This window comes from Alligator mississippiensis, chromosome 4 (genome assembly GCF_030867095.1).
Source record: "Alligator mississippiensis isolate rAllMis1 chromosome 4, rAllMis1, whole genome shotgun sequence".
Lineage (NCBI taxonomy): Eukaryota > Metazoa > Chordata > Crocodylia > Alligatoridae > Alligator > Alligator mississippiensis.
The window spans coordinates 168133317-168190350 of NC_081827.1; the positions used below are offsets into that span (position 1 = coordinate 168133317).

At 44.9% G+C, this 57034-nt stretch overlaps 4 protein-coding genes and 1 long non-coding RNA gene across 8 annotated transcripts; 1 reads left to right on the forward strand and 4 right to left on the reverse strand.

Moving 5' to 3' along the window:
* Positions 1-1947: 1947 nt before the first annotated feature.
* HOXB3 (homeobox B3) lies at positions 1948-28965 on the reverse strand. 2 transcript variants are annotated; one of them, XM_019482593.2, is made up of 4 exons: positions 27489-28965; positions 11526-11588; positions 5519-6073; positions 1948-4393 (listed from the first exon to the last, which is right to left on the reverse strand). In XM_019482593.2, exons 3-4 carry the CDS (start codon positions 5952-5954, stop codon positions 3630-3632), a joined length of 1200 nt encoding a protein of 399 aa, XP_019338138.1. In that variant the 5' UTR covers positions 5955-6073; positions 11526-11588; positions 27489-28965; the 3' UTR covers positions 1948-3629. The 2 variants fall into 2 exon arrangements, with proteins under 2 accessions (XP_019338138.1, XP_059583017.1); XM_059727034.1 differs by lacking the exon at positions 11526-11588.
* Positions 14502-18773, forward strand: LOC109281977 (uncharacterized). Of its 2 annotated transcripts, none has more exons than XR_002088829.2 (2): positions 14502-14590; positions 17335-18773. It is a non-coding gene; the product is annotated as an uncharacterized LOC109281977 (long non-coding RNA). The 2 variants fall into 2 exon arrangements; XR_002088827.2 differs by lacking the exon at positions 14502-14590 and adding an exon at positions 14754-14855.
* Positions 27607-49658, reverse strand: HOXB5 (homeobox B5). The gene is made up of 3 exons (XM_006277918.4): positions 48471-49658; positions 45227-47592; positions 27607-27732 (listed from the first exon to the last, which is right to left on the reverse strand). The coding sequence occupies exons 1-2, from the start codon at positions 49015-49017 to the stop codon at positions 47345-47347; spliced, it is 795 nt and encodes a 264-aa protein (XP_006277980.1). The 5' UTR covers positions 49018-49658; the 3' UTR covers positions 27607-27732; positions 45227-47344.
* On the reverse strand, positions 29133-33979 carry HOXB4 (homeobox B4). Its single transcript, XM_006277937.4, has 2 exons — positions 31373-33979; positions 29133-30651 (listed from the first exon to the last, which is right to left on the reverse strand). Exons 1-2 carry the CDS (start codon positions 31791-31793, stop codon positions 30338-30340), a joined length of 735 nt encoding a protein of 244 aa, XP_006277999.1. The 5' UTR covers positions 31794-33979; the 3' UTR covers positions 29133-30337.
* Positions 49659-51364: 1706 nt separating the features above from the next.
* On the reverse strand, positions 51365-54470 carry HOXB6 (homeobox B6). Of its 2 annotated transcripts, XM_019482595.2 has the most exons (3): positions 53699-54470; positions 51969-52230; positions 51365-51521 (listed from the first exon to the last, which is right to left on the reverse strand). In XM_019482595.2, the coding sequence occupies exons 1-2, from the start codon at positions 54108-54110 to the stop codon at positions 51971-51973; spliced, it is 672 nt and encodes a 223-aa protein (XP_019338140.1). In that variant the 5' UTR covers positions 54111-54470; the 3' UTR covers positions 51365-51521; positions 51969-51970. The 2 variants fall into 2 exon arrangements, with proteins under 2 accessions (XP_019338140.1, XP_006277979.1); XM_006277917.4 differs by having other exon boundaries at positions 51365-52230; positions 53699-54467.
* Positions 54471-57034: the final 2564 nt, after the last annotated feature.

Below are 57034 nucleotides of genomic sequence, written 5' to 3' on the forward strand. Positions count from 1 at the left end.
CCTTTCAGATCTCTGGGATTTGACCTCTGCAGCAATCAGGAAAAGGTAATATATAAATAAACTAATACATAAAACCCTGGCAGATCAGAATCGGTATCAACATAAACATGTTAAAGAGATCCTTCTCTTTAAAGATCCCTGATTTGAATCTTCCTGACAGCCTTAACCAGAATATTATTCTCTACAGCCTGGGAGAAAGACTGCTGTAGCAGAGAATATATTGAAATAGCTTGGAAACTGCTTATAGCTTGTGTCAACTATTTCTGCTCACTAGCACTAAAGTTACAGACATGAAACCTGTTGGGGGAAGGAATATGCTTTCCCGTATTTCATATGGATTGACCAGATAGAAAGCTGCCTTCTTATTTGTGGGGCAAAAGCATCCTTTTTTTTCTAAAAATAGCTGAACAATACCTTGCAGGTTTAATGAATGTTAAAGACCAACTGCAAACTCTTTTTTTCCTCTTTGGGAAAAGCAAGCCTACTTACAAGCAAGTGGGAAATAACATCGAGAACACAGGAAGGCCCAGAAAAGGACAGGAAGGAACAAAAGAGACAAAATATCAACCTGACTGGTGAAACGTGACATGGCCCTCTGGTTCTGATGTTGGCTTCACTTTCACTTATTTTTAAATGAATTCACAGAATTCAGGGATACAACAGCGAACACTATGGCGCCCAGGATCTCAGTCTCAGCGTAGCTACATCATCCAGAAAATTATATTCAGGAGAAGAGGGGGGAAAAAGCCAACCCTTGACTATTCTTATTTGATCTGATCCCAATCAAAGCTTCCACGCTCTTATGCTTTTAAATTATAGTATCACCGAATGTTAAATTGCTTCTTGCATGGATGAGCATAACCCAGCTACAGGCCGGGGTAGGAAAACAAATTCCCTTTTTTATTGTTATTTATTATTGCACAAGGGCTATAATTACTAACTTGGCACTTCATTTATTAGAAGAAATCAAAGGTAAAAAGAGCTAAAAATAATTTCTCTTTGGAGGTCTTCAACCGTATGCATGTGTATTTGTGGTGTATCTCATGTATAGATATATACATGCACAGGTGTATATTAGATGCATGCATGTATGTGCGTATATATGGACACAGTGTCCTAATGAACAGATTTAAATCGCTGTTTCCGATGACAATGAGGTTAATACTCAATGCCCTTTCATTCCCACCTCCAAGAAGTAGCCAAGTTTTCAGCCTCCTGGACCTTATCCCTTATTTCTCCTCCTTTATTTGCTCCACCAATATAAACGTGCCAATCTACGTTTGACAGACAGTTTCTATCCAGTTCCAGCATCATAAAACTTTTATTGAGCCACACTATTTATAAAATAAGTTTTCTTATGGCTTTGGATCATACAAAGCAAATTATCCACGGTGTTATCTTATTTGTTTTTTGCTGCTACACTTCTTAAGCTGTCACTGCCAATTTACCCTATCACCGCATCTCTCCCCCCTCATCAAGGATTTTTTTTAATATAGTGATTTAATTTCACCTCAGTTTTAAAATTCCTGCATGAAAACTCTTTGCCTTTTTGTGATTAATCATTTTCCTTTGTTTTCATTTTAGGCCCAATGGCTGCTTAGTTTGGATGACACGTGATCCCTTCTCTTGGTAACCGCAGAAGAGGATTGTGAACTTTAGTCTGCGTGAGAGAATTTAAAGCAGGCTTCCAAAGGGAGGTGGGGGGGGGGGGAATTGGAGACTAGCTATTAACTTTTTAATTAAATATCGTACACTAGGAAAGTGTCAACGGTTTATAACCTGCTTCTCCTGCGAAGTAAAACAAATAGGATTATAACCGGAGGGGTTGAGCACTGGAGAAGAGAATATAGATACATATGTATCTGTCTGGAACCTCTGGAAGACTTAGACTTGCGTTTTGACTACTTTATTTTATTTTTGCTTTTAAATCCGACTAATAGGACAAGATAAAATTGATAACAGAAAGTTTATTCAAGAATTGTTCAACAGACAACCCTTAAGCAAGGAAATAAAGTAACTACTAGAAGAACAAAGAAAAATCTCCAAAGAGGAGAAGTGGGATGGGAGGGGTAATCATCTAGAGTTCTTCTAATTCAGGACTATACAATTACAGTCTGGTTCTGCTCTCATGCCTCCAGTAGAACTAATTACATTATTCATAAGTACGAGGGTAACATAAAACTACTGGTCTTTCTAAATTACAATAACTAAAATAAGCTTGTTGTACAATGACAAGGAAACACAATGTCCTTTATAACAAGTAAATACTAAAAAAGTACAATTTGATTCTTTTCTTCTCATATAAATACATAATGTTGGGGATAAATAATACAAAAAAAGAAAATATTTTAAACTGGCTATAACCAATAAATATATATGAATGTTCACCAGAACACACACCTATTGAAAGACGTCACGACTGAGTTGGACGCGACGGCCTTCAAAGTTGTTTTATACCCATTCAAATGTAAACTCTAAGTGCAACGAAGATGTCCAGACAAGAAAGCATTAGCAAATACTCGAGATCCATTCACTTCTGCTTCGTTTGGAGGACATACCGTTTGTTCAAATATACCCTGTTTTCACGTTAAGTCAAGAGAAGAGGAGGAACAACATGTAGGACTTCCAAGTCTTAAGATTGCTTTGTTGTTGGTTTGTTCGTGAACCCTTAAAAACAAAAACAAAGCCCCGGTGCCATCGAAGGGCGACTTCACTGCCTCAAGAGGCGAGGGGGCAAAAAAAAAAAAAAAAATATTCAGACCTGCCAACTTTCCCTGTAGAGAGACAAAATGGTGCAGCTTTGCATGAAGAATGGGTGTCCCAGACCCTTCTCTACTCAGCCTCTTTGGGCTGGGGGTGGGCGAGCAGGAAGAGAAGAGACAGTGGGTCCTCCAGGGTTGGCAGGTGTGGATATTTTTCAGCTCGTGGTGGTGGTGGTGGGAGGGAGAAGGTTACTCAGCAAAAAAAACCCCAAAACCCAAAAAGCGAAGGAAACCCTCAAAAGAAAGATGCCCTTCATCTAAGGAGTTAAACTGGAAGGGAGAAAGCAAGACTTTTTGCGGGGAGGGGATCGAGAGGGGGGTAGTTTTCTGTGGCTCGGTTTAGATTAAAAAAAAAAAAAAGAGAAAAAGGATTTCTGTTGTCGCTGGGCCTGCTGGACATATCTGGTGAGTCGACAACTTGAACCCACTGGGTCTTGTCATTTTCAAGGTCCAAGGATTATTTGTAATTCTCCGCGCTTTCTGCTGTTGGTGGTAGTGTTTGCTGTTGTTTTTGGGGTGCTTTGTATATATATTTTTCTCTCTCTCTCCTCAAATGTCGAGGAAACTGCCCCGCGTGGGTTCAAAAGCATTTGTGTTGAAGCATCAGGAGATCTATGCATCTATCTCTATCTCTACAGCCGGGGAGAGCGCGGGCGGTAGTTTGCAGATAAATAAGGCTGAGTTATCACCCCCCCCCCCCCGCCCAAAGACGCGGCGCCTAAGAAAACCGGGAACAAAAGCCCCACCAAACTGATCGCTTTAAGGGCTCAACACAAATGTTTCTGAATCAGATCCCACAGCGGGTTCGCTCCCCCCTCCTCTCAAAGGGTCAGAGCTCCACGAGTCTGCTCTGCCCTCCCACCCCCATCACAGGTGGGTGAGTTTCGGTGCCTCTTGTATTCTGCCCTGAGAAGAGGAGTGGTGCGTGGAAAGGTCTGTGTAGGTGGGGTGGGTCTCGCACGGTCCGTGGTGCTGGCTGGGGGGCATCTGCGGAGCTGCGTTGTAGTCCATGCTGGCAGACTGGTGGTGCGGCAGGTGATTGAGGCCGTACAGGGAGGGGCCGGAGGCGGGCATAGAATCCACATAGTTGCCCCCCACGTACACGGGGCTGCCCTGCATGCTGGGGGTCCCATAGCTGCCCCCGTTACCCTGTAACACGTGCGGGTCGTACTCGGGCGCCGTGTTGGCGTACTTCTGTTGCGAGGGGCACCCTTTGATGGGGTTTTGGTAGTTAGTCGACATGGCATAGGCATTCTGGTGGGGCTTATTGAAGGAAGGCGGAGATGGGGCGTCGTAGTTACTAGGCATGGTGTGTAAGGTATTCAGAAACCCGGCGGAGGACTGCATGGGCTGGGGGGGGCTGCCCGTGGGGGAGGGCCCCCCGGAGGAGGACCCCATGCCTTTGGACTTCTGATCCTTTTTGTACTTCATCCGCCGGTTCTGGAACCAGATCTTGATCTGCCTCTCGCTGAGGTTGAGCAAGTTGGCCATCTCCACCCTGCGGGGCCTGCACAGGTAGCGGTTGAAGTGGAATTCCTTCTCCAGCTCCACCAGCTGGGCGCTGGTGTAGGCCGTGCGGGCTCGCTTGGAAGCGGAAGATCCCGGAGGGCTTTTCTCGCCGCTGCAGCTTTCTGCCGGCCGAAATGAAATAAAAGATAATTACTTACATGCAGAAATTGAATGCATCGCTTCTTAATAAATCCTGGAGCAGGCGCGAGGACTTCGACCTCCCCCCCCCCTCCCTTGCACATTAGCCTGCACTCTATAATCATGTCATTTATTAAGAGTTCTGTTCTCCAAAGCTGCCCCTGGTTTATGAAAATTTGATCATGTCATGCAGAAAAGGATTCCAGGGCCAGTTATTGAGGAGTCGATTATTTTCAACAGATAATTTTGGAGAAAATAATATTTGGCAGGGGGTGGGAGGAGGGGGCAGGAGCGGAATGATAAATGAAGGCCAACCCCGGCGCCTCCAGGGTGGCGGTGTTGGTCGCAGGGGCAGGCACGTTACACAGACACACAGGGCTGGGAGCCATGGAGGAGTGTGGTTTCACCCACATACGTAGCTACGCGCCTCTGTTTGCCCCTGAACTGCACGTACACCTCTGTAAGTGCTCTATAGGGCATCCATATAACACTCGTGTGGCATTAGCAATGCCTGTAATACACAGAGGCAGGTCTGTATGTAACTATGTCTGGGCAGCTGTGTGAGACTATTCTACACGGCAGACTGGTGGGGCAATTCCCTAGCTAGAAGTATGATCTACCTACCTAGCTACGTAATTGCATACGTTCAGATAGAGGTAGTTGGCATCATAGCTATCAATGTGTAGCAGATTAGGTAGGTAGGTAGGCAGGCAGATACATACATACATACATATTATGGAATTGCGTGGGTATGCCTAAATATGATGTAACAAGCACACGCGTTCATTCATGAGCCTCTGCAGGCCTTCAAGACTTCAGCCATCTTTATCCATGTCTAATCGTTGCATTTCACTCCAGTCCCAGGAACAGTTCAAGTGCACATCTCTACCTCTTCACCAGAGGCCAAATCCACATTCCCCAGCCCACGAGCCCAGTGGAAGCACTGGGAGGTTTGTCCAAGGAGAGGCGGAAGGGGCTGGCTCCTGACACCTCGGTGGAAATCTTTTCGGCTTTTATTTATCCCACCCTGGGACAAGAGCCTGTGGCCTGGTAGGTCCTCTACCTCACTGCCTAGGGCAATGGGTGGTGACACAAGCAGAACGTTATACCTGTGCTAGGGGAGCTGTTTTTCTGTTTGGAGTTTTGCCTCGATTCTTTCATCCAGGGGAAAATCTGTTTGGTGAGACTTGCATTTGCACTGAGACTTGATTTGCTGGGGGCAGTTTTACTGCTCCCGGACTGGTTATTGCTGTTGCTACTGTTGCTGTTGGTGACAGAGTTTGGGGGTGGTGAGACAGGTGGAGGCTGGTGATGTTCCTGGGGCAAACTTGGCCGCATGCAGCTTCCATTCAGGTCTTTACTTTTCGCATGAGGGGCAGCGTTGCCAAGAGACTGAAGGGAGCAGGCAGACCTCTGGTAGTCATTCTCCACGTGAGAAGAAGGCTGGAAAGGCTGTTGAGGACCATCATAACCAAACCCATTGGCCCCCTGGTAGGTGTAGCCCCCAAAGAGCGTTGAGCTGTCGTAGTATGTTGTTTTCTGCATCTCTGGGCTTCCCCAAAAATATTTTTACTGACTACCAGGGTCTTGACACCCCTATGGAAGAACATTGGCACCCCAAGGTCACGTGACAGTCCGTTTCCAGTTGTCTATTGGAAGCTGACCTGAAAGGTTAGAAGAAACACACAATAATAGTGGCCTGGCTATGAATCCATCTTAGGTAGTGAAAAGCACATGACATGAATAGGTTCCTACAGAACAGAGCTAACAGATGCTTGGGGGAGATTCCTCCTGGCTTTAGCCTACTCAGAAGGCTACTCAGATATTTCAGCACAAAAGTTGTGTTCGTGAGTTGTGGTTTTTTTTTTTTAATTAATACATTTTTCTTCCAAACATTGCCCTGGGTAGGTATCAGCGTGCTCCATGCTCCACACGTGAATTCATAGGCATATATGCACACAGACATATGTAAACACACACTCATTCACGTGAGGGCAAGAATACACCGGGAAGGACTGCAAACAGGCCGGGAGCAGGGACTCCTGCCTCCCCATCCCCATCACGCTCCAACCAATAGTTCCCAAAAATAAAAAGAAAGGAGGACGTTATTCAGCTAGAATCTCCCATCTAGAGGCCCAGACACTGTAAAGTTCTTCTGGCTACCCGGGATGTTTCCTTTTAAATTGAGAACAGCAAATAGTCAATATGTTTTCTCCAGGTAACTGTCTCTTGACACAGTTGGCCTCGCTTTGCTGTTTACACAGGGGCTCATAATGTCTCAAGATTTCTGTGCAAACACTTTAAGCAGGTCCTGGGAGCGCACATTCAAACTGGTCTCCACCCCCCACCCCTCTTCCTTGGCCTGCTATTTACATGTTTGCAGCACAGGTTGCATTGAGGAAACTTGCCCCCTCCTGCCCCGCACCCCCACCCCCAATTGGAGTCTTGTCTCTGGGACTGCGATTGAAAAGATTTGATTCCAAAACCGGTTTCATTGATGTTGTTGTTGTTTTTCTTTTCAAGACAAATGTGTCACCAGGCCATTTGGTCTTGCCTTGTATCCCTTTGACTTTGCCTCATTTTTTCTCCTCTTCTGTTTTGGTTTTCTTTCCAATCCAAGCCCAGTACTTCTAAAAAAATCCCCGGAAAACCACCGTTCTTAATTTTTTCCACCTCTTCTCTATCCAAACATGAACTTTCTTCATACAAGAAGAAGAAGAAGACCAAAATAATAAGCAAAAAGAACAGACACTGTCTCCTTTACCGGAAAATAAATTAATGTGTGAAGACAGCCAAATAGCACACATATTTTCAAAAGCCGGTAAATTCTCTGATGAGCCTGCTATGGGGCTTGGGGTTTTTGTTTTGTTTTGTCTTGTTTGCGGTTTTTTTTTAAGTATCTTTGGCTATTTGATTTTAACAGGAGTGGTCTTAGAGAGTTTGGGGACAAATACAATCTATTGCCATCTTTCCCAGCATTAAAGGTTGAAGAGAAGGCACTGACTGACAATAAATGATCCACCGATTTTGTCTTCCTGACTCATGTGTGTTTGTGACATAGCAGACTAACCCCCCATACACTTCCAGCCACAGCTAATGTACACACACACAGGTTTGATTTAGCTTCTACCCTTTATATATCCCCAAACCTCGGTATCTTCGGCAGAGATCTCCTATGATTCTTTTTTTGTTTTCCATCAAGTAAAGGTCGCAATCATTTTCCCCGAGAATTATTGGTGGGAGACCTTGGTTTTTATTTTATCCGCGTGGAATATATTTTAATAAAAAGGATCATCCACGACCCGAGCCGAAGAGCCGTGAATTAATTAGCAAACAGCATTGTCTGTATTATGAATAGGTTTGCTTAAATTGAGTAGGAGAGCAGAGAGGTAGGGACCTCTTTGAGGCCTTCTTATCTGGCACTGGTTTCCTTTAAAAAAAAAATCAGGACCCTGAGAGTCTTTATGAAAAGCAGCTAAAAATAACAGCGATGATTTTAAAACAAAGTTCATAAAATAAATTTACGGCCCCCCTTCGTCCCAAAGCGAAGCCTGCTGCCTTGTGGCTTCCACCGAAGAGGTTCGCTTTTGTATCTCATCTCTCAACGCGTCACAAATGCCGGTCATTTATCTTCGCCGAAGACGGGCGGAATCCTAATTATTTACTCCAAGGAATTGTTTAAAAAAAACCTCAGCCAGAATAATAAATATTAGATTATATCGTGTTCCAATTAACCGGAGCCGGATCCGCGCCGGGAGCTTTCCCGGGGCTGGAAGTTTCACTTTTTGAAGGATAACAACATTAAAGGCAGAACTCTGAGCCTGGGAACTTTTACTGCTCGGATTCAGAGGCGACTGGAATAAATAAAAATAAAAAAAATATATATATATGAGGAAATCTCCAGAAGGGAGAGGAGGAGGGGACGGGATCCAGGGACAGGGTCCGTGGAAAAACCAGGGGGTTGAAAAAAAAAAAAAGGAAAAAAAAAAAGAAAAGAAATTTAAGGCAGATTTAAAGCGATCCCTCCATGTTGGAAATCCTAAATTCACAACCTGACTCTGTTTATGAAGAAGAGCAGCACTTCCCTCCCCTCCCCCGCCTAAGGTAGATCTCACAGCCAGAGCCAAAGGAGGAATAAGACCCGGTTTAAGTATTAAAAATGAAAGGGGGGGGGAAAAGAAGAAGAATAGCTCTTAACGCTTCCCTTCACAAGAGGCTGGTGCTCAGAAACACCTCAAATCTCAGCCACTGCCTGGCGGTGAATATGCCAGGAAAATAGAGACACATTCCTAAAATCTCCCTCTCCCCCCCACCCATCTTCACCCCCAAGCAGAACCCCCCAGTTGAAAAGCAAGGGGCGAAAAGGCCCCTCCATGAGGGCTGCAAAAGAGTCGCTGCGTGGAAGGAAGCTTAAAGCTTGTGAACTCTTCTTGAACCGAGATTGGAGTCATATGGTCATAAATCATTGGGACATATACTCCGCCATTCACAAAGTGATAGCCTATTTGAGTCTCGCTTACCTTAGCCTCTGACGAGCAAAGCACAGGCAGACATAATATATTTTCACATCCAGCATCAACGCAATCAATAAGCACGGAATAACTCCCTTCCTTTAAAAAATGTTAAAGGAATAGATAGATAGATAGATAGATAGATAGATGGAGAAAAGAGAAATCCAGTTACAAAAAAAGGAGGAAAAAAAATCCCAAACAGGGGGATTTATGCCAGTGGAGCTTTCGGTTACGGCTGCTCAAATTCTCTCTCCCTCTCTCCGTTTGGGAAGGAAGAAAAAAAAAAAAAAAGCAAGATGCTTTTCAGCTTCCAAGATTGTAGGAAAAGCTCAGGGCTTTGAATGGACAAACCCTGAGATTCTAGTTGCCCTGTAGGCTGGTACGCCCTTCTCACTGATAACAATGGCCTCTGCCTTAGCACAGCAAAGGGGAAGAAGGGAAGGAGAGGGAGAGGAAAAAAAAAGAAAGAAAGAAAAGCTGAACACAAACCACTTAACTAGGCAATGCTGGGCTGGGATGAAAATAATCACAACAAGCCTCGAGGAGACCCGGGTGGCGGTGGTGGAAATAAAGCTAGTGGTGATATTTAAAAAAAAAATAAATAAAGGTTTGCTTTGGAGTGCTGGGCAAAGCCAACGAGCCTTCCAAACAGCGTCACTAGTGAAAAATTATGCTAATTGCAGACGTGGTGGACAGAGGCCTAGGCAGAAAGATAGCAAAGCTTTCCTTTGATTCACGTGTTTAACAATTAGGTGTCAATTTATGCTAATAAACCGTTTCAACATAGTCATACTCTGCCCCCTTAACAGTTGGAATCATGGTCCTTTCAATAACTGATGCATCTTTTTTTCTTCCTCCTCCTCCCTCCAGCTGCATTTGTCTCCTGTCTCTAATGTGAAGCAAATCCCAAATATACTTTTTTGGGGGAGTGGGGGTGGGGGTCTGATAAGCCGGGCAGAGAGGGGTCGATTCCATATATATATATTAAATAGGGAATGGAGAGCTGTAGGGGTGAGGTGGTGGGGGAAGGGGACAAGGTGATGGCAAAAATTTCTTGTGTTGATGCAACTCCAAGCCTGCAGCCTTGGGTTACTTTAATATGAAGTTTGTGTGTCAAAGTGCTCTGGCTGGTTGCAACCCCCTCCCCACCCCCCATCTACTGTAGGGTGGTGGTGCTGGGGGTGTATGTATAGCATTTGCACTTCTAAAGGGGGGGGGAAGGAAGGGAGTGAAATCACTTAGGAAAGGCAAAGTCAAGGAGGTGTTGGACAATCAGTCTTTTTATTAATATTATTATTATTATGCAAGGCGCTGCTGCTGTCGCCCCACAAGATATATGACTCCTCGAGAGCGCACACTGCTGCTGTAAACAGAAACTTTCCAAGATGCATTTTCCTGGAGGTTCAGAAGCAGAAGAAGCCTCGAAAGGAGTGGGAGGAAGAAGCGGGCAAAGAATTTAGGTGTCTGCACATTTCTCTCTCTCTCTCTCTTTTTTGGAAGTACTACCATTGTTCCAGTTTGAAATGACCCCCCACCTTTTTTTTTTTTTTTTTTTTTTTAATGCTGGCCAAGTGGGCGAAGTGCTGACTGAGGAACTTATATTTAGCAAGCGAAGGAAAGGCGCAAGCACAAAGACTGGTCGGACCTCGCTGGGAAGGTGTGTCCGGCGCTGGAGCTTTGCAGGACTTTGGGGGACTTTTGGAGGAGCAGGCCCTCCACAAAGGTGCATTTCAATCAAGACTGGGTTTCGCCTCGGGGGCTACGGGCACCTCTCAAGGTGCTGGCAGTCGTCTGCCCAAAGGGATACAGTGTTTCCACCTATTGTTGGGACTTCCCGGGTGAGGTTTCCACGCCGGCACGGAGTGATCAGCTCGCTCTCCACTGTGATATGGTGTGTCCCCCCCTCCCAGCCGACTTCTTATGCATCACTACAACATACATCTTCAGCTACAAGACACTTCCTATTTAGGAACACCAGCGCTGCAGAATGGCCGTGGAGAATACAAGACCTGGACTACTATTATTTTTTTTAAAGACCCCTATAAATAAAACTACTCATTAGAGTCCTCACAGACCTCCGTGGCTTATGATCGAGTATCTGGAATGTCAGCAGTGCCACGGATTCCGAAAATAACTCTTCTGCAGTACAAACTTTGGGTTATTGTAGGGCGGGGAACCCACCATAACAGAGAAGATGAATACATTTCTCTAAATTGAATTTCCTGTAAGGGGTTATTTGGGTCCATATTGCGTTTCCGACCAGGCTTTGGAAGACAGGTTGCTTTGCTTTTAAAAGTAGCTCTGTTAGATTCACCGCAAGGTCTGCATCACATTTTGCAGTCCTGATTATTCTCGATTTCCCTTTCAAGGGAAGGCAGGAAATATTTTCCACTTAAGGTGCCCACCCAAACTTCTAAGGAGAAACTGCAAAGTTTTATGAAAGGCCAGCAACAAAAGCGAAAACACTTAGCTGAAAAGTAAGGGCCATATTCTTCTTTCTAAGATTGATGGAAACGTACGATGGAGTGTCTTGAAGAGTTGGCAGGTTCTTAGTTTAAATATCTATATATTTTAATGACCAGGTAGGATATTTAATGCAACTCACCAATTCTCAGTTGTCTGGTCCAGCAGATGTGAGGCAGAGGAGGAGTCTGAGAAAGAAAGGGAACTGCAAAAAAATAAAATAAAATAAAATGGAGAAACTTTGGTCTCAGCAGAGTGGACAAGCAAACTGCCTAGGCAGAGAACTCCTTGCCTGGACATGGAACAAAATCCCTTTTTATGTACCCAAACTAAGTCATTCACTGTAGCTGAGATGAGATCTCACCCAGGTAGCCCAGGCAAGCTTTTAGCAGAGATATTCATACTTTCAGAAAGTTGCAAAATATATATATATATATATATATATACATGTATATAGATCTCTATATAGAGCTATAGATATAGCTCTCTCTAGATATAGATATATAGATATCTATCTATCTGTTCCATATGATATAGCTATGACATATGTGTGTGTACATATATATGCACACGCACACATATATATACACAGACACACACACATGCATGTATGTATGTATGCAGGATCAGAGCTACCATTAAAGAGGAGAGTTGAGGTTATGTTAGCAAGCTTTGTCGTTTCAATTTAATACACGTGTATACACATTTCGTTTGCAGCTTCTTCAGGGGAAGCCGATGTTGGAGGAAATCATTGATCAATGGTGTTTTTTCAAGGCGGGAGCTGGAATCGTTATCAATAGAAATTGTCTGCTTTGAAATTTAAACTGTTTTGGGGTTGGTGAATTCTGGTATGAATTTAAAAAAAATGATCACGAGCCGTTTTGCGATCCAGTTATTACCTCTTCTGTTAGCTTGGTTATACTCAGTTGGCCATTCCTGTGTTACATTCATTTTAAAAAGGAAAGGTATCTAGTTAATTAGTTCTAGATAGGGCAAGAATAAAGCAGTAGGGAAATTGCCAGGCGATTTTAAATGGAAAGCAACGAAATCTCAAGTATTCACAGCACAGCTTTCCCCCTTTATCCAATATGCCACCAATATGGAATGATCCTCACTTAAAAAAAAAAAAAAGTCTTATACGATAGGTAGGCAACAGTCACACACAAACGTTATTGTATCAAAAGAATTAAAGGATACCAGCACAAACATTTTGAAAGCTACATAGAGATTTATCCAGGAAACTTTGGCACGATTTGGTTCAGAAAGAAAGAAAGAGGGGGGAAATCTCATTTAAAAATATTTTCGTTTTGGGAAACATTCCGTGGCTTTAACAATCTTGTTTCCGTTCTGGATGTTGATGTTATTAATCTCGAATAAAAATGTTCCCCTCACACCCCTACTCTGCTTGTGACAACAATCCCTGAACATAAATCACATACTGAGTCTTCCCTGACCCCTCTCTCTCGTCTGAGGCCCATAGCTATAATTTTTTTATTATTATCATTATTATTATACGCGCACACACTTAATACACAACATTGGCAATATTCCACTTACATCACAGCCTTACCCGAGTAGCTTGGGTATTTAATTCCCTCTGCAGATTATAAATAAGGATTTTTTTTAAAGCCAACCCTTTATGTGGTATGAACCCAGCAAACGAAATATGTCTCTATAAAAGTTCCACCCCCATTTGGTCTTGGGGAAAAAAAAGAGGGGGCTGAACAAAAGGAGGTGGAGATAGGCGGAAAGTAGCAGTTCTTGGGAGTGAATTACACGAGGCAGAGAGAGATGGAAGCAAAACGGATATAAAATATAGCGAGGTTCCGAGGAGATTTTCCAGGGAAACCAGTAGAAAGGGGAGCCCCCCAAGGCACCCTGGATTTGGGGGTGATTATGATTCAAACGAAGGAGCAGGACCCCTCCTCTCCCCCTTCCTCCCAAAGCGACCCCCCCCAACTTCTAACAATAGGTTCATGCATTATGTATCATTATTAAAAGCGATTAGCGGTGACTTATGGGTATTCTCAAATTAGTCACCATATTAGGGGTTCATGGACACATTTCCCGTTTAAATATAGATAAAAGCCTGCCAGAGGCTGGTCGCTATTCCCTCTCGGCCGCCTTTTGGAACAGATCGGGTGTCCACATGCTTGCTGGGGTGCCCAACCAGCCCCCCTAAGCAGGAGGAGAAGGGTAGTCAGACCATTTTGAGGAGCGGGGTGTGTATGGGGGTGGGAATGGGGGGAGGGGGAGCTTATGGAGCTCGGGAAAAGGTTTCCCTGCTTCTCTCCTCCCTACCCCACTATATAGATACACTCATTAAAAAAAAGCTCCAAACAGAAGCCCAACCTGCCTAAGAAATCAAACTGGAACCGAGCGCGCGGTGTCTTCCTTTGACAGATTAGACCTCTTTCTCCCGGTGACCTTTGCTTAGAAGAGTAATAACTCACCAGATTAATGATCAATCAGCGGAAGTACTTTTGAATTGCCTCCAAAATATAAAACAACAACAACAACACCCAGCCTCCTACTATTCCTGGCGCTTTTTCAGCCCCTACCCCCCCTCCCCCAAACAATATACACAACACACGCATATCCTTTTCCATCAGCGCTCTGGTCGCCAAAAGTCAGTCTTCACTACTTGATTTTTAGAGGGGGGGGGGGGGGAAACGGTACTAGAAAGCTGCAAATAGTCATTTTAGAAGCGGGTGTTCACAAGGGCTGGGAGAGGGCAAGAGATCCCCTCTTTGCCTCCATGCCCCCTCCATGCCAAAAGAATGGCGTGAATGATGCTCTCACGTGACTGGAGGACGTCAACCTTTTTTTTTTTTTGCCCATTTTATCCAGAATTGTTAAATGAACTTCTCCCCACCACCATGCCCTCCCCTCCTCCCCAGCACTGAATGCCCTCAACTTTGCGAGTGACCAAGAGTCTGTCGCTTTCCCCCATCTCCTGAGCTATTTCCCTCGAGCTTTTCTTGCTCTTTTTGGACTTGTACGCGTGTGTGCGCGCGTGCATGTATGTGCGTGTGCATGTGTGTGTTGTGCGTGTGCATGCATGTGTGTATATGTGCGTGTTGTGTGTGTGTTTGAAATCCTCAGAGCAGAAGAGGGAAAGAAACTGGACACGCGATCGCCACTGCCCTAGCCTCGCAGAGACCCAGCTCCGAGCCCAGACGGTGGAAGAGGAGGATAAAAGAGCTGGTGAGGATGGGAAGACTTCTCTGCTGGCTCCCTGCTCCGAGCCGGCGCAGCCTCTGGGAGCCGCTCCTCTGAACCAGCCCCTGATAACCTGCTGCCCCGCTCCAGCCGGCCGAGGGGGCGGAGGACCGTTCACACCCACGCGCCGGCCTGTAACCGAGTGGATTTACAAGCTGAGCCCTATGGCAGCCGCCTGGGCCCCTGCAAGGAGGGCGCGTGTTGCTTTGGACGGGGCTCTGCCTTCTGCTCTTGCTCATGGGCTAACCAGGTTCCGAAATAATCTGCGGGGGGAGCGGGGGAGGGAGAGGGGCTGACACTGCTCTCCCCCTCCTGGATACCATCAAGGTCCCCTTGGGGTCGAGAAGGAAGAAACTAGCTTGGAAAAAGCAGACGGGGCGGGGGCAAGGGCTGGGGGCTCCGTGTTACCTGCACTAAACTGGGTGTAGGGTGAGGGTGGGCGGAGAGGTGAGCTGGGCTCCCCAGGGCTGGGTGATCTCAGCTGTGGACTTCATAGGCTGTCGAGAGGCAACGGGAATATTTTTGCGTTTGGCCCTTCTCCCTGCGCAGCATCCAGTACCGTGTCCCTCTCTGCACGGACCGCTGCCCTGGCTAAACCGGGGCCCTACTGTAAAGGTATTTGATCTCCCACACTCATCAGCATATCAAACGGCTGAGATCCATAACCCGCTCTAAGTTAATTTTTAATGAGAGGAGAAAGAGCTCGGAGTGGCAATGTTTAACCGAGCCTCAATGCTCTCATTGTAGCGGATAAGGTAGATGCAAGTGGGAGCTGTAGATCATATGTCTATTTTTAGACCTGCTTTAAGTAAGGCTCGCACGGGGGTGAAATGAGAACCAGGATTTCTAAACCTGTCCCTCTCACCGCTGCAACGTTGGGCTGCAGCACGTAGCTACACACAAGGCACGCACACACGCACCGAGCCGCACACACGCACAGAGGGGCACACACACACACCGGAGCACACCCACACACACATGATGTCCAGGGAAAACCCTACTTCAGGAGACATCTCTAAAGAAACTCACTTTTCTTCTGGCGGCTCATCAAAAACGCTAAGGGTGGCTTTTCAGAGATTAAAAATTACCCAGACTACCCTAGTTCTAGATGTGATCCCTTTAGAAAGCACCCAGAAACAAAATCCTAAAAAACTGTAATGAGTGTGCCTTAGGAGGTGTGAAGGAATTACATCTAGAAAGACTTTAGGACTTGAAGGAACGCAGGAAAGAAGAAAGGAAGGAGCACTAACAACATATATAAATATATATTGGTAAATTTAAAAAAAAACACGCCTCCATTAATATCAATTTACTTCAATGAAAACTTTGGTTCTTCATGAAGTTGATGATTTATGATAAAATCAATTAAATTACGGTCACTCAGGGCCTTGCGGTTTCCTCTCAGATTTCATTCGCCGACAGATCAAGCGCTGGGTAAAAAAATTCAAGTTTAGCTGGAGGCGAGTAAAGATAATTCTGAAGCCGAGGAAATTTAATGCAAAGCAATTTTCAGCAAAAAATCAGAAGCTGGTGGAGCACAGCTCTCGTCCGCTGCCAATATCTACGAGTATGCCTCGGGAAATATTAGACACTGACTCCAAAGTTTTCCCTTATATATCTCTCTATATTTTTTATACAATGTAGGGGGCAAATTGTCCTAGGAGCTAAGTTATTATCCAACTAAACAAGGATTCAAACAAAAAGCGGCCACACTGAACAGGGTGCACATCTATTCTTTTAAATCACGTTCAGGTGTAATTATATCAGGCTTTCTCGCCTCCCGTATCAACTTTATGCTCTTAAACTCTGCTGAATAAAAGAGGCACTAAAGCTTTTTACTCCCTAGCCCCCAAATGCAGGTCCCCTATCCACTAGGAACCCCAACAAGGGTAATCACGCCCCCCCCACACACCCTTTAAAGTAAAGGTCATTTCAGAAATTACATTTAAACAAATACATAAGCCTGGCTGCACCCTCCTTAAGACCCCCAGAGTCATCTGAGCCCGTGGTCCCCGTCTGAAAAGATGCTAAGAATCGGAATTCTGAATAAACCCTGAACATTAGGCAAAATGTTAAAGAATCTCATTCTTACCCATCCCAGAACAATAAATTAGCCAGGGAAAGCACCGAGTAAATAGCCAGATGTGTGTGAGTCACATCTGGCCAATACAAGCCGTGCTGGGGAGGGAGGGAGGGGATCCACTACAGACATACAGGCTTGGGAATTTTTTAGGAGCGGGGGCTCCTCGGAAAAGGTTTGTAATTAGGATCTGCTTCAAGTAAACACAGCTTCTCGGGGCCATAAATCACAATCACATACATTCTCCAGTTTAGCACCCTGCTTCTCCAAGGCAGCCTTTGGAGTTTCTGCTTCAAGCAGGCGAGAGGTGCTAAACCTTTAACAAATGTGGCTCAGGGAAAAGTCGCTGAACTCTACACGGACTTGAAAGGGAACTCCCGGATCCCGTCTGGGTAGTAACCGGGCGAGATAATTTTTGCTCATCTTCCACTTCCCTGGCTAAGTTTTCGGAGACATCAGTCTTAATTTGTTACTAGGGAAAGTCAGCTCCAGTTCCTGCTGACCAATGGAGAAGTCTCGAGCCTGTCAAAAGCGATGGGGGCAATTAATTATATCTCGCAGCGCTGGAATTCCTAGAGTAGGGAAAGGCAAAGTTGCATTAATTTTTTTTTTTTTTTTTTTTTTTTTTTTTACCTCTTACCTGTTTTAGTTCCCAAGGACTTCAGGAAGAAAGGAGCGGAGGCGGATCGGACGCTGCAAGAGCTGAACCGAAGCGAGGAAATTAAAGAGAAGAAAAGAAACTACTTTATTGTACCTCGGTGGATCTTGATGACAGCTTTGTCGGACGGACTTTTTTTCCCCACAAAGATGCTTTGATTTTTGGTCTTACTGGATTCCAACGGAACTGTCTTGACGTGAAGAAAAATAGAAACCCTTCTTCCCAAACAGCTTTAAGTGTTGCAAGAATACAGCCCCCTTTCCAGAAAGCGCAGAGATACTGGGAAACGGGGTGGGGGGAAAGAATTCGTACTTGATTTCCCCTTTGAAAAAAAAATACACCCCCCACCCCGGTCCCAGATCCCTGGTATCTATATGGAAAGCTGTTTCTCTTTATAAAGACTTAAAATGTTGCAAGACGGGTCTAATACTGAGTGACAAGCGGTGGTGGAGAGAGAGAGGAACCAAATGGATTCTGGTTTTTAAAGGCCACTAGGAACTGGCCAGTCTTCAATGTCAGGATTCAAAATTGATTCCATATGTCTCGTCCAAAAAAAAATCAAAGTTAAGCAAAACCTAGAGGATTCCTTTCTTTCTGCCTTTTTTTCTTTTCTTTTCTTTTTTTTTTTTCTTTTGGGTGCTTAGATGTGATCCTATCAAATATATGTATATTGCAATTAACATGGCTGACTTTTGTGTCTAATCACAGAGGTAAGAGGTGGAAAAGTTGCAGCAGCCCCAGACACAAGGCTGCATTTAGCATGCAGTGAATGGAGTTTCCCTGAAGTTGCAAACAGGGCTTATGTATGGTGATGAGGAAAGGGGTGAAGTTTGCCAGAACGTGGGTCGGCAGAAAAAATAGGGGAAACTATCCTGAATGCGGGGTGAATGGGAGAATTGTTTTGGGGGAGATTGCCATTGACTGCCATAGGTGGTGCGGCTGCTGTTGGGTAGCACTGAATGTGGACGTATTGCGGGGATGAAGGAGGGCAAAGGAGCCGGGTTGATTTTCACCAGAGAACAGACCTCCGGCTATTTCACCTTCCACCACCTCCCTCGGGGCTTAAAGGGGGACGCTGGACACCCCCAAAGATGCCATGGTGGAAATGTGGAGAAACCTGCCCCTAAGCACTTAGTTCTCTCTGACCTCGCAGTGCCTTTGCTCATAGCGCTCAGGCAGATTTTTGTTTGAATTTAACTTAAAAAAAGAAAGATTAAATATTATGGAGTGAGAATCCTCCCCCCACCCCTTCCCCTTTACAGCTATCTTGGGGGGTGGGAGAAGAACAACCCAACCTGAACATCGCTTCTGATTTATGGCTTTGCTTTTCTGAAATAGCTTCTGATTTGGTCAGTGGCAATCGAGTGTTGAAATGTGGTTTTACACCCGTCTCCCCTCCCCCCAGCAAATAAACTTCAAAGGAGACGTCATTCTTTCCAACTTTGGCCTATTTCACAGAAAAGCAACAAGCACTCCTTTCCTTTTGTCCTGGCTGGAAAAAAGAAGGTGGGGGGAAGCTCCTTTCTTTCTGCAGCAGTAGTTCTGCCTCAGCTCCCGCTACAGTTCTTTGCAGTCCTGGAGGCCTCTATAGCAGTGATTTGTTTGGGGCGTGAATTTGTTCTGCCTGTGTTTTCGCCTGATGAGATTTGTTAAAATAATGGAATCAATGTAATGCCGTTTTTCTGTGCAAACGTGAATTCCTTTCCCAAACTACGGCCATGTATTTCTAATGAAGTTATAATTTCGGTCCCTTTAAAATATATATACATAGGTGTGTGCGTGCGTGTGTGTATGCATACATGTATACGCGTGTGTATTATTCGTCGGAATAAAGGCAGTATCTCTTACTGGTACCTGTTTTAATCAGCTAAGGGTCGGCAGGGGTGAGCACTGCCTGGGCATTTCTCCTAGCTGAGCGGTCACCAGAATTACTTGCTCTCCTACTGAGCCCGCGTGTTCAGATCTACAGGTTTGTGCATTGTCTTCCAGCATCGCCTGGCGCTGCTGCTGGTCTCCTCGCCTTGCAACTCCAAAGGGTCTCCTCTACTATATTTCTTTGATCTTAAATAACTCTCTCTCACAGCCTGCAATAAATTATGAACTAAGGTGATGTTGACTTATATTTACTACCTTAATAGCTTCCTCTTTGGGAAAGATATGGCATATGCGTTTGCGCAAGAGGGGGAGAGGGAGAAAGGAAGGGGCATTCTTTGCAAACCGTGTGGGATAAACACTGATTCTTAAGGTTGATAGATCAAAAACTGCTGGAAATGTGAGAGACAAGAAAGAAAGGCTTATTGCAAAGCAATTAATAAAACAATAGTGGCCAGAGCTAGGTTTTCTTAAGCAGAGAGATCAATATCTCATCAAATATTTTTAATATTATTCAGATCATTTATGACCATAACACAAGGCACAATCTTCCAGCCCTCTACTACCTGACTTGTTCCCTTTTGAGCCAATTGATAAAGAGATACATCCAGGGAAAACCTAATAATAATAATAACGATTTGCACATTATTTTTAGTTGGTGCGAAAGAACTCAGGCTGCAAAGTTATTATATTACCTGATCGATAAATAGCCCGTTCATGAAGGCAAATGGGGAAATACGTGGTCGTTGGTAGGGCTGGAGTGCTGTTGTAGCCATAATGGGCCAGGGAGCAGGGATCTTGGGAAGTTACCACGAGCAAGGCTGGGGAGATGGGTGCTATTGTCTGCAGGGGAAAGGATGTCCCAGCCCCTCGCGGTCTCAACTAAAGGAAACAATGAGAGAGCCGCGGGCTGCCCAAATCTGAGCGAAACAACCCCTTTTCCTTGTGTTACGTCATCCGAGGTTAAATATTCGCTAACATCGCAGAGAACAGGGGGGCAACCCCCCCCCCAAACCCAGACCCTATTGCCGGAGGTTACAGGTAGGGGATGTATCGAAGTGTTTCAATAGCTGCAACTTCCAGTGGAAGCCGAGAAGCAGGGGCTGGGGAGGGGGGGATTTCTCAGCATCAAGCCTTGGACTTGATGCTGAGAAGTCATCGAGATCTAAACCAATCTCCCACCCTGGCTCCTTCCTCACCAGTTTAGATCCCGCTGCTGGGCTTGATCCCCAAGCCAATCTCTGCATCCCATCCGTCACAACCTGGTGTCTCTTTCTCTAGAGGAACCAGGTGGAGAGACAAAACGAAGTGTCACCTGAAAAGCGGGCTCCCAACCATCCTCGCCCCACATGAAACCCAAAGGCTTCAGGAAAGGTGTGCATGTGTGTGTGCCTATGTACATAAAGTATTGGGACGTCTCTAATGGCTTTGGAGGGGGAAGTGAGGAGAAAAGGAGACTCATCGTCAGCCAAGAGGCAAAAAAAAAAAATGTTTGCCACATGGAGCTATTCAGCGGGCTCTCGTTACAGCTGACATCTGACTTCTTTAAGGCAGGCATTCACACAAAGGCGTCGGGAACCGCATCCAAAGACGCCGGCTATTGAGTTAGACCCACTCGTTCCCCTCCTCCCTGAAAAAATAAGTGGGCAACATCACTGTGAAGCCAAGGATCTGAAGGCATAAGAGCTTGACAGAGAAGGATGCTGCATTTCTGGCTTCTTTGCCGTCCCTGGATCTCCCTTAATATTTAATGAAAGTCACCGAGCTGAGCACGTTTTGCTACATAAAGGTTTACACTAGCCGACAGCGTTAAATAGCGGCGTCCCCGGCTGGGGTGAGCAGGGAGGGCGAGAAGGGAGAGGAAGTGAAGAAGTGCGGAGGATTCACACGGGAGAATCCGGCGCGACCATTTAATTTCCGCGCCTGTTGTCAGTTTTATTGACTCCTCGCGTGTTTTGGCTTGTAAAAATGTTTAAAAGTGACATCTCCCACTTCCTCCCTTCCTTTCAGCGCCCCACCGACTTGGGCAAGTTTTATGAAGGAAATTCAGGAGGAGCTGAGTCCTGCTCTTCCAGGAGCTGCCAAGGGGGCATTTTCTCCCCCTGTGCCCACATGCGTTTGGAACAGGTACATGTCTACCCTTGGCCATCAAGGCTGCTCTTGAAGAGATGACTCTAAGCCTCCAGCGTTGAAGTTTTCCTGCCTTCCTTTCATGGGCTGGAAGGGCTTTCCCGACTAGCTTTCCCCTCTACTTTCCACAGTTGAACTTCTGCAAGAGCCCACAGCTCTCAAGGCTCTCTTAGTTTCTTGAGACCAGAGAGCCAAGTTCTGCTCTCAGTTACATCAGCTGTACATCAGTGTAACTCCACTGATTTTCAGGAGCCTCCTGATTTGCTTCCATGTAAATGCTAGCAGGCCCTTATACCATGCTTTGTTGCCTAAACTTCTCAAACTTTAATCAGAGGAACATCTATCTATCTATCTATCTATCTATCTATCTATCTATCTATCTATCTATCTATCTATCTATCTATCTATCTATCTACCTACCTACCTACCTACCTACCTACCAACCATAGCAAAGGCAGGTAATTTTAACTTCAAGTTTTCCCCTTTATACAAAAATCCTAACAAAATAAAATTCGGACTAATTAATTTCTTTTTTATGATCAGGCTTTGATGGGGACACAGGCTCGAAACGATCAGACTGCTGAAGAATGCCCAGACCATTGTCCCAGGACCTGAATCTACCTACTGGACTTTGGGAACACAGGCAGCCTCACCTATTGTTCAGCCCTCCATTGACAAAGTAACTTCATCCTCTTCTGTGATCAAGTATTGTCCCTACTTAAGAGGCAAACAGTACATTTTTGCACTCTCACAACAATTTAATTTTGAATCTGAAATGTGGTTAGTTATTTGATTTTCTGTTCAGTCGGTTTACAACGGGGCTCAACCAAGCACTGTCTTTTAAAAGAAAAGCCATCAACCTGTGCTGTTATTCCAATGAGGCATTCTCGTTCTTGGGAGCAGGGGTGGGGAGAATCGGTGAAAAATGAGTTATGGCTGGTTAAGGGATGCTGAGATACAAAACTCCTAGCTTTAATTTTTATATTAAGGTCGTGGTCTTTTACTAGGTTTATATGCCAATGAGGCGTTCCCGGTTTACCAAATTTATACAAATCTCTCCTTAATTGGTAATCACAGATGCTGTAATTTAAGACCCCCAGCTATAGAGCCTTCATATTAGCTGCTGATCTATTACTGTAAATCGTCTGAAATAATCAACTCCAGGGAGTGGAGTAGAGAGAACGATCCCCGCTCTAAAATATCATCGCTTCCACATCATTTTCACTTGAGAAATGATTTATCTTGGACACCGCCATAAACAACACAACTCTCTCACAAACACACACACAATGGCAGCCGCAGTGCTGCTGACATGCTTATTGTAATAAATCAAGAAAGGGGGAAAAAAGAGGTTGTGAGGAGAGAGAGAGAGCGAGAGGAATATTCCTAAAAATATCAATGAAATGCCTCGATGGGTATAAACACACATACCACCATGTGAAGAGAAATGGGAGGAAATGAAGACGGCTATTTGTCACATTTTACGACAATAACATTAATAACAAACAATAAATTTACATGGACATATAGACACGCTAGGAATTGGGAAGCCCCCGCTACTTACAATAATCCAGCCCTCGGCGTGGCTTCTTGCTTCCTGAGAATTGTTTTATTGCAGACTTCTCTCTCTCTCTCTCTCCCTCTCTCTCTCCCTCCCTCCCTCTCTCTCTTTCTCTCTCTCTTTCTCTCTCTCTTTTTTTCCTCGGCTATAGGCTTGTTTTTTAAAGGACAGTTGAATTTCACGTCAGACACAAGGAGACCATGTCTGCGATTTTCCTGACGAATACATATCTATTCTGCAACCGCTGCATTAATTATTTAATGAATCACGTGATCTGGAAGGGGGAAGGGGGTCTCTCAGTTTCATACTCAAAGGACCACTGTGACCTTCCACTGGAACAGTATTTTTTTTCCCCCCTCAAAAAAATAAGTTCAGAATCGAATGTAACATTCTAGATCCGCACAGACACAATCGCCCCAGAGTTATGTCTAATAACTCCAGAGTCCTACTCACCCTGGCATGTGAACACGGGGTGTATGGATGCAGCGAGCTCCATACTTCTCTCTATTAAAGAACTCTCTGGGAGGGTTATAGCCCCATGCCACCCGCTCCCCCAGAAGTTGCAAATATTTAAAAGCTTTCCTAAAACCTTCCTGTTGGATATTGCTTCTCTGCCCAGCTGGCCACACAACGTTTTTCACCCTGACGTTTTATTGCTGCCCGGCCCTGAATAGAACAAATGTTCCAAAGGCGAAACTAGCTGAGAATATTTATATTCGTGGCTCCATATTTTCAAGGGGATTTCGTTTTGCCATTCAGCGAATGAGTGTTGCTGCTGCTGTTAGTGTTTGCTTAGCCTTCTTTTTGATTTTTGTTGTGTTTTGGAGTCCAGTGTTGGCTCTCCAGCGAGATGCCAAACACGGGCTCCTGCAAAAGAATGGGCAACAAAGGCAGCCACTTATATTGCATACACTAAGAGCTGCTTAAGCAACAAATAAACACAAGGCGATGCTTCCCAGCATTGGACACACGGCTGCCCGGATCAACCTACTTAACAGCTGCTAACATCAACACACATACATTACACACGCATGTAGCTTTACCCTTGCTTTTAAAATCCAAAGCCTGAGGAGTCAGCTAAGAATTTAGAAACTCTCTCCTAGGTGCCTTCAATCTTTTGTTGTTCAGGTGATAAGGGAACTCACCCCCCCTCCCCTTACACACACACACACACACACACACACACACACACACACACCTCACGTCCCTGAACAATAGAAGTGATGGAAGGAGCCAGCCAGTGTCTAACAGAGAGAAGGTCAAACAATAGCCTGGTGTGAGCCCGGGTGAGGAGGCAAGTGAAAGGCATTTGAATGTACACATCCAGTTTAGAAAGCAGGGGGAAAATTGTAGAAGGATCCTAGGATCCGCAATAAATAAATCAAGAGCAATAAACTAAGCTGCTTCTAGCGGGCTGGTTCCTGGGACAGAAAGATTTGCAGGACCCCGTCCTCAACACCAATGATGAAAAGTTCTACAAATGTATGTGCCCTTTTTAATCCAGGAGGGCTTTGGGGTCGAGGATTATTGGAAAGGGCTTTTGGGTGGTTGCAAAAACGAATATTCGTAGCAAATAGGTTCCAAAAGCTTTGGCTTTTCACAAATTATTATTATTCGGTCTTATCCTCCAAAAGTACTTTAACATCGAAAACCCCGCAGCTAAGTGTTCTGGAGAAAAGGATCCAGGCACAGAAAAAGCTGTATTTAGATGAAGGACCTCCGCTAGAACCGTGTGTCCCTTCGTATAGCGAAGGCAACTTCCCTTATCTGATGGAGTAAAGGTTTTTTACTTTAATCGGAAAGAGGTCACAATCCGAGGCGGTACATTCAAAAGCTATCTTTTTAAGCCAAAAAAAGGAATTATAGTAATAATGATAAATCATCTTAAAAAAAAACCCCAAAAAAGGAAGGATTCCTATTTGACTTGGGGGGGGGGGGAGAGAGAATAATCCAAAACTGTTCAGCCACCACAAACAAAGCAAAACAAAGCAAACCACCACCAACAAAACACCCCACCCTCCCACAAAAAAAAAAAAAAATCTGGCTGCATTTTTTGTTCTTCCCCCCACCCCTCCAAGCTCCTTGCAGAAGAGCAAGTTTGGTTAAAAAGCTCGCAGTTCAAAGAATAGGAAATGCAGCCATAAACAGCCCCCGCCGCCTCCGAGGTGCCTTCATCAAAGCAGCTTTCTTTGGAAAGATAAAATGAACGTTTATATAGTGAGAAAGGGAGATTGATTTACGAATTTAAACACGCCGTTTTTATTGCGGATCATAAATCTGTCAGTGTGAGGCTGTTCCAGCTGAGAAACTCCTACCCAGTTCGGAGCTGCCTCAAAGTGTTGCTTTTAAGGGAAACCCAACACTATCGCGGGGAACATGTATGGGTCTACGGGCTTAAAATACTTTCCCCAGGTATATTTACATTAGAGGAAAACAATCCCGAGCTTTATATGTTAAGGTGCTTGTCTCTTCCCCCCACCCCTCCACCTCCCTTTCTCCCTCTCTCTGCCTTCCAAATAAATAAATCTCAGCCCGCCCCGGTAATCGGACGGCTCCAGGGGCTTAGATACAAAGGACCGTGTGTGCACTTTGCAGATCGCACCGAAACAAAAGGTTTGGAGGAGCACAGGCGAAAGAGATCGGGCCCTTGATGTGTTCCCGCGGGGGAACACCAGGGAGAGCAGAGCCCCGGAGCAAGGAGGTGTCTTTGCGGGGCCCTTGTAGAGCTAGAGACGGGGGTTACTCCGCGGGGCACTTGAGCTCTGGGTGGCCGGGGCTTGGCGGGGCTGGGAGATGCGTGGCTGAGGCCGTGTGTCCTCGCTTGCCCCGGGCTAGAAGGCTGAGCCCCCATGCACCAGGCAGCACAAGGGGAGGGCTGCGGTTTAAAGGGCTTAGACGGGCCGAGGGGGCAAAGGGGGCTCGGGGCGAGACTGCCACGCGTCTGAGACGGCTGACAGTGCCTCCCGCGGAAGGCACCGAGGCAGCCGCTGGCTCTGCCAAGCACGGGACCGCCCGCCACGGAGGGGGCTCCTTGCAGGCTGATCTCTGGCCCGGAGCAGCCCCGGCAATGATTTGAAAGGGAGCCGAGCCCCAGGCGCCCATCACACCACCTTCCTCCTGCCTTTCACCTCCACCCAGCCTCCTCTGTGCCCCGAGAGCAGCAGGCAAGATCGCGCCTCTGAGAGGTGCGGGGGCCTGGGGGTGGGGGGAGGAGGAGGAGGAAAAGCGGCCTTCAGAAACAAAGGACTTTATAAATATGATGTGGTGGAGGGGAGGGGGGAGAGGCGGGAGAGGCTCTTGGCTGTGGGTGGGGATCCATCGCCCCCCTCCCCATCACCAGCCCCCAAAAATAGACTGCTGCAACTGGGGAAACAACCCAGGTGTCCGAGCCAGCCCAGGTCCCCCCAGATCCCAGCCGTGTTGCTGCTCCACTCTGCTTTTGTCTGCTACCTCGGAGCCGCGGGGCGCCTGGAGATGAGCCCCAAAGCGGACAGACACGACCGCAGGGTGACTCGGACATCACAGCCATCCCGCTCGCTCCCGACACCGCTCGTGTGCGGGACTCTTGATGGCAACCCCGAGAAACACGGGCGAGCAGAGGGCTCCGTGCCCGGCCAGTGGGTTGCAAGCCCCTCTCCCCCCGCGCCAGAGCAAAGTTTCCCTCCGCTCCGTCCCGTCCCGTCCGGCGCTGGAAATGTTGCCCAGTACAATGTCCAGCCTTGCAAAGGTCAAGGGGTTTGAGAGGTCAGTCCCTGGCTATAATACTCAGCTAATCGGTTAGAAAACTTGTCCTCTGGGTGAACCCTTTGCCGATCGCTGCTCGGGGGCTCTGAATTTTAACTCCCCCAAAAATTTCTCTCCCCCCTCCCCCGCAACAGACATTTTCACTCCACCCCAGTAAAGCATCGGGGGAGAGGCACCACCAGCCAGCCACGCAACCCGCCTCGACCCGAGCGAACCTCAGAAGGCCAAGCCCTTCCACAACCCGAGCGGCCAGAAACCAGCAGACCACGAGCAAGCAAACACATACCCCCTCAAGAGGGGCCTGATTTGGCTCACCCCGCTAAAGCGACCTCTGAGACACTTAGAATAAAATCATCCAAGAGCTGGATCCCAACCCTGTCCAGCTCCTCTACTAAAGTCACATCTGTGACACTCCTGAAAGTCTCCACATTCAGGGGCAGAGATTCGAGAAGCCATCAGAGACCATCTTGGTGCAGAGTCAGGGATAGCTAGGATTTCTTGGGGATCCCCCCCTTCCAGCCCCCACCGTGATCCCCCCCTCGCCTCCCTTCCCCCCATACTACCCTAGATAAAAGAATTCCCATTGCAAAACCGAGGGAGCCCGGACTCGCACCAGACAATGGCAAATGATGTCTTGGTAGACATTGCATTCCCTTGCTATCTTTCTTTCTCTTCTAACATCGGTCAAAATAAAATGAGGAAACAGGAGGAAAATCTCTTAAAGAATTCACACGTTGCCTGTGTCCGCCCTCCACCCCCTCTTTTTTTTTTTTTTCAAGCTTAGTCGTGAAGGAAGGCAATAAAACCATCAAAAATGCAGGCCAAGAGGCTTTTTTACCTTGTCGGTTCTCACATCCTCTCTCCAGCGCCCCATAGACGGTCCTCATGATCCTGGGTGGCTTCTTCCAACGGGAGATTCTGTTTGTTTGTTTGTTTGTTTGTTTGTTTGTTTGTTAAAAAAAAAAGGTTTCGACTTTAGGATCCAGGCTTTTTTATTACTGCTATTATTATTATTATTCCCCCTGAAGATTCTGGTAGGACTCCGGGTACTTTTTTCCCAACAGACGGTCTGCGGAGATTTGCTGTTGAATAACAATGGGAAAAGGATAAGTATTTAAAGAAAAGAAGTGATTAATGATTTTCTGTATAATTCTCGCATTTTTCTTGGCTTCTGTCTGCCTATAATGGCTGTGAACTTTTGGTGCCTATAGAATTCTTCTTTGCTCCCTTCTCTAGTCTATTCATACTTTCCAGCTTTTATTTTGGTCTATAGAACTCGAATTCCTCCCAGCATATGCTTTTTAAGAGCGATTTTGGGTACTCTCAGCATCACTAGCCCTCTCACTGAAAAATACATCGCTTTTACCTTACAGAGCAGAGCAAAATTCTAACCAAAAAAAAAAAAAAATCAAATCACCCTCTAACATACAGTTCTCACCGAAATAAAAACGAACAAGTTTTGCACTTTGCCATTCAAAACACAAGAGTGAATCAAAGACATTCCCAAACCCAAGGTGCCCACAAGAAGTTGTGTTTTGTATCATAGGACCATGACAATATCCCTTCAAAAGTGTAAAACAGGCAATAGAATAAAAGATATAAGGAAGGAGTTCTATTTTTGTGGGGCCTCTCCCTGCAGTTTCTTTGCCAGGTATGCTTAAATTGCTTCATGTAACAAGGAGAGAAATAGCAGGCTGGATCACTTCGAACATGCCAAGCCCTGGCTTTTGTTTTTCGTGGAGTATTTTGGTCATTATGCAGCGTCTGAAAGAATTTCATAAACATTTAGCATATAAACCAAGGCCATTTTCTTATAAAGGTTGTTTAAGAAAAGGATGATTTTCTTCATATGGTCCAGAGGCCTTTCCCCCATTTTTTTATATTTGTAACTTAGAACTGGAATGTTATTTCGTCCTGAACAGTATTTTCGATACTTTCTATGAGAAAGAAAATGAAAATTAATACAAGAGCTGTAGCTCACAAAAGAAGCCATTTGTCTTCTTGATTATCTATTTGCTTGTCAGAGTTTGAGCTATTGCAGTAGCCAGCTCCTTTGTAATATAAAAATACACAGAAAACCTGCAAACACCGAGAAACATCTGTGCAAAAATTATACTCATTAATGCATTAAATACCTTGGAGAAGGAGATACCTTTTTTATATATATATAATGAAGAAACCCCTCCAGAGAAATACCCCGCACCCTTAATACAAGGTAGAGCCTTAATGACCAAAACTGTTTTGGCTGAAACCAGTTGGTGAAAACATCATGTAACCGTATTAATATATGCTTAGAACAAATAAATCATAATATGTAAGGCCTGGCAGTACTTAAAGCCGATATACCCTATAGTCAAACACATTTTGTTTTCATTAGGGAGTTGAGGATCTGCAATTGACAACAGAAGTCCTGGTAAAACTAACAGAGTTTTAATTTTTTTTTAAAGGAAAAAAAATCTATTCTTTTTAAACACACACACGATCATATTCACAATGCAAAATTTATTTCTATTTGCCTTTTGTTCTGCTATTTACAAGTCAGCATGGAGATCACAAAGAACAATAGGAGGTAATTCAAAGGAAAACTGGAAGGAGATACTAAAGATCTCAAAAGTCCTCTGCAATCGCACCAGTTCGGAATGTCAGGCATAGACCAGAGAAAAAAATATTCGGTGGGAAGTGAATGCTCCCTTCTCTTTTTTCTCCCCTCCATCCTTTCAAGCATATGTTCACTACAAAAATGGACTGATCCGTAGCAGCAAAGCATCCCCACCCTTTTGCTGCGAATTTAAATTCAAGTGGCATTATTTTATCGTCACGTTTCTAACCCAAATACATACCCCTCCAAGATTTACAAGTGAGGTAATTAACCTGCTGGACTAAAAAATGCGGGGAGGGGGGTGGTCCATTCGGTTAGTCTCCCCTCCCTCAACTAATTTCACTCGGTATTTGTTGTGCTTAAAATGGTGCCAATGCCTTTCCCTCTATGGGTATAACCCTGATTAATACAGCACCCAACATCTCTTCAGTCTCCAGAGTGGTCCCACGGCATGGAGTAACTGAAGGCTGTTTTCATTATTAATATTTTTGTTGGTTTGTTGTTGCTGCTGCTTTGCTTTGCTTTGCTTTGTTTTTGCTGTGTAGGGCCATGCCACAGCTCTCACAACTGCTGTGCTTTTTTGAGGGGATGTTTGAATATAAACTTTTGTGTTGTGGCTGGTAGGCAGGAGAATGAAAAGAGAAAGAGAGAGAGAGAGAAAGGAAGAAAGCAAAAAAAGAAAATCCAGCTCGTCTTGAAGAAACGGAGCCTCATTTATTAAAGTGAACCCTGGTTGTCGAGGTAATAGCAGACATAAGGTCCATCCTTTGTACGGGAGAGTAAACATGACAAATGGGGCAGAGTTTGGCGTGATTAAAGATGAAACAGGGATCCATCTTAGCCAAATCTGAAAACTACTATCTACAGCCTCCTTTTAATGGAAGAGAGGCACCGCACCGCAGTTCGGCTTTGTTGCAGCTCCGTTTTCCCTCCTTTTGCTATAAATAAAGAGCACCCTCCTGCTTCCCCCGCTTGGAACATAAAAATTATCATGTGTCCCCCTACACACACAACACGCACACACACAAAACACACACGTCCACGCTCGCTCGCTCTCTCCCTCTCTCTCACACACACACGCGGAACAGTTATAGGCTGGTGGCTGGTCCACTGGATCGGTTCTGAGAACCTCCTTGGATCTGCAGGCTTGCAGAGGAGTTGGAAGAATTAGACCTGATCTTGGTATTTGGTAACTTGTGATCTTTTTTCCATTTCATCCTCCTGTTCTGGAACCATATTTTGATCTGGCGCTCGGACAGGCACAGGGAATGGGCGATCTCCACTCTGCGCCTCCGGGTGAGATAGCGATTATAGTGGAATTCCTTCTCCAGCTCCAGGACTTGCTGCCTGGTGTAGGCTGTCCGCGAACGCTTCGGTTCCCCTCCTGTGTAATTGGGGTTTACTGAGCAAACACAAAGGGGGGGGGGGAGCGAGAAAAGAAGAAAAAGAAGTATAAGAATTACTGAGCTGCTCCTTTAAAAAAAAAATTAAGCATCACACATTCCTTCGCGGAGGGAATGCTCAAAAAGCAGAGAGAAGCACCACCACCGCCTAAAAATACATCTTTAACCTAACTCCAAGTCCCCACCTCCAGCCTGACTCCTTGACGTATATTCCTGTCTAAACGTTTTTATAAGCTTCCTTAAGACACATTTTACACATAGCCTCCGTGCTTATAGAGTTCCACATCACTCGATTTTCCCCAAATCCTTTCAATTCCTCCTTCCCTAACACTCTCTCTTCCTATCTCTATCTCTTTGTGGTTTGGGGTTGGGTTTTTTTTTTAAATACTACACCAAAAAAATGGAAAGGGGGAAAATAGTAAAAGTTTACTCAACCCACCACTTAAATACAAATTACGAAAACATAAAACTTAACTTAGGAAGATTCAACAGCCATAAAAAAGTAGCCTGCAAGAAATTGGAGGAGGATGGTAACAGAGACTTCAAAGGCACTTGGCCAAGTAGAGCAATAAAAATTTATGGAGGATGTAATTATACTGCTCTGCAAACAGGCGATCGTAAATCTCCACGAATGGTTATTTTACAACTGGTGCAATAAGATTTCCACAAGACTTTGAGGTGCTAGATGGTATAAAGCAAAAGCCACTTTAGGTCACTTACCCGTGCTTACATGGACTTTTTTCATCCAGGGATAAACTACTGGCTCTTTGCAAGAGGAATTAGAAGGGCTTTGGTTCATAGAGTTTTGACTACAGGAGGGTGGTGGGCTGGGAGTGACCGACTCACAGTGATGGTTTGGCTCTGAGAGATGGCTCTGGAGTCCGGCAGGAGGATGAACATGACCCCTGGGGGATAGCACCGCTGGTTGGTGGCCGGAGCCCTGACAAGATGAGTAGGGCTGTTCGTTGCAGGCTGACCGCTGCTGGTACATCGCCTCATGTTGGAAAGTGGTCTCTCGCCTCTGGCTGCTGTAATATTCCGGAGAGTGATTGGGAAGGTAATCGTTCTGAGAATATTCTTCGCAGGGTGGGAACTTGGGATCCACATAGTTGGAGTTGATCAGAAAGGAACTCATGGCCATTAATTTCTTGGAATTGCACACCCGAAAAAAAAATATACTAAAATTTATTCCTGTCCCCCTTTACTCGTTTTCCTGTTTCGTAAAACCCTCCTACTTACTGTCAAGTGAACAAAGTTAGGAGTCCATGTGACACCAATGGCCAATAGCGAGGATCCATGCGTTTCCCGGATAAGGAAATATGCTCCGGCTGGGGCTTTCTTACTCCGGTAGGATCTTCAGAGAGGAGGGTTTGGGGTCCTTGCTTTCTTTCCTTCTTCTTCTTTTTATTTATTTATTTATTTATTTATTTATTTTGCTAACCACCGATAGCTACATATCTGCAGACCGGGTGAAATGTTGTGCCTTGGCACCGAGCTACTTACCCAGATCAGCAGCAACCCACCCCCCCAAACAAAAAAAAATCTAAGCCCCACAACCTCACCACTTTTAGAAACCGCACAACCCACTCGCTTCAGTAGGTGTGACTTGGCTTAGTGGGGTGTGCAAGAAAGAGAGAAAGAAAGAGGGAGAGAGAGAGATTATTTTCAGTAATTTGAGGCTCAGCCCCAGATCAAAATGAATGCACTGGCAGATGATGCATTGAGATCCCTCTGGCTGCTGTTTAAATTTCGTTCTTAATGTAGGTGATCTGAAGCGTTGGAGTGGGGGCAGTGGCAGAGATAAATAGGGCGTGTTTGGGATCGATAGAAAATTCATCAACTAATTCGGGGTACCTCGCGTCCTAAATCACATTTAGCTTCCGTGCTAGATTGGCTGCTGCCCGGCCCCGGCTGGGAGGCAGCCCGTCGTTGCAACCCGGAATAAAGGACTTCACCAACAATTAAATATAACATAACCCGGTCCACCAGCAGCTCCGCTCTCTCCTATGGTAATGAGCCCGGTTTTTAAACAGGCGCTCCCAAGGCTATGTCAGCCTGAAGCGCGAAATCGTCTCTCCAGAAACGTCAGGACACAGGGCACTATTGGCTCCGTTTATTTATACCTAGTGTCATTTTTGCAATTATATACAGATTAAAGCAACAGAGTCGTCGCCCCCCCCTCCCAAATTTCGGTGACGTAATATTTCTGACACCCACAGCCGCTCAGGTTTTGATTACGTAGAGATGATAAAGTTTCTCGAGGGAGGCTTAGAGTTGGGAGTTTAGGTAAATGAGAAACTATTTCTTTTTTGTTTCGGTTATAAAACGATTTTTTTTTCTGGCCAAGGCTTCTTTTCATCCTTTTATTTAATTTGGTGTTTTCCTTCTGGGATAGTGACCTGTAGTGTTTGTGTCAACTACATATTCCCCTAGATACGAATTTGTGACGCAACTTCCTTTACACAAATTCGGATCTACAGGGTACATATAGAAGACAGATGCATCTTCCTTGGTCAGAGATCTTCTATTTCACAGTAATAATAACGATATTAATCTATAGATAAATATGGTTAAAAGTTTCGCTTTCCAGAGGACACACCAATAATTAAACACACCCACTTGCAATTATCTGACTACATCAATAACACAGTACCTATTCGTTCTCACTTTGAACATTAGGTTAGCATTTCCTTCCAAGACCATCAGTCCTCGATAATATCCTTTTAACACACCACCACCAACAAAAAAACCCCAACATCAGATGACCCAAACAGTCCTTGTTTGAAAGAAAACCTGTTATTATTTCATTCTCCCTCGGACTTGTGCGCGTCATTATCATCCTAGCTTCACAGAGAAGAAATATTTCGGCACGTTTTTGCTCTGAATTTCTCTAGGTCTTTCAAGGGTTGCTGTTTTTTGTATTTTTGTTTTTTTTTAAAGGAAATGATAAAAAGAAAGAAACGGAAAAGCAATACAGACTGTAAAGGCAGATGGGACGACAGGTTTTTCTTTAATGACAGGCAATTCTTTTTACAACCCGAGAAAAAGATCAAAGGCGTTTCATTTCCGAAAAAGGGATATAAAGCAATAAAATATTCATACTGTCTAGGTAATGAACTTTCATTCGGAACTAATGAGGGAGCATCGTGTTGAGACTTCAGCTTAAAATGACAGTTGCCCAAGAGATGGAAAACATAACATCCACCTGATTTTTCCCCCCATTTAAAACAAAACACTTCTTTTGGGGTCAAATATTTCCCGATGCCATCAGGTTGAAACCCCGCCGTCATAGACTCCCTGTCTGTCTGCCTCTTCAGTAGAGTTTTAACTAGAAATGCAGTCAGTGGACTCACTCTTTCCCTTCCCCTCCCCTCCCCCCCCCCAAAAAAAATCGGGATGTAGCTGATCACTCCGATATTTTTAAAGCACTTGTCAGGGCAGAGGGCGAATGAGCACAGCCGGTGTGGGGCCACGCCATGCGTTTAAACTGTTCAGGTGATTTAAAGGTGAGTCGCCTGTTTCTCTTCTCTGGGTCCGAGGTGAGCAGAGCACTCGGGAGCCGGAGCTGGTACCACCCAGGAGAGGCGATCTCCGAGACCCTGAACCCCCGCCCCCCTTTCTCGCCCCCTAAAAAACAGGCTCCTGCAAACGATCTAGGTGATCACTTTACACAGAGCAAATAGGTTATAGGATAGGCTGCCCGATTGGATCCCAAGCCTCCCTCGAGCTGGGGATGAACCAGTGACTGTCAAATCCACCTTCCTCCCTTTGAAGTGTGTATTCACCCCGGCTCCGAGTCTAATCAAGTAGAACGACTTGCAGACTGACGCAGGGAAAGTACACTACAACACCAGCCCCCTGCTAGTCCTCGCTGCTGTCCCCTGCCCGCAGCAAGACCCCAGCAGACCCTGCACAAGGATGCAGGTTAGGAGCACAAGAGATGTTAGGCCCATTGCGGATGGTTTTTCCCCACCCCCACCTTCTGAAACAAAAAAAAAAGAAGAAATCCCGTGTTAATTTTCCTTTGCATTGACAGACAAAAGGGGGTAGATCTCCGCAAACCAGCACCCCTAGAGCCTACCAACGCCCCCCACCCCCTTCCAAGAAGTCCCACACAACAAACTCAGGATCCCAAATTAAAAAACACCCTTTGCCACCCCCCCCAACACAACACAGAGGCAGCCCCCTGCCCCCTCCCTTCCCCCTTTACACTTTCTATTGCACTAATAAAAACGTCTAAGGTTTCGGAAGTTTAGAAAGACAGATCTCGCTCCTGATCTCTCTCCATTTCAAAGGAGGAAGCCGCTTAGGAAGCTACCCTAACCAGAGAGGGTTGCCTCCCAGCTCGGTCGGCCTCGTTATTTATAGTAGTACACAATAAATCGAAAGCCAGAGGATGGAACCAGTAGGAATAGACAATACAGGCATAGAGAGGGCTTAAGAGCTTAAAGCTAGTGGATCGCTGAATTTGGTGAGGCACCTGCCAATGCAAACTTTACCCTACCTTCCCCACCCCCCAAAATGCATTCATGCTTCTCTTCCTCTCTCAGCAGGCCTCTTCTTTTGGGATCCAGCTCACTTATAACATCTTCATTCCGGGAGGGTGGGGGGCAGTACCTCCAGTGGTACCAGTTCTTACTTTACCTCACCCCAGTCTGTCTGCTCCCCTTCCCTCCCCTCCCCGGAGTGCGGTATCCCCCTTCGGGTCCACAGGTTGAGTGCATGACCCCCTTCCCTGCCCAGCCCCAAGCCCCTTAGGTGTGTATCACAGCGCCAGAAGCAATCCCTACCTTCAAACAACATCCACCAACCAAACCCGCTGTCCCCAGCTCCAAACGACTTAACGACTCGCACAAAAAGTTGATAAACGCTTTTCAGGCAACAATCACATCCGAACAGAAAAGCACCCTCCACCCTCTGCCCACCCCGCAGCCCGGAGCCGGCTTACTCTGCTTGTCTTCCCCGTGTTGCCTCTCAATACGGATTAATTCTCGATAAGACTTTTTTTTTTGTTTCCTCCTTCCTTCCAGTAATCACCACTATTGTCTTTAAAGGCAAGCGGAACTGCTACTGGCAGGGAGCAGGCGATAGGCCCTTCTGAGCATTTTGGGTTTGGAAACCCGCAAGTTTTCGTATTAATCTCATACTTTGTCAGTCTTTGTTAAACAGCTAGGCGTGTCCCCAGTCCCTTGAACATTTTAATATTTGTTAGACGCGCTGACCTGAGTTTCACCCCATTCCCGGGGCTCTCCCTCTTGCATTCTCCATAATACGCTTGCATTGCTCTCTCGGTCATATTGAATTTTACCCAGGTCATTACTTTGGAGAAAAATGGCATGGCAAGGAGGTTTTATTCAGACCTTTCCTCGAGTGCCTGAAATTCCAACTGAGTTCATGGCACTTTTATGTTTGTTTTTTTTAAATTTTATTTGGACATTTCCCCTTACTCTAGATTTTTTTTTAAATCAGCCAGTCCTGATGGCTGTGAATGCAACTCCCCTTTCTGCAATCGGAAGCATAAATATTGCACTTTCTCTTCTGAAACTGAGATTTCCAGGAAGGGGTGAAGTATTTCTATAGGGTGGGACTTTTAATTAGAGGCATTTGGACCAGAATTAAAAAAAAAAAGGGGGGGGGGCGCGCGGAATATAAGGTTAGAAGAAGAGCAGCCACACCTGCTTTATTTTATACCCCCACCCCACCAAAAAGTTATTCCTAGTTTATTTTGCATCTCTATATTCGCATCCATGGTTTGTAGCATTTTGTTTTCATGCAGCTTTGGGGAAGAAAGAAAAGGGTATGAGGTCTCCATGTCAAGGACTGATCTGGAACATTTTATCCCTCCTTTAAAAATTAAAATGGAAATCAAAGGTAAAACGAGCATTAGATAAAGAATAAAGGCTAATGTCTCCCGGGATATATGTGTCCTATAGGACAGGCGGCACTTCTTTGTTAAGAGCAGAATATAGGAAGTTTACAATTATATGTACATGTAAATGACTGACTGTGCCACGGTATTTGTTCCAGGGACAGAACAAGCAAGTTGAGAAGTAAATTGGGATTAAAAGCAGATGCAATCGATTGGCTGGTAGAAATAGTCAGCCTGAACTTTCTAAATGACCGCTTGTATAGTATATTCCAACTCACACCCCCCCACGCTAAGAAAGGTCCCAAAGAGGAGAGATAAATTGGAAATATCCTTGAAAATGCTACTTAAATATTATCCCCCCTTTGTTCGACTTGCTGTTATTTCCAATGAAAGCAGAGCACTGCATGCCTAAATTAAAAGTTAAACATTATGATGTGGGAGTGAATATTATAAGGAAGTTTTTTTTTATTGCCATGAAATTATACCTGCTTGTTTTAATATCCCCCAAACAAATGGCGGTTATTATCCATTACCTGTTATATAAACCTGGAGCAGAAATGACTGGTCTAGAGAGATAAGTGTAGTAATTACAAGAGCGCAGGGATGGATCACCCAAGTTACTACTAAACGGTGGCCCTTATATAGTGATATTTTATAAATACCAAACAAATTAATTGCAATTAATTAAACCGCAGCCTTATCACTGGAAACAAAACGCTTTGCTTTCTCTCGAACTTCACCCGCGCTGTGAATATATCCTAATCGGAAAAGCAAATGGATTCTCCAGGATGCTTTTCCCAAGGCTCTAATATTCTCTCTCCCTCTTCCAAGAAAAATGACCCTGCTTCGAAGTCTTTAGTCCCTGAAAAATATTTAAAAAGCGAGAACAAAAGCAAATTTGCTTTCTTTCTTTTTTGTAAAGTGTTTGCTCTGCTTCAGCTGTTTGCTTTCGAGGCAAAGTCTCTTTCTCCCTCCCCATCCTCCACTCCCCCCACTCCGCCCCACCCTACACAAAAATAATATTCGAAGTTTAGGGATGCAGAGCGCATGTGGAAATGTCTGTGAAAATGCCAAGGGAAATATTTATTATACCAGTTCATTAAACTGTTGCAAGCGGCCAGATTGGATTCGTGTTTCTAGCAAGAAATATCAAACATTCCGTTCAAATTCAGAGGGAGTTCATACGGCAAAGCGAAATCAGATAATGAAACTAGACCAATGGTCACAGTGGATAATGTTTTAAAAAACCCCGTGAAGTGGTTATGCACATCATATTTTTTAACCTGCTTTTTTTTTTTTTTTTTTTTTTGTATCTGACAGCCATGGAGGCTATAGATCACTAAGGTATGAGTGCCAGAACTTATTCTCTTCCCAATAAATCGCGTGTCTTCCTTCTCTCAGATCTTTTAAAAATGAGGGTCTGCATTCATTATTCAATAGGATTTTTACTAATTTGCTCGGGAACTATTTAAAGCATTCGGACAGTCAGGCTGGGCTGGAAGATAATGATAAGACACCTTTCCCAGGAGTTTGAAACCCTTCGAGGTCCTTGAGCCCAAGTAATTTGAAATCCTTCAAGATTGTTGAGCAGGGTTTTCGTAAGTGGTTGCAAAAGAAATAGATTGACTGCGGGCTGGAAATACTTTTTTTTTTTAAATACCTCAAATAATCTATAGGGGCTTCCCAGGAACTGGATTCCTTCAGTGTATTTCCTCCTGATATTCTTTTTTAAATTAGACTCGAAGCAGTGTTTCAGGGATTTTATTAGGAATTAAAGTCGTTGGAAGTCACCACGCATTTCCGCGCTGGAGACCCTAACTCATTAATCCGCTTTCTTTTCTACCCGCATCACACTGTGAATTGCTAAAGCCCACTCCATTTTCTTTCTCTCTTTTCTCTCTCTCCCTGTTGGCAGCTTGTTACGCTGAAGGTCGATCCTACACTTCTATCTCTTCTCTCGCTATCATTTTCTCTCATCTCTGCCCATGAGCGAAGAAGGACTCTGCCTCCCCCCACCCTTTTTAACATTGCTATCCAGTCTATCAGCCTCATACACAAGACTGAGTCACGCTCAGCGTAAACTTTTGACCCTCAACTTTTTGACCCCTTGAGCTATAATGCTGTACTAACAAGCCCCCCAAAGCCCACAGTCACCTTCTGCATCTTCAGAAAGTAAAGCTCTACAGATTTCCCTATGATTTTTTAAAACCCTGGTAACACATCGGGGTTCCTTCTCTTACAAAGGGGGACATCCCTTCAAATAGTGGCAAGCCTTAGATCTCTATCTCCATCTCCTCCCCCCACCACAACACCTTTCATAGATGGGTGGATTCCCCCCCCCCTTTATTATTTTCTTTTATCCCTGTGTGAAGAACAAGAGAAAAAAAAAAAGTCCCGCAAACCACAGCTGGATTCATCTCATTTTGAATTATTTCTGTTTTATTTGCCTAATGGGATGTCAAATAGGTGAGTGTTTGCCTGGAGCAATTATGCTGCTCCAAGCCCGGCTGCTTTTGGTTGGGGGGGGGGGGATAACAAGGGAGGGAGGGAGGGCTGAGACAGTGTGGGGAGGCTTTGGGGGAGAGAAATTTTGCTCCAGGAGAGAAAGAACCGAACAAGCCCGAACTCCCAGAGCCCTGGAGACCAGGGCGAGCAACTCCGAGAGCCCTGTCATGACTGTGAACTTGGTCTGAAGCGAGCTCTGCTGGCTGCTTGGGGATGTTACAGCCTCCAAGATCCCACCGGATTTTTTCTTCCCAATTCGTGTTTTTGTTCCCTTTTCCTGCTTTATATACACACATTCTTAACCCCCCCTCCCCAACCTTTCACCTATTTTAAAATATATTTTTAAAAAATACAAATTGCCACTAAACCTCCTTTTTTGGTGGGGGGAGAATCTGGAATCTGTTTTGACGCACAGGGTTTATAGATATGTTAAAAAGAGATAAATCAAGGGAGCGGGGGGGAGGAGAAAGGGAAACCCAAGCTCATAGCCGCCTTGCTCTTTCAACGCTTCCTGTCAAAATAGTTTCTTTTTAAAGCTAGTTAGGCATACAGAAGACATCAAAACTACACGGGGGAGGGAAGTCTGGAGTCAGGTTGTTTTCCTTTCTTGTGAAATCCCATTCTTTTCGCATCTCTGCAAGAAAAGATTATTAACTATCACTTGGATCCTTGATGTAAATAACCACAAGTTGCCAGGCTTAAATTAAAATAATTAAAAAACCAAAGAATAATAATAATTAAAAAAACCAGAACCAGTATAGCTACACTCTTAAATCCATTCTAGGAGCAGGACAAGACCTCAGAGAAAGATGCAGACCCCCAGACACAACTTCCCCTCTTCTCGAAGACCCTAATTGAAGAAGGAGCTTTATCAAGAGAATTTGCAATAATTACGCCACCCAGGTCCCTTCGGATCAAACGTGCAATCAAAAAAAAAAAAAAAAAAAAGAAGGGGGGTGGGAGGAACACATGAGATATTTCTCTGAGCCTGAGATTCTCCCATGGGGGGAGGGAAATGGCATTTGAGGACGGATCCTGAAGGAAAGTGCGTTGCTTTTTGGTGAATCAGTGAAAGCTCTGATTATTATTCTCACGATGAGTAGTGGAGGCTAGATTAATTCACAGGTCGACTGCAAATAAATCGGCAGATCTTCATTTCAAAATCACTGATGAGTTCCAGCTCCCTGTCCCAGCCCTCCAACTTGAAGCTGCTCCCTGCCCAGAGAGAGAAGATCAAACACCCAGTTCTCCTCCAACCCTCCTTTCATTTGATATTGTATTTAAATTTTAAGGCGGGATATGGCCAAAAAAAACCCCCAACAACCCAGAGAAAAGAAACCAGAAATAACCTTCTAGTCTTTTGGCTTGGCCAAAACAGCTTTGCCCTATTTTGTTGCTGTCTTATCCCGTTGGCTGTCTGTTTTCACATCCCCCCTCCTTTTTTTCTGGCGTTAAGGACCAATAAACTCGATGGGTGAGGGGGTTTTGTAGGTTTTTTTCTTGCAAAAAAAATCCTCAGTTTATATTGTTCTTAAAGATGTGACCCCCCAGCCCTCGGCGTAGGGGTGAGATATAACTATTGTATTTTGATATGGTGCCTTCGCCCTCCTAGATAGGCGCTGTTCTGTACACGTCTGCTGACCTCCGGATGATCCCTCTCGCCTATGAATTATTGATGAGATATGAGCTCTGATTTCGCTCTTTCAGTATGCAAACCCCATTATACTGTTAAAATGGCGATTTAATCGTTTAGAATAGCTTTGCTTTTTTCCAACTCATTTGTGCCCCTTCCTTTTCATTTAATTCTCTTAATTAAATCCTTTAACAGATTTTAATCACTTTTTGTTGAATAAAATAAGACATCAGACGCATCTGTAACTGCGTTATCCCGGCTCAGGGTTGTATTTTATTTTATTTTTATTTTATTTTATTTTATTTTATTTTTGGTTTTATGTATATCTGTATGTGGCTCTATTTATATCTAAAAGGAAATAATGGGATGAAATAAAAATGATTTCACCTAGTTTGGGGTGGGGTGGGGGGAGGAGGAGGAATAATAGCCTGCAGGAAAACGATCAAAAAGCATTAAAAAATACTTCCGAATTTGCTTAGAAAAGAAGGCATGATGCTAAGGCAGGGCATTGCGGGGTTGGGGGATGTGTGGAAAAGACATGGGAATACTGACTCCTCTTTGATGTTTGATCGTTTTCTCTATATCTAGTCCATGCTTTTTAAATTTTTTTTGTCCCTCTGAAATCTCCTGGCTATTGTTGAACTCAAGTATAGGAAGCCAAAAGGTTTTTGCAGCCCTGGATGTTCACTTTGTGGGCTCCCTCTGTGGATGTTTATGCCCACCTATAGCTTTCCCTCCTTCGTTAGCGGGTCGCTTTTGAATAGCTGATTGATCCACGGAGGGAACTGCACAGACTTTGTGACGGGCCGGCTCTGCCCGGGTTGTTTGTACAGAGCTGGGGAAAGCGGGGATTTGTGACCATGTTGTCTCTGTTCCAAAAGTCAGTTTGAAATACGTTCAGACGGAGCTGGGGGGAGAAGTGTGTGCGTGTTGGGAGGGGGGGCGGTTAATTAATACAGATGTGAAGCATTGGGGCCCGATCGATGGACCCTGCCATAGATATCTGTCCCTGCACTGGATCCCGGCTCCCCTGCATAAGTCGAGAAATATACATATATTTTTTCGCTGAGCCAAGCAGGCTCACCCTCGGTTTCCCAGACTACAATGAATCCTTTCCAGAGTGGAAGGAAATTCTCCAGCTGCCTGTTAGACAAGCAAAACCTGGACACTTTTGTCCGGTTTTCATGCTGGAGTGGAAGTGCTCCGTGAATGGGATCTCTCTGGGCCCAGCTCGAGTCACTGAGGATTTTCCTGTGACTTCCCTGGGCTTTGGATCTAGTCCGATGCCTCTGGCTGAAACAGCGATTTTCCCCTGACAAACCTCCCACCCATTCCCCTGTACCTTTTCACATCCAGCTCTTTCCCAAAACACACATACGCACGCACACAACCGTGGTGGGACTGTTAATACCAACACAGACAACCTGAAAGTGTTCTTTTTTAAAAAAAAGGTCTATTTTCTTTTTCCTTTTTTTTTGTGTAAAAACAAGTCACGTTCATGAAAAATACACGTATTTATTCGCCTCGCAGTAAAGTATCTCGTATTTATTCTATCTCCTACAGCTGCTGAAGAACTAATTGTTCCTCTGTCTGATGTGTGCCATTTAAGTGAGGGAGAGGATGAAAAATGCAATGGAAATCCTCGCCTAACTACACGGTCAGAGCTCTCTTTTCCTGTTTACTCTCTTTATACTTCCTCAGTTCACCAGCTAGGGAGGATTCTTTCTTTCTTTTTTCTAAGGACGAAGAGAAAAAAAAAATCCCAAACCTTCTCTGTCACTAAGTGGCAGCCAGACATACCCACGCAAGCTGCCTAGACCCATGCGACTGAACCCAGCCTCGGAAAGATACCCAGCCCAATGGAGGTGGCAAGTGAGGGATGGTGGGTGTTTGATGTGACCGGTGCCAGGTACAGGGAGAAAGGGAAATGTTGTTGCTGTGGAGGGAGTGTTCTTTGAAATATGCCTAGGGGGTATCCTAAGGCCCTGCCTCAGCCCACTGCAAACTTTTGTAAAGGACTGAGGTCCCTAGGTGACGCAAGGTGACTTGGGGATGAAGACAGGCGTGTTGTTGTGGCTGCCCTGGATAGGGAAGACGGACAGGCATGTCCCCATTCTGCTTTAGCCATATTAGGTGCAACGTCTTAATACCACTGGATTATCCACAAGGAATAAGATTCCTCTTGCTCTTAGCCGCATTTACAAGTGGAGATGGACCTGTCTGTCTAGTTCCCTTTTGATCCTCCTTTGCATCGCATTAACAGGTTGCTTATTCCGTGTGATTAAAGCTGCTGGTATCTCACTTTAACAAAGCGTGCGCTTTGCGACATGAGGCCTGATTTTAAGGGGAAAATTGACGGGGACAGGACAAACAGAGGACTGCGCAGCCCCCTGGGATCAAGATGTGGGGAATATGATATTAGTGCAAATGAAGGACGGACAGACAGAAGAGAAAGTACAGACAGACGAGCAGACAGTTCTGGCAAACTTGCTGTCTACCTGGGTGTGCAGTTAGGTTTTCAGTCATATGCCATGATAGGCGATATGATAGCAAGCACTTGGATTACTGGCTACAATTCATTATATCAGTCTAAATTATTTCTTGCCATCAGTACAAGTCAGATGCTGAGAGGATTAGCAGGTTAGTAGCCTGGCACACACCTATCGCTCCAACATGCCTCCCCCTTCGACACTTCCCGTATTTCTCAAGCAGCCCGATCCCTGCGATCTGCGGCGGGCTGGTTGCGAAGTTCACCTTTTGAGACCAGTCCACTCAAAAAGGGGCTTTCAAAACCTGGAAGCCTCTTTATCATGCCCTGCAAACTAGGCACATATCTCGGCCAACTATTCAGAATAGCACGTTAAAAAGAAAATCCACTCTCTATTCCTATTCTCTGTTCCCCACCCAGTGCCAAGATCTCCGGGCCAGAATTTTAATGTGCTATTTGCATCGGTATCTCTACTCTCAGAGCAGGCAGGCTGCAGGCGGGGACACCAGGGTCAGTCTGTGGGTCCAAGTGAATCTAGAAGTTGGAATTGAGACAACCAAGATACTAAATGGCAGGGAAAACTGCGTGAGCAAGGGGGAAAACTATCCTCCACACTGTGCAAAATGGTGACGTTCTGCTGCTTTGTGTGGAGACAGACATGTGTCCACCAAATGTTGCTCTGCTATTAAAAATCTCTGCTTGAGTGTGGGGGTTGGGGGGTGAGGCTGATCCCCAGGACCTGCAATGAGGTTGGGGGGTGGGGGGAGAAAAAACAACAGCCCTCTTCAGAGTATATTTACTTTGAACTTTTTTAAAGATGCAGAAACAAAAGCAGAGAGGCAAGAGAGGTCAAGAGAGGAGGGCGATGCCCCCCCCCCCCGCAAATTTAAACACCTGAATTAAAAATAAACGGCAATCAAATAAAAGCATCCCTACGAGGATGTTAAGGACAAAAGAATCAGATAGAGAAGTCTGTCAGTACCAGACGTCATAAACCAGAGAGGGTTTCAAAGGAAAATACCTGGTCGCGACTTAGTGACAGGAGTTTTATTGTGTGGGCGTTAGCCCAAGGAACATAAAAGAGAACAGCCCTTTACCAGCACTTTGACACCCGGACAGGAACCCTGGCAAACACTGCACCTCTGTTTCACGCCCTCCCCCAAAAACTTTTTTTGGTCAAAGGAAAAAAAAAGGCGGCGGTAATGAGTTTTTCAGGACTGCGACACCTTCTTTGGGGACAAGAAACAACCTCACTTCGGGAGCACGACTGCCCGGAATATGAGGCTAGAATGCCCCTAGCCCTCCCGCCCCCCCCCCAGTCCCCTCCACTTTGCAAACCTGCAGTATCTTTAGGGCTTATTTTAACCCCTTTCGAGCCATAGTGGGGGCATGTCTGCCGGAGATAAGCCACACAGCGTGCAAGCAAGCGAGGGAACTCATAGGGGCACTGTCGTTAGGGATCCAGAGTCTAAAACGCCTAGGAACCATATTTGACTGGGCACACAGGTCAAATAAAGGGTCGTAAACGTCCTTGCAGCTCATGGGGGGAGGGAAGAGAGACACGATGAAATTAAGTAAAGGTGTTAGAAAGCCCAAGGGGCTCCAGCATGCAGCAGGAGGCTTCAAATGCAAAGGCTTGGCCCAACTCTGCGCCTGGAAGGAGCATAAACGCACGAAATAACCTCCAGGAACTGAGCACGTCCCTTTTTTACCGAGCTAAGGACAAATCGAAGTTTGTCTGAAGTGCAGATGTCCCCAGGCAAAGCTAGGCTGGCTTTTGCGATGGACTCGTAATTAATCTTTGCGGGATTCTCGCTCGCCCGCTCCGCAAAGTTTGCGTTGCTTCCTCCTGGGCCCCCAAAGCTTTGATGAAACCTGGGGAAACACCCAGGGCTCAGGAGTGGAAGAGTGAGGACCTTTGCAAAGTGAGAAATAAACCTGTGAAAAAAGAGCGAGCGAGCAAGCGAGCCATCCTCCTCCTTCACCTCCTCCTCCTACTCCTCTTCCTCCTCCCCACTCAGTCTTTAGCAATATAACCCTTAAAATAGTTTAAGCAGATAATATTTCAGTAGGACTTACTTTCAGGAGCCCAGCCTATTGGTCCTCTGGACTGAACACTGGACCAGCAAAGCATGAGACCAGCAATTGCAAAGCTTTATCTCATCTGGAAAAGTGCTCACCCATTTCTGCCCCTTCCAAGCCAAACCAAGCAGTTAAAGTGTCACTTAACATTCTAGAGAATGTGAAATATATTGTACATTGTCAACTCCCCAAAACCATAAAACTAACTTTATGGACCTCACGTGACTTTTGAGAGCCAGTGAGGGGTATCTGTCTGAGGTCTGGGCGATTTTTACGATCTAACTTCTAGATAAAACCCTATCCATTTGACATCTAAATGTCATACCCACTTTTGGTATAGTTTGCTATTGGTAAAAAAAAAAATATCAGGGGAAGGCGAGCAAATGGTTTTGGATCTGACAGTCCACCTCACATGCCTCTCAAAGTCACTTAAGAAGTACCTAAACAGTGGGAGATTAAGTTTGGTAAGTTTATAAGATCCAACTTTACTTGATACGAGTAAAAAAACCTAAAGTATATTGTAAAGATGTCAGTGGCATTTTGCCAAAAGAGAGACTTTAGCTGAAAGATCTCGTGCCTTGTAAGAATCCCCGGATAGCAAAATTTGAAACCTTTTCCACTTTTGAAGTTGTTAAATTATCTGCAGCGAAAATGACTCTTTGTAGCCAGTCTCAGTAGTTACAGAACTGTAATCTGTTATTTACATGGTAAACCAAAGACTAGGGTATAAGAACCAGCAAACCCATTAAAGTGGGGGTGAGGGCGGAGAGGAAATTAGAAACTGGACAGCACAGAAATATATCTATATATCTCTATATGCCTCGTGTGTTTTTTTTAAGCAGTAATCTATGACAGTTCATGAAATGCACATAAAGTATATTTGGGAAGCATTTGTATCATGTTATTATAACTGAAATTACTTCCAAAGAGCTTGTCTTGTATGATTTTGGAGAGGTGTATTATTCTTATCATGATTTGTTTTGTCCTGGCTTTTTTAAAGAGACAAAGTTTGGAAAATACGACAGGTTGCTTTTTCTCGATAGAGTGCCTTTGTTTTCCACCTCAGCAAGAGCATGATGTGAAGGGCTTCCGAGGGCTTCCAAAGTGCTACCGTAGGGGAGTGAGGACTATGTAGCGTTTCTGAAGGGGTGATAGCACAGACGGAGCCCCATGCCAGTCCATACCTCGTGTGTTCAGCATCTATCGCGAATTAGTAGCTCAGGGGCTCGAAATATGGTGGACAGAATGCAAAGAGGAGCCTTTATGAATAGCAGAGACGTTTATTTGACTTCCAGTAAAGCTACAAACAAATACAAAAAGCTTCTTGGCAAAATACTAACAGGCAGCTAGACATGACAGATGCCATTTTACACATAACACTGCATTCACTCTGCCCACTACAAACCGTCTATTAGTCACATCAGAAATATTTCTAGTATTTACAAACATTGGAACACTTTATTGTTGGTCCAATTTTATACATTTTTTTTAATAGTGAAGTTTACCCACGTCTAAGAACATGTCTCAGAATTAGTCTGGGACTAGAAACCATGTCCTGGAGTTTGAACTAAATCACAGACTTGACAATTTTAAGACAAAAAGATACAAGAGCTATATTTTTTTTTACATTTTTTGTTTGTTTTTTTATTTTTTTCTGCTATTGTAGTGCAGGAACCCCCGATTTTAGCTCAGGCAGAGAAGACCTCCCCCCAGAAGCTGTAAACTCAGGAAAAAAACCCAACAAATAAACAAACAACCGTATCTGTTATCCATTTTATAAATAAGTTATAACATTCAAAGGGCTCACATAAAACATGCTAGCTTTCCAGAGAGCATCAAGATAGCACTGGCACAAACATTTAGAAGAACATCAAGAGCATGGAGGAGCATCTGGAAATAAACTTTAATTAAAAAAAAATATTTAAAAAAAATTTAAAAACACAACATGAACTCAGTCCTGTGATAACAGTACCATACGAGTTGTTTCAAACAGCAACAACATGCCGAAAAAGGTGCCTCACTGTACAGTACTCTGAAACTTAGATAGGCTGCTGCTTTTTAAATTTGCTTTTATTATCCCCCCCCCCTTTTTTTGATACCCCGTTTCTCTATAATTTATGGCTGGAAGGCGCTGCCCGCAGAGGCTAAACTCATGCTTTTCAGTTTATTATCTTTCTTCCACTTCATTCTCCGGTTTTGGAACCAGATTTTAATTTGCCTCTCGGAGAGACACAGAGCATGGGCGATTTCTATCCTCCTCCTGCGCGTGAGATATCTATTGAAGTGAAATTCCTTTTCCAATTCCAGCGTCTGGTAACGAGTGTACGCGGTCCTGGCCCTTTTACCGTCTGGTCCAGTCATGTCTGAATAAGACGGACAACATTTGGTTTGTGGTTTGCTTGCTTTTTTTTCCTCTTTAATATACACAAAGGCAAATGATTAACCTTCCCCTAGCAATCGCGAACCGTCAGTGGGTTATTTGGAGATAACCGCCCCCCCCACACCCCCACTCACGTGTAGATGCCCCTTTCTGTCCCTCCGAACCGGCACGGGCATTTCTACCTTCATCATTTAACACGGGAGCCTGGATCTCTAATTCTACCTATTTTGTGTGTGTGTGTGTCTGTGTGGTCTTTCTGTGTGCGCCACTGGCTTAATTCTTTTTTTTTTTTCCAAACGTATATTAAGAAAACCACTGTTCCCGGTGCACTGTATCTACTCGCAATTTTTATTGGGTCATTAGCACATTGTCAAGAATACACACACCAAAATAACCATCAGAATAAGACATGTCTGGGAGACCCATCTGTGCATATATTGCCATTTTTAATGATCACTTCTCCCCTTCCTCAGCACCCGCCCCCCCCCCCCGCACTCGTGCCCCCCCCATCAAAAATATCCCCGCTGTTTTAAATTACCTTTTCTATCTCTATATTCATATCTAGATAGAGATTAAAATAGCATCACGGTTCGCGGGTCAGAAAAAGAGGTAAAGCAAGGGGAAAAAAATAAAGAGAGAGGGAGAGAGAGAAAGAGAAAGAGAAATCATCTCCAAAGACAGCTTTCTGTTTTAAAACCAGAGATCGGAGAAATAAATACGAGGCAGTAAATAGCTGGATTTCTTATCAGGAGCCCCCGTCGACTCTTCAAATAAAGCCAGGGGAAGAAAGGAAGAAAGAGGAGGGGGTGGGGTGGGGGGAAAAGGGGTGAAAATAAAAAAAAAAAGAAGAAGTAGCTGTACCATGGCTAATATGAAGCTTCCTCATCCAAGGAAATATCTGTGGTGTTTGCCCTTCTGTTGCTGCTGTGGAGGTAGCGATGGGTTCTGTCTGTGTCCTGGGAATGCTGCTGTTTATTTGAGTGCCCTCTTCGGGTCCAGAGGACGCGCTGGTCTCGTCTATTTCTGTGAAATTTGTGTTAGCGCTAGCAGAAGTAGCCTGGTCGGAGGGGGACGGGGCAGATTTGCCTCCATGGCTCTCGCTGTTGGCGCACGGAAGGGGCTCGGGAGAGGACAAGGAGCAGCTAGACGCTTGCCTAAACCTGCTCTCCTGAGCTGGTGAAGGGAAGCCGCGGGAGCTTTCCCCCACAGCCCCAAAGTGGCTAGAAGAGGCTGAGCGGTTGATGCTAAGGTCCATCCCATTGTAGTTGTAGCCATACGAGCTGGAATGCATGGTGCTTGAATCTCTGTAAGAACCGTTCATAGAACTGCTGGTCCCATAATTTAGCAACTGATAGTCGGGGCCATTTGGATAGCGCCCTGAGAACGAGTTTACAAAGTAAGAGCTCATTTGGGTTATTTTGGAGGGCTTGATTTGTGGCTCGTGGTCGTTATAACCCTGTGCTTGACGATTTATGATGTATTAATGAATTATAGCAATGCACTGTACTTCGTTTTTGCTATGTATGCGGCCAAATATGGGGGGTGGGGGGGCGTTTGGGAATCACGTGCTTTTGTTGACCAGTCGTAAATTCTCACTGATGACCTCAAGAGGTAATTCATGCTCTATGGTTACAAATAATGACGATCTGAGAATCGTTAGGCCCAAGTCAATGCAAGGCTTCCAAAAAAAAAAAAAATCCATAAGACAGAGATTGTTCCTTGTTGGCGGAGCGCGCCACCTACTGGGGATAGGGGGGATCGGCAGGCGTGGAGGTTGCTTCCTCAGCCTCTTTTTTTTTTTTAAAGTCATTTAGTGACAATTTGCACTTTTAGCATGAGGGTCCTTAGGTTGCAAAGAAATCAATAAAATATTGCCAATCTGGACATAGGAGGGCAGATTTGTGTGCATGTGTGGGGGTAGGGGGCGCTTGCTTGTTTAAATTTTATTTTGCAACTATCTTGTCCCTTCCAGCTCAGAGCCCTTCTCAGTTGTGTGCGCGCGGGTCTATGCCTCCCCAGCTTGTTATCTTTATTCAGCTATTTCCCGTCTTTTATTGTCATGATATTCCAGGTGGGGGCGGGGGTATGGGGGAGGGGGGAAGAATGGCCTTTAGGACTGGCGGGTCTGTGTCTTAATATTTGAGAAAAAAAGAGAGAGAGGGGAGCAAGCCAGATGTGCTTTATTTATTCAATTCATTTATTTTCATTGGCACAATGAAAGTTTGGCTTTCTTCACATTCTGATCATATTATCAGATATACAGTAATACCTTGTGCTCCTGGCTGGGTGGGGGAGGGGGTGTCAAAAATGCAGAGAGGGGCTGAAGGGGGAAGCTGTCGAAACTGATTGACAGGGCTGCATTTGAGAGAGTCTCGCTCCTGCATGCCTTTTCCTTCCTCTTTAAATAAAGCATTGTGCTGTGTTGTTTGTTTGTTTCTTTTCTATCACTGCAAAACTGCAAGAAATATTTGGGAGCAAGGCAACCTTGACATTTAACCAACGTTGGGGAAGAAGCCTGCTTTGTGCAGCGTTGCTAAATCGTTTCTTCTTCTTCTTCTTCTTCTTCTTCTTCTTCTTCTTCCAAGGCACTTTAGGAATTTCATATGCTTGTCTGCAACTCATTGGAAATTATGCGCCATATTGAAAGTGACATATAATTATAATAATTACGGGCAATGAAAAGAGTAGCAATAATAGTAAATGTCCTACAGCTGTGGAGCTTCTGCATGAATTGATTTTAAAAGTGACTGACATTAAAACAGCTCGTGACAGGAGGGAGTGCATTCGCACCTAGGTAGATTTCGGTGTGGAGGCAGGGATAGGAGATGAGGTAAAGTTATTCTTTATATATATATATAAAGAATATATGTATATAAAGAATATATATATTCTCCCGCGAAGGGCTAGCAAATATTATCAGAATGGAGCTGAGCAAAGCTTCTGCCTTTAATCTGCCGATCAGAGAAGAAAAAGCCCACTTCCTTTCGTTTAATCCAAAAAAAAAAAAAAATCAAAGAGAATTTTCCTTCAGGCTGATATAATTTGCCCCTAGGCTTCTTAGTACAGATCATAAACCTGCCCCGTCCCATTCAAGGCGAGTCGGTACTTTAAAAAGAGCCAGTTGTAAGACTCTCAGCAAAAGAATTCCTATTTCAAAGGCTCAAGCTAGCTTTAGCTGGCTCTGTCTTTATGTTTTGCTTAAAGAATTCCCATAATCTGGTAGGGAAAAAGTTAGAAGGTATTGGATTCAACTGGGTGGTGGGGTGGAAATCAAACACTAAAAATAAAAACAACCCCAAACCCTGAAATCAGCCCGACCTCTCTCTCTCTCTGATTTTGGAAAATGAAATAAGGGAACAGATGTTTGAAATATGCTAGACAAATGTTAGGTATCTTTGGTGGGTAGATGAGAGCATAATTTTTGCCTGTTTCCTTGATTTATTATGTATATGGAGAGCTTTTCGTCATAACTCTTTGTACTGTAACAATAAAAAAGAGCGATATTGAAGCAGAATGTCAGCGAGGAGATAATGTCGGTGAAAGGTCTTTCATTTAAGATTAGACAAAAACGGGGAAAACCAGATTTATCTCCCAACTGTAACTTCCGTGTGCTTAGAGTTGCCTGTCCTTGCAGATTAGAAGCCAGTGTCACACACAGCGAACTGCATTGCTTTTGCTTCCCAGCCCGGAGACTCCCAGGGCTGGCATATTTCCATAGAAAGAGGGAGAGAAAATAATACCAAGGTGGTGGGGCATGAGATCGAATATTTGTTTTTATTAGAATATTCCATGTACATACCTAAGACAAGCTACAAACACAACACGTACAAAAAATTAATAAAATAGAACTTTTTTTGTTGTTGCTTTTGCATTCTTTTAGGTAGTACTCGTTCCTTCAGTAGGGTTTTCTCTCTTTTAAAAAAAAAAGAAAGAAACTAATTACAAAGACCCCAGGGCTTGATTAATTTACCAAAAGAAAAAAAAAACAGAAAAAAAATCTGTAAGTCAATCGTGCATGAAACATTTTTACAAAATTAAGACAATAAACACCAAAAATGACATATATTGCATCACCTCCATTAAATACAAGAGTTAGCAGTTACTAACAGGGACACCAAAGGGGAGAAACACAGGTAAGAGTCTTTTTTTTTTTTTTGGAAGGAGGAATAGAAAGGAAGGGGGGAAAAACTCAGCTAAGAAGCCTCATTGTGACAGATTATTGAAACAGGAGTCCCAGGGCTCAGAATCTTCCAACTGTCTCCGCTATTTTACAGTTCAGCTCTGTCCCCTCCACCTTCCCTGATCTTCTCTCTTTCTTTCTCTCTCCCTCCCTCCTTTTTTTTTCTTTTTAAATAATACTTTCACTCCGTCGCTTTCTCCTCCTCCTCCTCCGCGCTCAGCTGCGAAGAGTTGAGCAGTTTGTTCTCTTTTTTCCATTTCATCCTCCGGTTCTGGAACCAGATTTTGATCTGTCGTTCTGTCAGGCAAAGTGCGTGTGCGATTTCGATCCGGCGGCGCCTGGTCAAGTAGCGGTTGAAGTGAAACTCCTTCTCCAGCTCCAGGGTCTGGTAGCGGGTGTAGGTCTGCCGGCCTCTCCTGCCGCTGGGCCCGAAGGATGAACCTGTTACACAGGGAAAGGTTGGGGGGTTTGGGTGGGGGGGTGGGGGGAAGAAAACACAGGCGTTTATTGGAGTGGGAGATATGCATAACAATGCCAGGGATCTGGCCGCTTAGCCCTCAGCTAAGGGGTATGGGCAGGGAAAGGGGTGCGGGTGCTTTGGACTTCCTCTGCTCTCCCTCTCCTTCTAACGAGAGGGGAAAGAAATGCTCCGGCGACATGAGAATGCCCCTTTGCAAAGCAAAGGCTCCAGAGTGACTAGCTGGCCTGGGAAAGAGCCCTTTGCGTTGCGGCAAAGCTCTCCCTGCTGCTCTGCTCTGAGGCAAACACAACCCCTGAAGGGTTAATGCAGAAGTTGCCTGATATTCCAGTGCGCTGCTCCGAGGAGATTGCTACTGTCGCTTATTGCATTATGGAAAATCGCAAGGTGCCCCTCCACCCCCAAACACCCCCCGAGCCCTACCACTTCTATTTTTCCACCTTACAGGCAACAGTAATAGAGCTGAGCATTTAAGCAATAATGAAGTGTATCGATCTAGGCAAACTCTGTGCATTAAAGAGGATACAACACTTTATGTCCCTGCACTAATGGACATCAATTTGGAACTTAAAAGGCAAGAAATAATGCATCTAAACACGGTGAAGGGGGAGTAGGGGAGCGATGGTGCAGGGTGTGGGGGCGAGTGCCCCGTACATATGTGTGCATTTATTTATTTATTTCTGTATTTACTTTTTTGATGGAAGAGATGGCACTTAAACAAGCCATACATCACAGGGAAGAATTCCTCCTCAGGCAGACTTTTTATTATGTGTGAGTTGCATTAAAAATGTAGTCCTCTCTTTTCAAATATTTAAACACTTTTATATTACTGAACCCCCTCCCGGCTAGCTAGCAAGATAGATGTGTGTGTATGTGTGCGCGTGCTTGCGTGCGCGCGCGCGCGCGCTCGTGTGTGTGTGTGTGTGTGTGTGTGTGTGTGTGCGTGCGCGTGTAAAGTCATCCGGATTTGATTGTGAAGAGATCTTTCCCTCACTCTCTCTCTCTCAACACCGAGAGAGAGAGAGAAAGAAATCCTTTTAACGGAGTGACATAAAAACTGGAGCGCAAAAAAAGGGGGGGTGCGGGGGGGGGAACCAGGCATGGCTAGATACGGCCCAAAGTTGGGCATTTTATTTCTGGTTAAAGATCTAGTGAAAGAGTTGGGGGAAAGGAAGAGAGAAGAGAAAGGGGGGTAGGGGGGATAAAGACTCGGGCAGCATAAAGTTTGTGTGTGTGTGTGTGTGTGTGTGTGTGTGTGTGTCACGAGCAACTTTATTGAGTCTCGCGTGTTGCTTGCCTGGTCCGCTGGAAGTTAGTGTCCTGTTCAGGTTTTCCTGATTCTGTGCGTGTGTGTGCGTGTGTGTGTGTGCGTGCAAATATGAAAAGGGGGAGGAGAAATTAAAAAGAGAGAGAGAGAGAAGAGTAACTCACTGTTGCAGGAGTTCATCCTCTGCATCCAGGGGTAGACGGGCGTGGAGCACTTCTGTTCCTCACTCTCCCCGAACACATTTTTGCTCTGAGCGCAGTCTGACTTCCGCTGATCCTGGCCAAACTGCCCCTGGTCCTCCAGGCTGGAGATGGCACAGGCAGGGTCCTTCTCCCTGTAAAAACCAGCTGTCCCATAGTCACAGGCTGTGGTCCGGCTGTAAGCTCCGTTAGCTTGCTGGTAATAAGAAGAGGAGGGATAGCCCTTCTCCTGGACTCCAGTAGCTCCATAGGTAGCGGGGTAGTGTCTTAAAGGATCCGCATATCCTGAGGAATATAACGGGATCTGTCCCAAGAAGGGCTCCTGCCCAGCGGCCAGGCTCACCGGGAAGGTAGAGTTGACAAAATAAGAACTCATTGGGAGGAGGCAGCCGTCCTTCCCTGGCGTTATGATTTGTTGTGTTTTATAGTCCAAGTGGTTTAGCTATTAGTAGTATATCGGAGATTGGGTTTTAGCTGAAGGGGGATGGCTGGGTGCCAGTGAAGGGACACAAGGAAATAGAACCATCTGATCATGGACTGACCAATAGCAGGAGCCTGAGATTGCAAAATAGCACCCATGAGGGGCTTGGATTCCACGAGGGACCCCAGAACAAACCAGCCGGCCCCTTTTTTTTCCTCCCTTTTAAACAACAGAAATGCACCCCCTTAACCAAACACATATCCGCAAAAAATAAATCCCGGAACGGCTGGCGCTTTAATACACACATACATATATATGTATGTATACTATATATATATATAGAAGCTAATATGTATATAAGCCACACACCCTCCCACACACACACACCCCCACACACGCAGAGAGCAATATAGATATATATGTAAATATCCTGTCTGGGCGGGAAAAAGAAAGTTAATCCTCTCTGTTCTGACAAAGTTTAACCCCTGGCGCCTGCCAATGATCTATAACAGATCGGGGGACATTTCTGGGATTTGTAAAGAAACTTTTATTTCTTTATGTGTGTAATGAATGCCTGCGGGGAGTGGATCTCATCTGTTTCCTTCGCTTAGGGTTAGGGTGGGAGGTTTGGCGGGCGCCGGTGTGTGCTGGGGGGAGTTAATTTTGGTCATTTATTTTTCATATTTATCTAATTAGCATAGATTGGCAGAGAGCGTGTTTCCTTTGAAAGTAGCACGCGCCCGCCTCCTCAAATTCTCCGCTTTTCATTTATTCTGTACCAGAGTTGCCAGGCTGGGAGATGAATGGGAATCGAAGTAGCCCGATTATCCCGGGCTAAATAGTCCGCTAGCTCCAGATCTGTGCACCGAATTGTGCCCTCTTGCGTTTTAGGCTTAATACCAAATCCGTGCCCGGCCCTTCCTAGTTAAAGGCTGCGCTGGGTTACGGTCAAGAGCTGTCCTTTATTGATTGTCACCGATGGAGATTTTTTTTTTTTTTTAAAGCAGGGGACGCTCTTGTTTGGTGGGTCTATTGACTGTAAAGTGAGGCACGATCCCGCTTTTATCTTTGATCATGCTTTCCATCGAGGTCGGTCCCCACGACTGGAACTTCTCTTCATGGACGGTAATGAGGAATCAAGTGAAGTGTCTTACAGAAGGCAAGCGAAAGTCGCTGTCATTCTGAAAGTGGGGGGAAAGACCCCCTGAGCGGAGCGGGCTCTGGGATCCGTGGCTCTAAGGTTCGCTTTTATTCATTAGCAGTAGGTGGGGTTCGCAGTGGCTATTGCACTGCTCTTCAGATTTCTGTACACTTGAGGTATATGTGGATTTTAATATGTTGCCCTACCTCTGGGGCTGTGGAAATGTAACCCTGCTCTACAGAAACTCACTAAACAATTAAATGAAACATTGATCGGTTTGAGTTACAGAAACTCCTTCCTTCCTTCTCTCTATTCTCTTCTCTTCTCTTCTCTTCTCTTCTCTTCTCTTCTCTTCTCTTCTCTTCTCTTCTATGCAAAGAAATTAACTCGACTTCTAATATAGACTCCCATAGTCTTGATTGGGTCTGCTACTACTCTAGAATTACACATAATTACATGGTCACTGCAGAACTCTCCCTGACGGGGGTTAAGTACGTCTGAAACTGGTATCTTATTACGAGCTAATTTATTTTAAACATCGTGTTTACAGCAGCAAAGCCAAGATTGTTTCATGCCACCGCTGCAACTAGCCGTCGACTGACCGTAATCCTTATAATTCAAGGAAATAACATGTAAAGGAAGTAGTTGTTCGCCCTCCCCTTTTCTGACTGGTAGCTATTATATTTGTTCTTGCAGAGTTTTCCTTTGTGTATGGAGTGGACCCAAACCTACGTAGGTCTGCTTTATTGGCATGAAAAAGAGGGGGAATATGGGATTAAAAGAGAAAGTTGACTGTCTATTGAAGGGGGGGGGTGAGAGGAGGGGAAGAGAGAAAGAGAGTGAGAGGAATACATTAAGCAGCCTGAAGTTGGCTGCTTCGCAGGAGCCAAAGAGCTCAGACATTTGATTAGAAAGTTGCGCAATATTTGTGTAAGAGTAAAAAAAAAAAAAAACCCGAGAAAACCTACGATGACTCGCACCGCATGCAGATTTTGGGTGAGAAGTTTGAATGCCTGATATAATGAAACGAGTGAGTAACAGACACATTTGTGTTCATGCAACAAAAACCCTAGGTTTTTTTTTTTTTTTTCCCCTGTAATGCTTTCTGAGTGAGGATTCTTGTTGTGGAAAGTAATAGCCCCTGGAAATAAGTGGAAAAAATGTGTTTTCCCAAAACGCGGGGATGCTGCGCTTATAAGAAATACAGCTCCTTCCAGAGCGGTGTTGGCGAAGCCTGACTTTTCGCAGCGTTGGACTGTGGTCACTTTGACCTTTTTATTTTTATTGGCAGGAACAAAAATAAAATCCACTAACTGCAACTGGCCTCTCGCTAATTGCTTATTGCTGGTGGTTGAGACTGTCTGGGAATGAGGCTGGAGCCCTCTGGGTTTGCAAAGGTGGCTCCACTTAAGTCTAGAGATATTTATGGGGGGAACGATAAAGGGGAGAAAATTGGGTGAAAACGTATTGATCTTTGGCTCCGCTTTGGGGGGGGGAAATATGGTTCTTCAAGTGTTCCTCGTCATTAGATTGAGAAGGACAATAGCATTTGTTTACCAGTTACAAGCTGCTTGTTTGCAGCAGATACTCAGAAACGCATCCGATGACAGGGAGTTGTGTGCCTGACAGAAAACTGATCACTGCTATTATGTTAATAGCTATTTTTAAAAAGTTATCCTAAATCCCCACTCCCTCCATCCCAACACCTCCACCCTTTCCCTGTCTTGGGTTACTGGCT

Bases quoted from the DNA above. Each gene is read 5' to 3' on its own strand.
- HOXB3 (XM_059727034.1), bottom strand. From the start codon at position 5,954: ATGCAGAAAACAACATACTACGACAGCTCAACGCTCTTTGGGGGCTAC. The intron at 4,394-5,518 runs GTATAACGTTCT...TTCGGCCGGCAG, and splicing joins AAACAGCTCCCCTAGCACAG to AAAGCTGCAGCGGCGAGAAA.
- HOXB4 (XM_006277937.4), bottom strand. From the start codon at position 31,793: ATGGCCATGAGTTCCTTTCTGATCAACTCCAACTATGTGGATCCCAAG. The intron at 30,652-31,372 runs GTAAGTGACCTA...GTGTTTGCTCAG, and splicing joins AAAAGTCCATGTAAGCACGG to TAAACCCCAATTACACAGGA.
- HOXB5 (XM_006277918.4), bottom strand. From the start codon at position 49,017: ATGAGCTCTTACTTTGTAAACTCGTTCTCAGGGCGCTATCCAAATGGC. The intron at 47,593-48,470 runs GTACAGCTACTT...CGTCTTATTCAG, and splicing joins GAAGCTTCATATTAGCCATG to ACATGACTGGACCAGACGGT.
- HOXB6 (XM_019482595.2), bottom strand. From the start codon at position 54,110: ATGAGTTCTTATTTTGTCAACTCTACCTTCCCGGTGAGCCTGGCCGCT. The intron at 52,231-53,698 runs GTGAGTTACTCT...CCTGTGTAACAG, and splicing joins GAGGATGAACTCCTGCAACA to GTTCATCCTTCGGGCCCAGC.